The sequence below is a fragment of the Pithys albifrons genome, chromosome 27 (genome assembly GCF_047495875.1).
Source record: "Pithys albifrons albifrons isolate INPA30051 chromosome 27, PitAlb_v1, whole genome shotgun sequence".
In the NCBI taxonomy this organism is placed as follows: domain Eukaryota; kingdom Metazoa; phylum Chordata; class Aves; order Passeriformes; family Thamnophilidae; genus Pithys; species Pithys albifrons.
The window spans coordinates 1,053,377-1,111,909 of record NC_092484.1 but is presented as its reverse complement, the minus strand read 5'-3'; the positions used below and the strand labels follow the sequence as shown (position 1 = coordinate 1,111,909).

Here is a 58,533-nt window from a genome sequence, read left to right as displayed (position 1 = left end):
GCGCGCTTATAGGCGTGGCTTGGGAGTGTGGGCGTGGCTTGGAGCCACGTGCGGGAACGGGAACCGGGAGCGGGAACTGGGACAGCTCCAAAATCGCGATTCCGCCCCCCAGGAAGGAACACGGACCAAGATTCCTCTCAGAATAAATGTGTCAGGACCATGACCAGACCCGCAGGCTCTGGGGGTTCTTTCCCGGGGGAAGGGGCTGTGGGTCGTTCTCTTCCAGGGGTCCAAGTTCCCCCCAACAAGAAACTGCATCTCCTTCTAATTTCCCATCACCCACATCCCCTTTTACATAAATTGTTCCTCTCAATTCAAGCCCTTTCAGATCGTGGGACTACAGAGAGTCCCCTTCAATTTAAATCTTAAGGTGATGAAAATGGGGAGGTTCCCTCGAATTCAAAACCAGAAAATGGCACAATAAACATTTCCCCCTTTCATTTAAACCCAAAACCAACAGAAAATGTGGGGTCCTCATCAACTGAAACCCACAAAATGATACAAAAAAAGTGTTTTTCTTGAATTGATACCCCTGAAATTGCAGGTGAAGGAGTTTCCCCTCAGGGTAAACACGGACAATGATGGCAAAGGAGGTTTTTGCAGTGATTTAAACTCCTTTTCCACCACTCCTCTCTTTTTTCTGAGGTCACTTGGAAGCACCGGGGAGTGGCTGGGATGTGACTGGGGATGAACTGGGATGGTGTGGAGGGCACTGGGGAGGGACTGAGGGCACTGAGGAAGTGCCGGGATGGGACTAAGGGCACCTGGGAGGGGCTGGAGTGGGACTGAGGGCACTGGGATGGGACTGGGATGGGGTGGAGGGCACTGGGGAGGGACTGATGGGACTGAGGGCCCTGAGGGGCACTGAGGAAGTGCCAGGATGGGACTAAGGGCACCTGGGAGGGGCTGGAAAGGGACTGGGGGCACTGGGATGGGACTGGGATGGGGTGGAGGGCACTGGGGAGGGACTGGTGGGACTGAGGGCACTGAGGGGCACTGAGGAAGTGCCAGGATGGGACTAAGGGCACTTGGGGGGGGGCTGGAAAGGGACTGGGGGCACTGGGATGGGACTGGGATGGGGTGGAGGGCACTGGGGAGGGACTGGTGGGACCGAGGGCACTGAGGGGCACTGAGGAAGTGCTGGGATGGGACTAAGGGCACTTGGGAGGGACTGGAGTGGGACTGGGGGCATTGGGATGGGACTGGGATGGGGTGGAGGGCACTGGGGAGGGACTGGTGGGACTGAGGGCACTGAGGGGCACTGAGGAAGTGCTGGGATGGGACTAAGGGCACTTGGGAGAGGCTGGAGTGGGACTGGGGGCATTGGGATGGGACTGGAATGGGATGGAGGGCACTGGGAAAGCACTGGGATTGGTCTGAGGGCACTGGAGAGGGACTGGGATGGGACTGGTGGAACTGGGACTGGGAAGATGACATTGAGAGAAGATGTCATCATCACTGACATTGTCCTTGTTGAGGACGTCTTCATCGTGGTTGTTGTCACCTTTGTCTTGTCATGGTCACCTTCGACATCATCATCGTTGTCGTCTTCGTTGTTGTCACTGTCATTGTTGTCGTTGTCTTTGTTGTCCTCGTCATCGTCGTTGTCACTGATGTTGTCATTGCTGTCCTCGTAGTTATCCTTGTTTTAGTTGTCGTCGTCATTGTCGTCTTTGTTGACATCAATGACGACAAAGACGGTGACGGCAACGACGGCAACGACGGCAACGACGGCAACGAGATGGCAACGAACACCACGACAATGGCGATGAAGACGATGACGAAGGTGACGACAATGGTGAAGACAACGAGGACAATGATGAGGATGAAACCAACTACAAGGATGAAAATGGCGACGATGACGATGAAGAGGATGATGATGATGATGACGAAAATGACCAAGATGATGATGACAATCATGAAGATGACAACGAAGATGACGATGACAATGATGATGTCGACAACAAAAGTGACAACTAAGATGACAACGATGTCACCCGTCCCTGCCCCTTCCTCAAGCTGCCCCACCTGCAAAGCTCCATCTCCAGGGGCATTCAGGTGCTCCCCCAGCCCCTGCCAGGTGTTGTCACCATCCTTCCTGGGAGACCCCCCTGAGTCACATCCTGGGACACCTGAGCCCATGGGACACCTGAGGGACCCTCCTCATCCTCACTGGCCACACCCGGGGCTGCCCCTCCAGTGGGGAAAGTCAGAGATTGATACTGGAAGCAGTGGAATGGAGCTGGAAGCTCTGGGAGAGAACTGGGAGCACTGGGGGGAGTCCAAGAGTGATGCTGGAAGCAGTGGGAGGGAACTGGGAGTACTGGGATGGAACTGGAAGCACTGGAGGACTTGTTCTTGTGCCACACTTTGAAGGACTTAAATAGAGAGGAAGAAAATCTTTGTCCATGTTCAATTCTGGGGAGAAAAATGGCAATTTTGGAGATGAGCTTTTGCAAATGAACAAACAACAGCCCTTTTGGCCATGAAAGAAAGTCCTGAGCCACATGGTCTGGGATGCTGATGATGGTCCTTCCATGGCCCTCCAAAGGCAGCAGGACCTTTCTGTCCTGGCACTTTTGGTGTGGGAGGAGGAATCTTTGTCCATGTTCAGTTTTGGGAATCAGACTGGCAATTTCAGAGCTGGGTTTCTGCAAATGAACCAATGGCAGCCCTTTCTTGCAGCACCTCCTGCAACCTCTCCACCCTCCCAGTCCCTCCCAGTCCCCCCCAGATTCTCCCAGTCCCTCTCAATCCCCTCCCAATCCCTTCCAGTACCTCCCAGTCCCATCCTAGTCCCTACCAGTCCCCACCCAGTTTGTCCCAGTCCCCCCCAATCCCCTTGCAGTCCCTCCCAGTTTGTCCCAGTCCCTCCCAATCGGGATTGAGGGGGACTGGGACAAACTGGGGAGTGCTCCCGAGGGACTGGGGACAGCGTGGGGGACACCAAGTGCCACCCACCTGTGCCCCGGCCAGGGAGGGGACGCACCTGCACAGCACCCTCGGGTGCCCTCGCCTGTGGGGCTTGGCGTGTGTAGGGACACATCGAATGATCGATTTCTGCTTTTTGGGGGATTTTGGGCTGTGCCGCTGGGCAGGGTGGGTCCCATCCTGCTGTGGCTCCACGTGGGGCACCCGAGGCTGGGGCGGGGGATGCGGGTGGGAAGGGCGGGGGATGCGGGTGGGAAGGGCGGGGGATGCGGGTGGGAAGGGCAGGGGATGCGGGTGGGAAGGGCAGGGGATGCGGGTGGGAAGGGCGGATCGCACCCATCCTCCTGCTGCGGGTGCGCCCGAGCCTGGGGTGGGATGCGGGGCAGGAAGAGCGGCCGAGGGTTGGGTCGGGGGGCTACTGTTACACCACCGGTGATTCCCGACCTGCTGGAGGCGCAGGGACGGAGGATCCGAGGGCAGGAGGAGGATGCGGGGGCTCACACGCCCCATCCCGGCCCCATCCCGGCCCCATCCCGGCCCCATCCCGGCCCCATCCCGGCCCCATCCCGCATCCCTACACGCCGCGCGGACCCCACCCGTCGGCCCCACCCCGCCATTGCCCCTTTAAGCCCGCGCCCCCCCCGCCCTCCCGCCCCGTTCCCCCCTATTCCGCCGCCGGCCATTGGCTGGCGGTGACATCAGTGGGCGGGGCGGCGGTGACGCAAAGGGGCGTGGCCGGGCGGCGGGCGGGGGGCGCCGAAGATGGCGGCGGCTCCGGTGGCTGCGGCCCCTCCGGCCGCTCCCGCCGCTCCGGCCCCGGGGCCGCGGAGCCGCTTCTCGCTGCTCGCCATCGTCGGTGGCGGCTGCCACCGGCCCGGCCTGAGGGCGGCAGCGCTGCAGCAGCTGGAGCGAGGTGAGACCGCGCGGGGATGCTCCGGACATGGAGGGGCCCTCCCCGCGCCCCCCCCACACACCCTGCCCGCCCGACCCCGCGGATCCCCCGGGGGATCCCCCTGATGTGGGAACCTCCCCCGGGCAGCTCCTGCCTCCGCAGGATCCCGTGATCTGCCCCCCTGGAATCCCGGGATCTGCTCCCCTGGAATCCCGGGATCTGCCCCCCTGGAATCCCGGGATCTGCTCCCCTGGAATCCCGGGATCTGCTCCCCTGGAATCCCGGGATCTGCTCCCCTGGAATCCCGGGATCTGCTCCCCTGGAATCCCGGGATCTGCCCCCCTGGAATCCCGGGGTCTGCTGCCTTTCCTGCCCCAGACCCCCGGGATCTTCCCCCCCTGGAATCCCGGGATCTGCCCCTATGAAATCCCAGGATCTGTCCCCTGAAATCCCGGGATCTGCCCCACCCTGGAACCCGGGATCTTCCTTCCCTGAAATCCCAGGATCTTCCCCCCTGAAATCCCGGGACCTGCCACCTCTCCTGCCCCAGACCCCTGAGATCTGCCCTCCTGTTTTCAAGGATCTGTTCCCTCTCCTGCCCTACAACCCCAGGACCTTCCCCTCCCTCCTCCCTCACCCAGAATCTGCCCCCTAAACTCCTGGCATCTGCCCCTTTTCCTGCCCCCCAACCACAGGATCTGTCCCACCAAAACTCCCACAATCTGCACCCTTTGCTGCCCCAAAATCTCCAGAATTTGGGTCTCCAGGCTTTGCTTCCTCCTCACCCCCAGACCCCCCAGGATTTGCTTCCACTGGATCTCCAGGATCCACTCACCCTGACCCCCCAGATCTGCTCCCCTAAATTCCCAGGATCTGCCCCTTCCCTTCCCAAACCCCCAGGAATTCGCCCCACATGCTGCAGGAGCCCCCTCCAAGCCCCCACATCCCAGTCCTGCCCCTCCCTGAGCTGTTGGGTGGTCTCAGGCTGTGACATCCAAACACCCCACGCTAGAGCAGATCCCCAAAATCCCAATGGGGACACATTGCCAGGTGTGATCCATCATCCCTTCCATGGTGGGACCATCCCTCTGCAGTGTCACCTCCCCAAAACTGCCCCAAGCCCCCCCCAAAACTGCCCCAAGCCCCCCCCCAAAACTGCCCCAACCCCCCCCAAACTGCCCCCAACCCCCCAAAACTGCCCCCAACCCCCCAAAACTGCCCCCAACCCCCCAAAACTGCCCCAAACCCCCAAAACGGCCCCAAACCCCCCCAAAACGGCCCCAAACCCCCCCAAAACGGCCCCAAACCCCCCCAAAACGGCCCCAAACCCCCCCAAAACGGCCCCAAGCCCCCCAAAACAGCCTCAACCCCCCCCCAAAACAGCCTCAAACCCCCCCCAAACTGCCCCAAACCCCCAAAACGGCCCCAACACCCCCAAAACTGCCCCCAACCCCCCCCCAAACGGCCCCAACCCCCCCCCAAACTGCCCCAAACCCCCCAAAAACGGCCCCAACCCCCCCAAAACTGCCCCAAACCTCCCCAAACTGCCCCAACCCCCCCCAAAACACGGCCACAAACGCCCCAAAAACGGCCCCAAACCCCCAAAAATGGCCCCAAACCCTTGTGCAACCCCTCAGCCGGTTACGCCATCAACTCCCAGTTCAGTGGCCGTTACTGGGAGTGGTCTGGGCCAGAAGGGGGGTCTGCCAGACCCCCCCCAAATCCCCCTGGAGAGCCCCCCAAGGGGTGTTTTGGTGCTGCCCCTCGGGGCTCTCAAGGAGCCGGGAGCACCTGTCCCGGTGCCACAGGTAGAGCCTGGCGTGTGCCGAGTTGTTAATTCCTTAATTACCACCCTTGAAGAGGTGCTGGCAAAGGTGTTCCGTGCCCTGGGGGGTTGGGATTTGGCATTGGCACAGCTGGTGCTGCTGTGAGTCACAGCACAGGGCACTCACCTGCCGGGCAGGTGTGCAGGTGGGGTTTGGGAAGCCCCAGACCACCTCAGGGTGAGGTGAGAGAGGGAATACCAGGGGGCATTTTGTGGGGTGAGGCCCCACTGGCACCACGTGGGTGCTGAGGTGTTGGGGGGTGGTGCTGGTGGGTGCTGAGCCCCCCTTTCCCCAAATTTTTGGCCTCCTGTTTTCCCACAGGGATCCGCTCGTGGGACATTGACCTCACCTCCTGCAACCTGGATGAGCAGCTCAAGCTCTTCGTGTCCCGGCACTCTGCCACCTTCTCCAGCATCGTGAAAGGTGGGAAAAAAGGGGGGAAAAAAGGGGGGAAACCACCCCAGAAGCTGCTTCTGTGGGGCCCATCCAACCCTCCCTTCCATCTGTGGGGAGGGAAAAGGGGGACAACCCCCCAGAAGCTGCTTCTGTGGGGCCCATCCAACCTCTCCTGCCTTCTGTGGGGAGGGAAAAGGGGGACAAACCCCCAGAAGCTGCTTCTGTAGGAACCCACCTCTCCTGCCTTCTGTGGGGAGGGAAAAGGGGGACAACCCCCCCAGAAGCTGCTTCTGTGGGGCCCATCCAACCTCTCTTGCCCTCTGTGGGGGGGAAAAGGGGGACAACCCCCCCAGAAGCTGCTTCTGTGGGGCCCATCCAACCCTCCCTTCCATCTGTGGGGAGGGAAAAGGGGGACAACTCCCCCAGAAGCTGCTTCTGTGGGGCCCATCCAACCTCTCCTGCCTTCTGTGGGGGGGAAAAGGGGGACAACCCCCCCAGAAGCTGCTTCTGTAGGAACCCACCCCACCCCCCCGCCATCTGTGGGAACACGCTTGGCTTTGTGACCCACCCCCCATCCAAACCTCGTGATTTCCCAACGTGAGGAACTGCTGCCTTTTGCCACCCCGGGGCGGGATGTGATTTTCCATGGGAGAAGGGAATGGGGAAGATGGAGCTGGGGCTGCTCTGGTGCCTTTTCTCCACCCCCGGCAGAGTCAGTTTGGTCTCCAGTGGGTGGTTCCCTGCTTAGGAAGGGGGGAGCACCCCCAGGCCCCTCCCAGGAGCACCCAGGGCTCGCTGTGTGGTTTGGGGGGGGCAGAAGGGGCTCCTCCAGAGTCCCCCCACCCCTTCCCTCCCCTCCCTGTGGCAGGAAGGACACGGGAAACGTGTCCTTTGGCCCGTGCAGTGTCCGGAGTGGGATCATGACTGTCCCTCTTCCGCCGGAATACCGGGCAGGCTCTGGCCTTGCCACCCCCCAACCCCACCCCCACGAGGCCCACGTGGGGTGCAGCCAGATTTTGGGGAGGGTGGGGGTCAACCCTTGCTCCTGGCAGGTCAGAGGACCCTCCACCACCGCGGGGATGTGCTGGAGACCCTGGTGCTGCTCAACCCCTCCGACAAATCCCTGTGCGACGAGGTGAGCTGGGAACGGCGGCCGTGGTGCCCTCAGGAGCACCGTGGGATGGGTCCTGGTGCTGTCCCTGCATCCCCCCTGTCCTCATGTGCCCCCCATCCTCACATGCCCCCTGTTCTCACATCCCTTCCGTGCTCAGCTGCGGAACCTCATCACGGACGTGTCGCAGCACAAGCTGTTGGTGTTCGCGGGGCCCTGCGTGGAGGACACGGGGGAGCTGATGCTGCAGACCGGCTGCTTCTCCCTCCGGGATTTCATCCAGATCTTCACGGATAAGGAGGTGTGGTGCTGGGGGAGCCTCGGGAAGGAGCTGCCTGTCCCCCCCAGCCCTGTTTCCCCTCCCTGGGGGGGTTGCAGGCTGGCGCTGCCGGAGCCGCTGTCTGTGCACGTCACCGGAGTCTCGGCGGGATTTGGGAGCGGCAGGAGGAGGAGGAGGAGGCTGGATCAGCCACTGCTCCAAAGGGCTGCTGGAATGTCCCTCCCCTCACTGCCAGACTGGGGGGGGCCACCAACAGCATCCCGACCTTGAGCCACACCAGGGGTGGGAGGGAACCAGGGAAGGCCCCCCTGCCCCCCACTGTGGGTACTGGGAATGGGAGCCCCCAGGGAAGGGGGGTGACATAGGGCACCCCTGTGGGTGTCACATTGCTGTCACTGGTGCCACCTTCCCACTGAAGCCCCGGCTGTCCCCATCCCCTCACAGGTGGGGGAGATCCTGAGCTCTGCAGACCCCTCGGCCAAGGCCAAGCTGACCATCAGCTGCCCCGATTTTGGGGAGTGGAGGGACTCGGGCTTGGACCACCACAACCTCCAGGACTTCATCGAGCTGCGCTACAACCCGGGCTGTGTCCTGCCAGAGATGGAGGGGCTGGAGGAGTTCATGGAGTACCTGTCGGAGTCTCTGGAGCCCCAATCCCCCTTTGACCTCCTGGAGCCCCCCACCATGGTGGGATTCCTCAAGCTCTCCAAGCCCTGCTGCTATATCTTCCCGGGTGGGAGAGGGGACTCTGCTTTCTTTGCCGTCAACGGCTTCAATGTCTTGGTCAACGGAGGCTCCAACCCCAAATCCTCCTTCTGGAAGCTGGTCCGGCACCTGGACCGCATCGACTCCATCCTGGTGACACACGCGGGCACAGACAGCCTGCCTGGCATCAACAGCCTGCTCCAGAGGAAACTGGCTGAGCTGGAGGAGGACCCATCCCAGTCCCAGAGCTCCCAAGGCAACGGGGACTGGGCCAAGAACCTCATCTCCCCAGAGCTGGGCGTCGTCTTCCTCAATGTCTCTGAGAAGCTGAAGGACATAGAGGGCAACTCCCGGGTGCTGAAGAGCTGCGATGAGGCCGCCCTGACCCTGCACTACCTGGAGAAGTTGGGCATCCGCCCCAACCTGCTGGCCCGGGACAGCGGCCCCCGCGCCGAGCCCACCGTGCTCTTCCAGAAGATGGGAGTGGGCCGGTTGGACATGTATGTCCTGAACCCTGTGAAAGGCACCAAGGAGCTGGAGTTTCTCCTGCAGCAGTGGTCAGGGAATGGTTACCCCAAGGAGCAGGACCTGCCCCTGCAGTGCCTGACCTCAGTGTGTGTCCTGCTCGTCTGGCACCCCGTGAGCCGCTTCGAGAAGATCATCCGGGTGCTGTTCCCAGGCTGCACCCCCCAGGCCCGCATCCTGGAGGGGCTGGAGAAGGTGAAGCACCTGGAGTTCCTCAAGCACCCCGTGGTCACCAAGAATGATCTGAAGGGGATGTCAGTGTCCCAGCCGGAGAAGCCGCTGAAGCAGAGGAGGGCAGAGAGCAAGGAGAGCCTCAAGTCGGGTTCCAAGCTCAGCCTGGTGGAGGCCGGAGCACCAGTGCCCAAGGAGAAGACTCCAAAGGTGGAGAAGAAGGATTTAAAGGCTGGGAACAAGGAGAAGCCAAAATCTCTGGGGGAAACAGCCAGAACGGGGTCAGAGGAGGAGAAAGCCAAGGATGCTCGAGCCAAGCCAGACCCTGCAGTGGAGAAGGCAAAGGTGGATGTGAAGGTGAAGCTGAACAAAGAGAAAGTGGCATCCAAGAAGGAGCCAGTTCCCAAGAAAGAGGAGAAGAAGCCAACAAAGAAGGATGAGGGGGCTGAGGGCAAAGGGGAGGCCAAGAAGGAGGTGAAAGTGGTGAAGAAGGAAGTGAAGGCTGATACGCTGCGGAAGGACACAAAGGAGAGCAAGGCTGAGGCCAAAGCTCCAGCCAAGATTCCAGCACGGAAAACACCAGTCCCAGAGACCCGCAAACCCCTGGCTAAGGCCGGCAGCGTCAAGAAGCCGCCCCTGAAGAAGGAGCTGGAGAAACCCAAGGCTAAAACTCCCCGGGATGGGGGTGCGAGGAAGGATCCAGGAATGTCAGATGGCTCCAAGTCCTCCTCCCCTGAGAACATGCTGCCAGAGGCGGAGCGGGAGCCGGGAGCTGGCCGGAGGAGAAAGGAGGAATCCACAGATGAGGGCATCGCCACAGCTGAGAGCGAACTGGAGCCTTTACCCCTGGAGAATGGAGGTGCCAGGCGGCCAGGGGTCCCAGGGGATTCATCCTGCTTGGAGAACGGCCTGGAGGACCCTGACAGCCCCCAGCGCTTCCGCTACCTGGAGAACAGTCCCTTGAGAGCTGTGTGTCCCCCCTCACCCATGGCCAAGACCCCCAAGAGCGACCGCAGCGTCAACTTCGACCTGACACCCACTGGGCTGCTCAACCACGGCCCTGAGGGTGCTGAGGATCCCTGTGGCAGCTCCGAGGAGAAGACCCTGGAGATGATGTCCCCAGCCAGCTCGGGGCCAGCCAGTGCCGGGCACACGCCCTTCCACCAGTCCCCGGTGGATGATGGCACGGAGGAGCCGGGCACCGGCACCGCCCGGCAGCCAAACCCGTGGCCAGCGGCCGGGGGCAAGGGCACACAGGACAGCTCCGGGCAGGAGAAGCAGGCGGGTTGTCTGTCCCTCAGCCCCTTCAAGGATGAGGTCCCTGATGTGTCCCCCACCATCACCACGCCCTCGCTGCCGGCTGAGGTGGGCTCCCCGCACTCCACTGAGGTGGACGAGTCGCTCTCGGTCTCCTTCGAGCAGGTGCTGCCGCCGGTCAGCGAGTCCCCCCCGGACGAGGGTCGGCACTCCCGGGGCACTGGGGACACGCCGGAGCCGGAGCCCACCAAAGGGGGGCTGTCACTGCCGCTGCGCCCGTGCCACCACCCGCCCTGGGCCGACGGGGACGCGGCACCACGGCCCGGCCGTCGCTCTGAGTCCCCCCATGACGTGGACCTGTGCCTGGTGTCACCCTGTGAGTTCGAGCACCCCAAATCCGAGCGGGTGGCCTCGGCCGCCGGCAGCCCCCGGGAGCTGTCGGACAGTGACCCATCACAGGAGCTGGTGCCACAGCGGGGCCATCCAGGGGAGACCCCCCCCACCTCCGTCAGTGAATCACTGCCCACCCTCTCCGACTCTGACATCCCTCCGGCCACCGAGGACTGTCCCTCCCTCCTGGCTGATGGGCTGGAGTCGGATGAGGACTCAGAGCGGCCGCCTCGTGCCATGGCCAGAGCCTGTGACCCGCTGCCGGCCCCCCTGAAGGACCCCTGCCCCATCCCTGCCCAGCCTGGAATCTGCATGGTGGACCCCGAGGCGCTGCCCCCTGGGAGGAAGGAGCCCCCCAACAAGGTGAAGAGGACCCCGTCCCGCGTGGGCTCCGCACCTGCTGCCCCAAAGGCTGAGCCCCCTCGACACCCCACCTCGGCCCCCAAGGCCAGGGGTCCCACCAGCTCAGCCCGGGACACCGGGGACAAGGCCAGGCTGCCCCCTGGGGACCCCCGCACCCCTGGGACCACCCGCAGCGCTGGAGCCCGGCCAGCAGCAGGAGCTGGTCGGGCATCACCGGCAGGTATGGGATGGGGGTCAGGGGGGCTCCTGCTCCAGGTTCCCTCTGGGACCCCAGCAGTGGGTCTGGGGGGGGTCAGGGGCTGCTGCAGACCACTGTCCCCCCACCCTGGCAGGCACACGGGCTGCAGCCCCCCAGGGCGCCCCTGTCTACGTGGACCTGGCGTACCTGCCCGGCTCCTGGAGCGCCCGCACCGTGGATGAGGAGTTTTTCCGGCGTGTCCGGTCCCTCTGCTACGTGGTCAGTGGGGATGACCACCTGAAGGAGGGGGTCCTGCGCCCCCTCCTTGATGCCCTCCTCAGTGGCAAGCACCAGTGGGGCATCGACATCCAGGTGAGCCTCACAGGTACCTGGGAATGGTGGGATCAGCCCCTCCTGGTGCTGGGGTGGTGATGAGGTGTCATGGGTGTCCCTGCAGGTGACATTGATCCCTGAACTGTTTGGATCAGCCCCTTCCTGTGCTGAGAGGGTGACAGGGTGTGGTGGGATCAGCCCCTTCCCAATGCTGGGAGGGTGACAAGGTGTGGGATCAGCCCCTTCCAGTGTTGGAGTGAGGGAGTGATTGGGTGGTAGGTGTTCCTGCAGGTGACATTGATCTCTGGAGTGGTGGGGTCAGCCCCTTCTGGTATCTGGTGGGGGTGACAGGGTGTGATGGATGTCCCTTCGTGGTGCTGAGGAGGTGACAAGGGTGTCACGGGTGTCTCCACAGGTGACCTTGATCCCCACCTTCGACTCCCTGGTGATGCACGAGTGGTACCAGGAGACCCACGACCGGCAGCAGGAGCTGGGGATCACAGTGCTGGGCAGCAACAGCACCGTGGCCATGCAGGATGAGACCTTCCCTGCCTGCAAGGTGGAGTTCTGAGGGGGAGGCACCCTCTGGGAGCCCCCCCTCTCCCTCCCTCTGCACCCAGGGCTGTGAAGCTGCTGTGGCTCAGAGGGGAGGGAGAGGGGGGTCTGCTGGGGGAACCTGGGGCTGTGCCCTCCTTGCCAAGGACCTGGGGGGGCTCCCTGGGGACCCTGAGCCCGCAGCCCCCCCATGCCACACCCCACACCGCGTGGTTCCCGCATGCCCACGCCAGCCACGCTCTGCACCCGCCGCCAGCCTGGGGAGGGGGTGAGGGACCAGCTGGGGATGGGGTCACCCTGCTTTGTGGGGGTGGGCAGGATGTGACTGCCCCCCCACCACCCAGCAGCAGTGCTGAGCCATTCCCCAATGGGCAGCTCTATTTAACAGGGTAAATTTTGGTGTTTTGTTGTTTTATCCCCTTTCCTGGACAAGCCACAATCCATCCCACCCCCATAGTCGTCCTGGGGGGGCTGAGTCTCCTTCTGGGGGGAACAACCTTGAGGGGGTGCCATCTTTGAGGGGCAGCACAAGGGGCTGGAGCCTGGGATTGAGGGCTGCTCCTGCAGCCTTGTCCCTGGCACTGTGTCCCATCCCAAAAGTGGTTGTGCCCGCCCAGAAGTGGATGTCACCCCCTCCTTCATGTGCAGCAGTAAAGGGGGGCCCATCCTCCCCCTGAGACCTGGCAACTCACTGCACTGATGGCTCTTCCCTCCCTGGCAGCAGGAATGGTGGGCTCTGACCCTGCTCCCCCCTCCCCAGATTTTGGGAGGTGGAGCTGGGAGAAGGCACCCCCCCTTAGCTGCCAGTTTTTGGGTGAGGGGGTGGGAGCAGCCCCCTCCATCCACCCCCACCCCCCTGAGTTGCTGAAAGCTGTTCAAAAACCAAACATCACGTGCAATTTTTAAGGAGTTTTACGAGTGAAGAGCACAAGGGAGGGGCGAGGCCGGGCTGGGAGTGGAGGTGGGACAGGATGTGACCCCCTCCAATCCCCACCTGGGGTAAACACTAACCCGTTTTGTAGGAGGCTCCTCGATGGCTCTTTTTGTAATGACTTTTTAAGAAAAAAAAAGGAAAAAAAATAAAGCAAGACAAAAATAGTGAAAACTGAACAAACCTTTTTTTTTGGGGGGTGGGGGGTGGTGTTATTTATCTGTGCCCCCCACCCCCGGTGCCCGTGGGGGCATTTTACCTTTGATTGTATCGTCCTACGTGTTCGGGGAGGGGGCACTGAATGTCTCACCTTTAGTGCTTTATATATTTTTTCCTAGCTGGAAGGTTTGGAGGTTGGGGGTGTTGAGGGGGGGGCTGTGACCCCCCTTCAGCCCCTGCCCACAGATGCCAGCACACTCCCTGTCTTGCACGCCACGATCCCGTTTGGCAAATGTGTGGAAAATGAGCATTAAAGAGGATAATTCCCAGTTATCTTTGTCTCTTCTGTTGGGTGGGGTCCCATGGATTTGGGAGGGGGGTTAAGGCTGGGTTGGGGTCAGCCCTGGGGTATGTGGGGGAGTCTGGGGTTGGAAAGGGGTCTGGAGGGGGGGGCCCATGGATTTGAGGGGTGGTGGGTGCTACTGTGGGGTGGAGGGTGGTGGAGGGAAAGCTGGATTGGGTTCAGCCCCGGGGTGTGTGGGGGGCTCTGGGGTCGCACCCCAGAGTGGGGAGGGGGGTTTGGGGGTTTCGGGGGGTCCAGGGTGCCGCCCTGTGGGGGTTTGGGAGGGTCGGGGGAGGGGGTGGCTGCTCTGCGGGGCTGGTGCGGCAGCGCTGAGGCTGAGGTTGGATGCCGGGTTGCCATGGCAACTGCATCCCCATCCCCGTCCCTGCCATCCCCATCCCCGCCGCCCCCGGCCCGCGGAGGAGGGGGCTGCGCTCGGCCCCTGCAGCGTAGGGGGGGCTTGGGGGGGCGTTGGAGCCTCCTCGGGGTGGGGTGGGGGTCCCGTGTCCCTGGCTGAGCCCCCACCCTGAGCAGGAAGCACGAGCCTGGCAGGATCAGGGAACAAAACGCCCCTCAAACCTCCACACACCCGCAATCCCCCCGTGCTCACCCCAGACCGCCCTTTCCCACCCCCAAATTTCTCTTCCAATCCTCACCCAGCCCACCCCAAACCTCCCCTTCCCCAAAATCTCTCCGTCCCCAGGCCCTTTGCTCCAGCAGTGGGGCCGTGGGGTGTTTTGAGGAGGGGGTTCCTCAGACGTTGTTGGGGGGGGGGGTTTCACTCCCCTGGAGCCCCCAAGGTCGGGGCTGTCCCTGGCGATGTCACTGTCCCCTCAGGCCTCTCCAAGCCCCCCACTTTGGTGTTTTCCCAGCGCTGTGACCTGTCCCAGTGGCTTCAGGTGCTCTGTCGAGGGGCTCGTGGCCATGGGGACGGGATTCCCAGCCCCTTCCCGGTGGCACCGGGGGCTTCTCCAGCATCGCCACCCCGCTGGCAGCTGCCAACACACCGGGAGACACCGCGGGGTCACAGAGGCGACAGTCACCGCAGTGACAGGGCCAGCAGAGGCCTGATCCTGGCTGAGCCGTGTGTGGAGTGGGGAGAAGTCCCCAGCCCCCCGACCCCTCCATCCGCAGCCCCCCAACCCCACCGGAGCTGGCGCGGCGGCACCGGCTCGTCCTGGCACTGCCACCCCATCGCGGGGACAACACCTGCCAGGTGCCGGCGGGACAAAAGCGACCGTAACCGGAGCCGTCGCGTGACGTCCCCGCTGCCTCAGCTCCGGTGGCACCGCGGGCTGGCGCGTGCCCATCCCGGCGGGATGTTTGGATGAATCCCGATGGGAATGTCTCCCCCGCGGGTTCCCACCCGCCTTCGCGCCCGCTCCCTCCCCGCAGCTGCGCCGGTGTCAGCCGGAGCCGGGGCATGAGCTCAGCGGGGAGCGCGGCACCGGGTGGCACCGGGGGGCGGAGGAGACGGGGGGGGGACAGCCCCGGGGCCGCAGAGGGTGCGGTGACAGCCGGCGAGGGTCGATCGCGGGGGTCGCGGCGCGGGTGGGAGCCGGCGCACCGCGAGCAGCAAGCACCGGGAGCTCGGGATTGTCCGCGCGGGGTGTGGCAGTGCGGGGAGCGCGGGGTGACAGCCCTGCGGACGGTGACAGCCCCGCGGACACGGGTGGCAGCCCCGCGGACACGGGTGGGGGGTGCCGGCGCGCTCCGGGGCCGCCCCGCATCGCTCCCCCCGCGGCGCTTTTCGGGGCGGCGGCCGCTTTAAAAAATGCAAATCACCCCCTCCCCGCGCGCGGCGCGGCGGCGGCTCAGCCAATGGGGAGCGGCCGCCGCTGGCTGCTGTAACCGCTGCCGGGCGCGCCAGCCAATGGCGGGGCGGCGCGGCGGGAGGGGGCGTGGCCCGCGCTGTCCCCGGCGCGGTCCCGGCGCGGTCCCGGCGCGGTCCCGGTGCCAGCGGAGCGGGGCGGGGGCGGCGGCCCCGCAGGTGAGTCCCGGGGCGGCCCCGCAGGTGAGTCCCGCGGCCGCCCGAGAGCGGGCAGCGACCCCCGGCCCCGCCAGCGGGATCCCCCCGTGCAGCCCCCGCCGCTCCCGCGCGGTGCCCCCACCCCCGCCGTCCCCGCAGCATCCCCTGCCCCGGGGTGGGGGGTGCAGCTCCGCATCCCCTCCAACCGGAGCCCGCACCCTCCGCTGCACCGCATCACGCCCCGCAGTCCCCCGCCATCCTTAATGAAGCCCCTCTCCGCCGTGCCCCGGTGCATCCTCCTCCTCCCCCAATTCCCATTCCCGGTGCACCCCCCCCTCTGCCCCCCGCGACCCCCGCGCTGCAGGTGCAGGACCCGGTTTAGCGCTTTCCCTCTTATTTTTTTTGGGGGGGGGTGCACGCCCCGACCCCCCCGCGATGCCCTACCGGTGCAGCCGGGAGGGGTTGAGGATGCACCGCCCCCCACCCGCGCCCCCCACCCACGCAGGTGCAGCCGTTCCCCGATCCGACCCCCCCCGCATTCCCCGCACCCCTCGGGGGGGTCCCCAGCGCCCCCCGCGCCCCGTTGAAGGTCACGGCTGCGGGTGTCGGACCCGCCCGGTTGGGAGGCGCGGCGTGGGTTGGGGGGGGGTCCCGCCGTGGCTCTGCCGCAGCCCCCCCACCCCGCGCCCCCCGGCCCGCTCGGGGATTTCAGTGGCCGCGGCCACCCCCGGGGGACTTTGGCCGGCGGCGGGTTCGTGGCGTTTGCGGCCGCTCGGGACCGGCGGGGGTGGGTGGGCGGAGGGTCCGCCGGGCTCTGAGCCCCCACCCCACATCTCTCCTTCCCTCTTTAACAGGGAGGAAGTGGGGGGGCCACGCTGAGCCCGCCCCACTCGTGACACAGGTGGCTGAGCCCGTGCGGAGGGACTGGCGGAGACGGGCGGGGGCTCGCAGCCAGTTTTGGGGGGGCTGCAGCGTGCTCTGAGTCCCCCCTTCCCCTCCCCAGGACCCCCGGCCCGCCGAGGATGCTCGGGGGACCCCCGCGAGCCCCCCAAGAGCTCAGGGTGAGTGGGGGGGGGGCCCTCCCCGTCGCACCAACGAGGCGCGAATTTTTGGGGTTTCCTGTTTTTCTCCGGTGCATGATGGGGCGCGGGCCCGGGGGGGGGGCACAGCCTTGGGGGGGGGCTCAGCCTGGGGGTCCCCCAGCGCTGGGGGGCTGCTCCCTTGGGTGACTCCCAGCACGGCACATTTGGGGGTCGGGTGGGGCGAGGGGGGTGGTCCGGACACCTGGGTCCTTCTTTGTGGGGGCGGGGGCTCTCCGGGCGGGGTGGGGGGTGTTTGTGGGGGGTGTTTGGGGGGGCTGGAGGACCAGGGGCACGGCCGGGTGTGGGAGCAGCCGCCGCCGCACGGAGCAGCCGCTCATTTATTATTGATCTGCGTATCTGGTGTCGGGCCGAGCCGCGGCCCCGGAGGCCCCCCCGAACCATCCCCAGCCCCCCAGCCCGGCACCCCTGGGTGCCGCACACCTTGGGGAGGGGTCTGCGCTGGAGGGGGCAGGGGGGGAGCCTGCGGTTTCCATGGCCACGGGGCTGCATTTTCCCCGGCAAAACTGATAAATAGCGGTGTGTGCAGGCGAGGGGCGGGGCGGGGGGGTCCGCTCAGCCCCTCCGAGCCCCCCCGGTAAGAGCCAGGGGTCCCCCCAGGGCGCTGGGAGCTGAGCTGTGGGGTCTGTGCACCACCCCCCTCCAAGATGTCCTATTTCACCGAGCACTTCTGGGTAAGCCTGGCCCCCCCACCCTTAGGCGCCCCCCCCTTAGGTGCCCCCCACCCTCTGGGCTTGCTGCAGAGGGGCCCCCCACCCTGGGGAGAGGTTAATTTTCAAGGCCTGACACCTTTGTTATCACTGCAAATTAATTGCTGAAGTGGGGGGGGGGGTGATGGGTGGGGGTGCCCGGGGGTCTCCTGGCTCTGGTGCCATCCCTGTGCCCCCCTCCGTGGGGATCCCTGTGCCCCCTCCGTGGGGCTCCCCGTCCCTCACAGGTGCCCCGGGGACAGGGGAAGTCTCATGGCTGGTGCTTCCTGGTTCTTCTCTACCAAGGTCTGGCAGCTGCCAGCACCTTCCTCTTCCTCCTGCCTCAGTTTCCCCCACTGGGGTCACCTGCACCCCCAGCCTGGCTGGTGTTGGGGCAAAACCACCCCCACAGGGTGGGGGGCAGTGGGCAGCACCCAAAATAACCCCTAATAACGTTGGGGTTCAGCCCACCCCTTCCTGTCTCTGCTCCCCAGGGGGCATCTGGGCATCCCCAGGGGCATCCGGGGCCCCTCTGGCTGGTTCTGGGCAGGGTGGGGGGCTCAGCACCCCCCTGTGCACTCCAGGTGGAGCTTCAGGCCACCCCAAATTGGTGCCCCTGGTAGGATGGGAAAGATGGGGTGTGGGTGGGGGTCCCTGGGTGGGATTTGGGTGCTGAGGGGAGTTCCCCTGCCCAGGGCGAGAAGAACCACGGCTTCGATGTGCTCTACCACAACATGAAGCACGGGCAGATCTCCACCAAGGAACTGGCTGACTTTGTCCGGGAGAGGTACCAGGGTGGGGGGTTGACTGGGATGGGGGGGTCCCCAGAACCACCAGTTTCACCCCCAGAGCCCCCTCCTCACCACCGCCAGGGCAGCCATTGAGGAGAACTACGCCAAGGCCATGGTGAAGCTGTCGAAGATGGCCACGAACGGGACCCAGCTGGGGTATGGAGGGGTCTGGGGAATGGGGAGGGTCTGGAGCACCTTGAGGTGTTTGGGGGGACCCCACTCATGCTTGCTGTGCCCCCCACACCCAGGACTTTTGCTCCACTGTGGGAGGTTTTCCGCATCTCCTCGGACAAGCTGGCCCTGTGCCACCTGGAGCTGATGAAGAAGCTGCACGACCTCATCAAGGAGATCTCGCGCTACGGAGAGGAGCAAGGCCGGGTGCACAAGAAGGTACCACGTCCCCCTCCCTCCCTGCCCCCTCCCTGGTGCCCCAAACCCCCCTGCCCACCCTGCTGTGCCCCCCCAGTCCAAGGAGGAGGTGTCGGGCACGCTGGAGGCCGTCCAGCTGCTGCACGGGGTGGCCCAGCTGCTGCCCAAGTCCAAGGAGAGCTACCACAGCAAGTGCCAGGAGTACGAGCGGCTGCGCAAGGAGGGCACCAGCCAGAAGGAGATCGACAAGGTGAGACCCCCAAGTGTCCCTGTCTCCCTCTTGAATAGTCCTTGACCCCCTCCCCAGTGGTCCCTGTCAGCTTTGGGTGGTCCCTGTCCCCTGCTGATTGTTCCTGTCCCCACCCTGGTAGTCCCAAACTCCCCCTTCAGTGGTCCCTGTCTTTGTTCTGGATGGTCCTTGTCCCTTTCCCAGTGGTTCTTGTCCCCCTTCTTGTTGTCCCTGTCTCAACCCTTAATGATCCCTGTCCCTCTGGGTGGGCCCAGTCCCCTTCCCAGTTGTCCTTGTCCCCTCCCTGGATGGTCGCTGTCTCCCCTCTGATGATCCCTTCATTTTTGTGGATGTTCCCTGTCCCCACTCTGATGTTCCCTGTCCCCACTCTGATGTTCCCTGTCCCCCTGACATGGTCCCTGTCCCCCTGGAATGGTCCCTGTCCCCTGGCATGATCCCTACCCCCTCCCTGATGGTCCCTGTCCTCCTGGAATGGTCTGTGTCCCCTCTCTGATGATCCCTGTCATTCCCATGGGTGTGTCCCTGTCCCTGTGGATGGCCCCTGTCCCTGCTGTCCCCTCGGGGTGCCGCAGGCGGAGCTCAAGTCCCGGAAGGCGGGCGAGGCTCTGCGCAGGGCAGTGGACAAGTACAACGCAGCCCGAGCCGACTTCGAGCAGAGGATGCTGGACTCGGCCATGGTGGGCACTGCTGGGGGGTGGGAGTGGGTGGGCACTGCCAGGATTTGGCCATGGTGGGCACTGCTGGGGGGTGGGAGTGGGTGGGCACTGCCAGGATTTGGCCATGGTGGGCACTGCTGGGGGGTGGGAGTGGGTGGGCACTGCCAGGATTTGGCCATGGTGGGCACTGCTGGGGGGTGGGAGTGGGTGGGCACTGCCAGGATTTGGCCATGGTGGGCACTGCTGGGGGGTGGGAGTGGGTGGGCACTGCCAGGATTTGGCCATGGTGGGCACTGCTGGGGGGTGGGAGTGGGTGGGATGCAGGTAGGGCAGGGTGGGAGCTAGGTATCCAGGTACTGCTCAGACTCCCAGAGAAGTGGTGGCAGAAAGCAGGATGATCCTTAGGGATGTGCCAGCCTGGCAGGACATCATTCCCTGGGGAGATGCCACCCTGGATGAGCCCTATTCCCTGTGGATGTGCCACTTTGGATGATCCCCCCTCTGTGGGGGTGGTTGCCCTTGGGGACATGCCACTCTGGGTGAACCCTGAGGAAGTGCCACTTGGGATGACCCCAATTTTCTGGGGATTTTGGCCCTTGGGGATGTGCCAGCCTGGCAGAGCCCCACTCCTTGGTGATGCCAGCCCCTGGGAATACCCTTCCCATGGGATCTTGTCCCTTGAGGATGTGCCACCCTATCCAAGCCCTTTCCCTGGTGATGCCACCCTGACTGAACACCATTCCTCAGAGATATTCTCCCCTGCCTGACCACCCTTTCCTGGGAATGCTGACCCCTGCGAGTGTTCCACCCTGGCCATGCCAACCCCTGGGGACATCCCACCCCTTCCTGAGTGCCCTTCCCTGCCCACCTGCCAATCCCTGGGGACATCCCACCCTTCCCAAACCTCCCTCCATGTCCACACACCAACCCCTGGGGATGTCCCACTTTTCCCAAACCCCCTTCCTGCCCACCTGCCGATCCCTGGGGACATCCCACCCTCCCTGACCTCCACTCTTTCCTGCTCCAGCGCTTCCAGGAGGTGGAAGAAGCCCATCTCCGCCACATGAAGGGTCTCATCGGCTCCTACTCCCACTCCGTGGAGGACACGCACGTCCAGATCGGGCAGGTGAGTCCCAGGTGGGTGAATCCCCCTCCTGTCTCTCCCTTTTCCTCTGTGTATCATTTGTCCTTCCCACTTTTTTTCCCCAGGTCCATGAGGAATTCAAGCAAAACGTGGAAAACATCGGCACCGAGATGCTGCTCCGGAGGTTTGCTGAGAGCAAGGGAACAGGGAGAGAGCGGCCAGGTGAGGTAGGGGGGTCCCCTCCCTTTGCAGGGATGGATCCACGATCCTGGTCTGATCCATGATCCATGGCAGGAGCGTTGGATTTCGACGAGTACCGGCTGGCTCCAGCGCAGGAAGGCAAGTACGTCTGCATCCAGCTGGGAATTTTGGGGGCTGGGGGGGCTGTTCCTTACTCTGTCCCTGCTTTTCCCAGGACCCAAGAGGAGCCGGAGTAAAGCGTTCCGGATCCCTGGGTTGAGCCGTAAGGAGAGGGAGCGTGATGCTGTGTAAGATCCTGCATCCCAGTGTTCTCATATCCCTGCATTCCAGCAGCTTTGCATCCAGCATCCCTGAATCCCTGCATTCTTGCATCCCACATCCTGCATCCCTCATTTTCTGCATCCATCTCTGCATCCCTGCATTCCCATATCCCTGTATCTCTGCATCCTGGCATTCCTCCATCCTCGCACCCCTGAATTCCCACATCCTGCATCTCTCTATCTCTGGATCCTGCATCCCAGTATTCCACATCCCAGCATCTCTGCAACCCTCATCCCTGCCTTCCCGAACCCTACATCCCACATCCCTAAACTCCCACATCCTATATCCCTGAATCCCCGCATCCCTGAATCCCCGCATCCCTGAATCCCCGCATCCCTGAATCCCCGCATCCCTGAATCCCTGCATCCCTGCACCTGGCATTCCCACATCCCTGAATTTCTGCATCCCTGCACCTGGCATTCCCACATCCTGCATCCTGCATCCTTGCATTCCTTGCAGGATTGCATCCCGCATCCCACATCCTGCATCCCTTCCCTGCTTCAGCATCTAACACTTCCCTTGTCATTCCCCAGGGAATCTCCGGATAACGACGTGGTGAGTATCCCAGTGCCAGCCCTGGGCTTGGCATTCCCATGCTGGGAGCACTGGGAAGCCAGAGCCTGTCCGAGTGTCTCCCACAGGGCTGCCCAGAGGTGGATGAGGACGGATTCACCGTGCGCCCCGACATCACCCGCAGTATCCTTGGGCTGCACCAGGGAAGGGGGGGATTTTGGGGGTATCCAAGGAGGATTCCAAGCACCAGGAATTGCCTTGACGGGAGCTCAGCTGAGGCGGAGAATCCGGGCTGCTCCTCCAGCGACTCCGACTACGATGAGGATGAACCTCGGAAGTTTTATGTCCACATCAAACCAGTGCAGCCCCGGGAGGGATCTGGGAACGCCGAGGCCTCCGTGGAGCAGCTCAAGGCCACTGTGGGGAACCTCATCCTTCCCCCTGGAATTGGGGTGAGCCTGGGGCCTGTGGGACCTCCTGGGACTTTGGGGAGCCTCATCCTTCCCCCTGGAATTGGGGTGAGCCCGGAGGGGCTGTAGGACCCCTGGGACCACCAGGGCCATCTGACCCCTGTCCCATTCTCTTGGCAGGGCACAGTCAGGCGACAGTCGTCACGTGAGTGGCACCTTGGGGACATGCCAGGCCCTGGGGACATGCCTGAGTCCCATTCCTTGGGGGCATCCCATCCTTCCTGAGCCCCATTCCTTGGGGGCATCCCATGCTTCCTGAGCCCCCTTCCCTCTCCACACACATCAGCCCCTGGGGACATCCCACCCCTCCTGAGCCATCCTAGAGCTTTGGGGTCCCCCTGGCTCCAAGTCCCCTAATGCTGCCTGTCCCTGTCCCTCTGCAGGACACGTGGCATCCCTGACCCCGGCCCCGAGTGACACGGACCCTGAGGGGACGCTGGCGACGGGTAAGGCTGGGCTGGGGGGGTCCCGGGGGTGTGGGGAAATCTCAGGGATATTGAGGGGTCCTGGGAGATCCAAGGAGGGGTTCAGTGGCTCTACAACCCTCAGTATGTCCCCTCTCCCCGCAGGTGACAGCACAGGGAGGGGTCTCCCCACAGCACAAGTGAAGAGGTACATGGGGGCAGGAGTCATTGGGATGCCATGGGGTGGTCCTCCCCCTACTTAGGTGTTCCTGGGTGGGCACTGAGGCACCACCTCTGTCCCTGACACAGCGGCTCTGGAAAGATCCCCCCAGACTCGGTGCCCCCCTCTGCTCTCTTTGGGCCCCCGCTGGAGTCAGCGTTTGAAGCAGAGGATTTCCCGGGTGAGAATCTGGGGAGTGGGATGGGAGGCCCCCAATATCTGGGGTGCCATGGCAAACCCCTGCCCCGCAGTGCTCTGACTGGGGGTCTCCCACAGCCCCCCGTGCCTACGTCCTCACCTCCTCCTCCTCCCCCTTCTCCTCCTCCTCCCCGGAGAACGTGGAGGACTCTGGTTTGGACTCACCCTCTCATCCTGCGCCTGGACCCTCCCCGGACTCAAGACCCTGGACCCCTCAGCCGGGGACCCCACAGAGCCCCCTCCCCAAGCAGGGTGGCCTTCCAGACCCCCCAGCGCCACCCAGCACCCGGGACCCCAGTGCCTGGGCCCCCCGGCCCCGCAGCCCCTCCGGCCGCCTCCCCGAGCCCCCCAACTTCGCCATCTTCGGTGGCCCCGGGGCTGAGGGGCTCTGGGGGGACGGGGGGGCTGCTCCCCACGGCCGCAGCCGCTGCCTCAGTGGCCCGGCCCCCCGAGAAGCCCCCTCGCCCGACCCGTTTGGGGAGCCCCCGCCATGGGTCAGAGCCCGCAGCCCCGGAGGGGACCAGCCCCCACTGACCTGTCCTTCCTCCAACTCGGCCTCCTCCTCCTCCTCCTCGCCGGCCCCCCCGAGTGGGGGGGAGTCCTCCAGCCCCTCTCCATGGACCTGCCAAGGGGCAGGGATGAGGCTGAGTGAGGGGGGCACGTCGGGGACCCCAACGTCACAGGCAGAGCCGGGTGAGTGGCTGGGGGAGCTGCCCCCCAATACCCTTAACCCTGTGCCTAGTTCCCTTGAATTGTGCCACCCCATTACCTCTGACCAGTTACCCTTAGCTGTGCCCCCATTACCCCAAACTCTGCCCCCCGACCTTTAGCTCTGACCTTTACCCTGTGCTCCCCAAAAACCCCAACTCTGCCCCACCTTAACCTTCACTCTGCCCCCCTTACCCCTGACCCCTGTTACCCTTAGCTGTGCCCCCCATTACCCCTAACTCTGCATTCCCCCATTACCCTTTAATGCTGCCCCTTCCCAACCCTGCCGAGCTCAGGGCTGAGACTTGCCCAACTCATGGCACCCATGAGCCCCTCCTGGAGCCCCCCTTGGGGTTCTGCCATGGCAGGGCTCTCTCCTCAGCCCCCTCCTTGTGCTCCCCCCCAGATTCTCTCCCTGCCTGGCCCAGCACAGCCCCCCGGGAGGTCCCTCTCGTGGCCCCCCCTCGCCGCTCTCGCACGAAGCGACCACCGGCCGGCCCTGCCGTGGGCAGCAACAGCGACCTGGTGCGTGGCCGGGGTTGAGGGGGCACGGGGCTGGGCTGTGGGACCCCCCACGGGGGGGTTCTGAGCCCCTACCCCCCATTCCCCACCCCTGTCTTGCCTTGCAGTCCCGCTCGCTGAGCCCCTCGCCCTCCTGGAGCTGCGGCCCCTCGCACTCGGCGCCCGCCAGCCTGAGCGAGCGCGGCTTCTTCGCCATGTCCCAGCCGGCCCTTGGTGGGTGCTGGGGGGGCTCTGGGGGCACAGGGTGTGGGTCCCACCCGTGTTCCTGACCACCCCTCTCCGTGTGCCTCCCCAGGGCTGTCGCGGGGTCCCAGCCCCGTGGTGCTGGGCTCGCAGGACGCGCTGCCCGTGGCCACCGCCTTCACCGAGTACGTCCACGCCTATTTCAAGGGGCACGATGCCGACAGGTACAGGGGGGTCCTGGGGGCCTCCCCAGCTGCTGTGTCCTGCCTGAGGCACCCACTGACCTCTGGCCTGTCCCTGGCAGCTGCCTGGTGAAGGTGACAGGGGAGCTCACCATGTCCTTCCCCGCCGGCATCATCCGCGTGTTCAGCGGGACTGGGGCCCCGCCCGTGCTGAGCTTCCGACTGCTCAATGCTGGGGCCATCGAGCAGTTCCTGCCCAACACCGACCTGCTCTACAGGTGTGGGGACACAGGGACCCCCTGCACAGCTGGGGATGGGGCAGGGGGCACAGGCACCCTGGGAGAGAGGGTGGGTGTGGTGATGAGGGGCTGGTATTGGGGTAGAGGGGATGTCTGGGGGGATACAGAGACCTTGGTGGTCATGGATGTAGTGATGGGAGGTTGTTATTGGGGTACAGGGGATGCCTGGGGGAATGCAGAGACCTTGGTGGCCATGGATGTAGTGATGGGGAGCTGATATTGGGGCACAGGGGTTGCCTGGGGGGATGCAGACACTTTGGCAGTCATGGATGTAGTGATGGGGAGCTGATATTGGGGTATAGGAGGTACCTAAGGGGGAATGCAGCAAGCTTGGGAGGTTGTTATTGGGGTACAGGGGATGCCTGGGGGGATGCAGAGACCTTGACAGTCACGGATGGAGTGATGGGGGACTGGTATTGGGGTACAGGAGGTACTTGGGCGAGATGCAGGGACATTGGAAGGTGGTTATTGGGGTCCCTGTGGTCCCTGTGGGTCTGGGTGTCATGAGGAGCCAGTGGGTGCAGCAATGGGGAGCTGGGAACTGGGCTGCCAAGTTCTGGGGGCCCCACTGCCCCTCTGACCCCGTGCCCACAGCGACCCCTCCCAGAGCGACCCCAGCACCAAGGACTTCTGGCTGAACATGGCAGCGCTGACAGGGCACCTGCAGAAACAGGCGGAGCAGAGCCCGGCCGCCTCCTACTACAACGTGGCTCTGCTCAAGTACCAGGTGAGCGCTGAGGGGGAGAGCTGGGCCTCCCCTGGACCCGTCCTGGGGGGTGGGAGGGTGTGGGTGCCCCCCTAAAGGCCCCCATGCCCCGCAGTTCTCGCGGCTGGGCCCCGGCTCGGCGCCGCTGCGGCTCTGCGTGCGCTGGGACTGCGCGCCCACCGCCACGAGGGTCAGCGTCGAGTACGGCTACAACGCCGGCGCCCTCGCCCTGCCCGTGCCCCTCGCCAACGTCCACGTCCTGCTGCCCGTGGAGGAGCCCCTCACCAACCTCAGGCTGCAGCCAGCGGCCAGCTGGTAACAGGCTGGGGGGCACAGGGGTGGGCGGACCGGACTGACCCTGGGTGGGAGATGTGGGGCTGGAGGGTCTCACCAGGATGGGAGACATGGGGGACTTGGGGGTCCCACCAGGGTGGGAGACATGGGGGACTGGGGGGTCTTACCAGGATGGGAGACATGGGGGACTGGGGGGTCTCACCAGGGCGGGAGAGGTGGGGGACTGGGGGTATCTTACCAGGATGGGAGACATGGGTCTGGGGAGTCAGAATCCCACCAAGTTGGGAGATGCAGGAGTGGGGGGTCACAGTCCCCCTAGGGTGGGAGAGATGGAGCTGGATGTCCTGAACCTCCCCAGGGTGGGAAGCACAGGAGTGGGGGTCCAAATCCACCTCCGGAATGGGAAATGGAGGATTGGGGGTCACAAACCTCCCCAGGGTTCCCATACAGGGCCTGGGGTCTCAAACCTCCTAAGAGTGGGATAGACAGGACTGGGAGTGACAATCCCACCAGAGCAGGAGACACAGGAGTGGGGTCCTGAACCTCCCACAGGGTGGGAAATGCAGGACCTGGGATCCCAAACCTCCCCAGGGTGGGAAATGGGGAACAGGATGGATAACACGGGTCCCAAATACCCCCCAGGGTGGGAGACACAGGATATGGGGTTCCAAACCCTTCCAAGATGGGAGAGAGGGACCCTGAACTGGGAAATGGTGATGCTGACCTGGGAAATGGAGACCCTGAGCTGGGAAATGGGAATGCTGATATGATGAGATAGGTAAGGATGTGGCTTCAGAATGAAATGGGGTGCCTGGGGGTCTGAGGGCATTCCCGTGTCCCGGCAGGAACCTGGAGGAGAAGAGGCTGCTCTGGAAGCTGCTGGATGTGCCCTGTGCCCCGGGGCAGGGAGGTGAGTCTGTGCCCACCCTGCTTGGAGGGCACAGGGCAGGGGCACATGATCCAGACCTCCCCAACCCCTCCACTGTCCCCCCAGGCTGTGGCCAGCTCTCAGCCAGCTGGGAGCCCCTGGGGGGGCCCAGTAAGCCCAGTCCCGTGGCTGCCCAGTTCAGCAGTGAGGGCAGCACCTTGTCGGGGGTCGAGGTGGAGCTGGCGAGCGCCGGGTACCGAATGTCGCTGGTCAAGAAGAGGTTTGCTACAGGTACAGCTGGGGAGGGGGCACACCCCAGGGGTGTGGGGTCCTTTCCCCGCAGCCTTGGGGGATGTGGGGTCCTCTCCTTGTCCCCTGTGTCCCGAGATGCATGGGGTCCCTTCCTTGGGGTGCACAGCATCCCTTTCCTGCTCCTTGGGGTGCACAGAAGGCCCTTTCCTGGTTGGGGTCCCTTCCCTGCCCTTTGGGGTGCACAGGGTCCCTTCCCTGCTCCTTGGGGTGTACAGAAGGACCTTTTCTGCTTGGGGTCCCTTCCCTGTTCCTTGGGGGTGCACAGAAGGCCCTTTCCTGCTTGGGGTCCCTTCCCTGCCCTTTGGGGTGCTCAGTGTCCCTTCTCCAAGATCCACAGGGGTCCCTTCCTGCTCCCCATGGCTCTGGGGTGTATGAGATCCCTTTTCCAGGGTGCCTGGAGTCCCTTCCTGAAGCACAGAGTCCCTTCCCTGCTTCCCAGCACCCCGGGCTGAGTGGAGTCCCCTCTCCTCTCCCCAAACTCAATTCCCCCCTTACCTGGCAACGTCCCATGGTGATCCCCAGCCCAGGAGAGGGTGCAGGTTGCCCAGTTTGGTGCTGGCATTGAGCCCTGGCCACTTGGCAGTGACCATCCTCATGCCAGGGATGTTCCCCCATGCCCTCCTCACCACTTTTCCTCCACAGGGATCTACCTGGCAGGATCCTGAGCTGCCTCCTGCTGGACTCTCTGAGCCCCCCAGGTTTCCCCTTGAACTTGAAACAATGGATGGAGGCCGGCTGGGGATGGGGGTGCTGCGGGGTGGGAGCCTCCCTTTTCCTTCTCCTTTTCCTCCTTTTCTTCCTTCTCCTCTCCCTGTTCCCCCACCCCGCGGCTGTCACGGTGTTGGACCCCCCTGCCCTCCCCTGTGCTGTGAAGGGAGCAGGAGCTGCTCTTTTATTAAACACTTTATTTTCTAATAACCCCCCGCTGGCTCCCGCCTCCCTCCTGCCACCACACACATCCCTGGAGCCTCCAGGCTGCTCCTTGGAAACGGGGCTGGAGTCTCCCAGGGGATCCGGAGCTGTGGGAAAGCAAGGCAGGGAGAGTAGGGAATGCTGTGCCAAGCCCTTCCTTGTGCCTGTGGGCGCTGCTGCCCACCCTTGTGTAGGTGGGTGGGTGGATGGCACCAGGCAGGGGGAGGATTCCCACAGCATACTGGTGTCACTGGGATCACGGTGTTCCCAGCTCTGGGAGAGGCTCAGTGAGGTGAGAATGGCACTGAGCTGGCTCTGCATCAAGGTGCTGGAGGACTTTGGTGGTCCAGGGAGTCTGTCTGGGGGGGTTTGTGGCTCTTGGCAATAGAGAGGGGTCTGGGATGGTGCCACCACTGTGGGGAGGGTCCATCCAGATGAACAACATCTTTGTCAACATGGAGAAGATCATCTGCTTTGCTGTGGGAAACCGGGAGCAGCACCTCATGGTGGGGCAGCTTTTTGGGGATCATGGCCCTGTCTGGCTCTGGCATAGAAAGTACTTTGTGCCCCAGAAGCTGCCAGTGTGTGCCCAGGACTGGGAGGATGCCCATGTCTGATCTCACTGCCCAAGTATCTCCAGGAATTTTGTGATATCCTGTTCTTTCCATCAACACCATCCATCTGAACATGTGCTTGGGAAAGGCAGGGCTGCTGCCCATGTCCCACCCTGGGATCTGCATGGGGGGCATGGAGGTGCCAACTTGGACCCCTTAGATCCCTGTCACTGCTGGGAGCTGATGCTGGTGCACCACTCCAAGTCCCATGAGACAGCTGTGGGGTGGGGGGTGATGCAGGACCCCCAACTGGGCAGGGGCAGGAGGGTGAGCCCCATCTAGAGGGTCTGAGCCTCTTCTCGGGGGTCTGAGCCTCTTCTCGGGGGTCTGATTCTCTTCTCGGGGGTCTGATTCTCTTCTCGGGGGTCTGATTCTCTTCTTGGGGGTCTGAGTCTCTTCTAGGGCCACTGAGGCAGATCCAAACCAGCAGGAAACACCCCAGGGCACCTTGGGCTGTGGTTCCCTCCAACCCCCTGGGACCTGCCACTCCTCGGTGCCTCCGTACTGAGAAGGGATGAAGGGGCCCCCCTCTGTGTCGTGGTCCTGCCAGGAGGGCAGAATGGCGACTGTAATGCTGAATCTCAGCTCTCTGACTCAGTTTCATGCTGCTCCTGACCAGTTTTTGTCTGGTTTTACCCCAAATCTGCCCTCCCGTGGCCAAAGGCGGCAAAGGAAGAATAAACGAACGCGTGTTGTTATTCAGGATTTGGAGTATGGAGCCTTTTTTGAGGGGGTGGTGCAGGGAGGACGGGGCTGATTTTGGGGGGTTCGTGGGCTCAGGGTGGGAGCAAGGGAATCCTCTGACCCCACTGGGGTGGGCACTGACCCCACAGTGCCGAGCTGGTGCCCCCTTACTGGGATGTCCCCCAGGGAACCTCCTCTCTCCCAGCAGCTCCCCAGCAACCAGACCCCCCCCATCCCTTTTGCCCACGTGTCCCTCCACCCCACGCACCCCCTCACCTCACCCCAGCTGGAAAATGTACCAAACTTTAATAAAATAAGGCTGAATTTGCCATGGTGGAGGATGAGGAACAGGGAGAAGGGGGGAAAAAGCCGAGGGGCAGCACAGAGGGGGGTCTGTGTGCCCTGGGAGAGGGGAATGGGGGTCATCACCCCCCACACTGTGCCCCTCAAAGCTGCTTGAACATCCTTGAGGCCAGATGGTGCTGAGGTGGGAGGTGGGTGTCTGGGAGTCCCAGCCAGCAGGTTTTGGGCAGGGGTGGGCTACCCACGGGCTTTGCTCCGACCATCCCGCAGCACCTCAATCCTGGGGGACAACTCCCCAAAAGTGGGCCTGGCACTGGGGGTGAAGGCCCAGCAGCTCATCATCAGCGAGTAGACCTGGGGACAAGGGACAAGGAGGCCATCAGGGGAGTGGGGAGACCCTCAGGATCCCCACTAGAACCCCCACCAGCCCGGGCAGGACTCGCACCTCTGCAGGGCAGCCGGTTGGCACCGGGAGACGCCGATTGTCCTTGAGGAGTTCCAGCAACTGGCAGATGATCTGTGCCGGCTTCCCGGTGCCCATCATCCGGAGGAACTCCTGCAGGGACATCCATCAGCACCAGGATGGCCGGGGGGCTTGTACCACAGGTGATGGACCCCGGCCCCAGGGAGGGGGGCATTGGGACCCCAGCCTGGGGGACCTCACCTCCGAGGGGCTCTTGCTCTTGTTGCTGTAGGTGAAGAGCTCGTAGAGCAGGACCCCGTAGCTCCAGATGTCAGAAGCACAGGAGAAGATGTTGTCTGACAGGGATTCAGGAGCATACCTGTCAACAGGGAGATGCTGAGCAGCAGATCCAGCTGGGATTGCAGCCCCCCCTGTGCTCCTCCAGTGCCCCCCTCACCAGAAGACGGGGCTCTGGCCAGGCTCCCGCACCACATAATAATCCTTGTCCTGTGGGAGCAGCTTGGCCAGCCCAAAATCCCCAATCTTGACATGGGTCTCGCTCTCCACCAGGATGTTCCTGCTGGCCAGGTCCCGATGCACGCAGCGCTGTGCTCCCAGGTATTCCATGCCCTGCCAGGATGCGGCTGCTCAGGGGAACCAGGACCCAGGAGCATCCCTGGGGACTCATCCAGGGGGACCACAACCCCCTGAGTGAGCCATGGCATTGCTCCATCTGGGATGCAGCTGCTGGCAGGGGCCAGAACACAGCAGCATCCCTGGGGGCTGGACCACATCCCAGATGGACCACAACCCCTTGAGTGAGCATCCCTGGGGGCTCATTCCGGCTAGACCATGACTCCCTGGGTGAGACATGGCATTGCTCCAGCCAGGATGCAGCTGCTCACTGAAGTTGGGACCCAGGAACATCCTTAAGAACATCCTGGCTGGACCACAAACCCCTGGATGAGCCATTGCTCCAGGTGGGATGTAGATGCTTGTGGGAGCTGGGATCCAGCCCCTGGTTTACATCCCATCTGGATAAGCAACCCTGGGAGCTCATCCCAGCTGGACCACAACCCCTGGGTGAGCCACAGCATTGCTCCAGTCAGGATGCAGCTGCTGGCAGGGGACAGGCTCCAGCAGCATCCCCAGGGTCTGGCCCACATCCCAGCTGGACCACAACCCCCTGAGTGAACCACGGCATTATTCCATCCCCACCCTGGGAGAGCAGGACCTCCATTGCCACCATCCCTGCCATGATCCCACCTTGCAGATCTGCCAGGCGTAAAGGAGCAGCGTCCTGTGGTCCAGGCGGGTCTGGTTCTTCTGCAGGTAATCCCGCAGGCAGCCGTTGGGTAGGAATTCCATCACCAGCCGCAGCCCGCGCCATCCTGGACCCACATCCGTCACCCTCCAGCCGGGATTTGGGCAGAGCTGGGATCTGGGATCCCTGCCTGCTCCCTGCCCACTCGGTGCTCACCCCGGCTGTAGCAGACTCCCCGGTACCGGACGATGAAGTCGTGCTGCAGCGAGTGCAGGATCTGGATCTCCCGCTCGAAATCCCGCAGCTCCTTGGCCGAGTCCTGCTGCAGCTTCTTCACTGCCACCAGCTCACCTGTGCTGTCACCCAGGGGGTCATAACGGCACAGCTCCACACTCCCAAAATTACCCTGGATGGGGAGAGCCAGGCTGGGATGAGGGATGTGCCCCAGAATTCCCCACCATATTCCCAGTGTGTGTTATCCCTCCCCAAACCCCACATGCAGGGCACAACCCAAGTGTTTCTCAGCAAAGCAAGGATGTTCCACACCCCAAATCAGGTAAGGGAAGGGGGTCTGTGCTGAATTTTTGGGTTCAGGGCCCCCTTTTGCCCTCCATCACCTTTCCCAGCAGCGAGATGTACTTGAGGTGCCGCTCCTGGAAGTGCTCGGGATCCCGGCTCATGGTGAGGGGCTCGTGGCCCCAGAGGCTGTCCCGGAGTGTCACATCCGTGGGGGACAGGTCCGAGAGCAGCTCGTAGTCTGGGGGGGAGTGAGTGGTGAGGGCACCGTGGGGGTCCCCCTGTGTCTCCCCCCCAGATCTCGGGGCCCACCAGAGGTGATGAGGCTGTTGAGGTCGCGGATGACGGCGCGGAAGCAGGGCCGGCGCTGGGGCTCGTATTCCATGCACTGGGCCATGAGCGTGGCCAGCTCCGGCCACTTTGGAGCCGGGAGCTGGAGGTGGCTCTGGTAGAACTCCAGCTTCTGTAGGGGTGGGAAAGGGGGCTCAGGGGGACTGTGGGGTGTTCAGGGCCTCTCCAAACAAAGCCCCAAAGCTGGGGAGTGAGCAGGGCCTGGGGGCAGCAGGATAGGGCAGGAGGGTTGGGATGCAATGGAATGGGAGAGGAGGTTTGGGATGCAAAGGGACAGGATAGGAGGTTTGGGATTAAATGGAACAGGACAGGAGGTTTGGGATGCAAAGGGACAGGATAGGGAAGGAGGGTTGGGATGCAATGGAATGGGAGAGGAGGTTTGGGATGCAAAGGGACGGGTTAGGAGGTTTGGGATGCAAAGGGATGGGATAGGGAAGGAGGGTTGGGATGCAGTGGAATGGGAAAGGTTTGGGATGCAAAGGGACAGGATAGGAGGTTTGGGATTAAATGGAACAGGACAGGAGGTTTGGGATGCAAAGGGATGGGACAGGAGGGATGGGGCAGGAGGGTTTGGATGCAGTGGAATGGGGCAGGAAGATCAGGATGGGGCAGGAGCGTTTGGATGCAGTGGAATGGGGCAGGAAGATCAGGATGGGGCAGGAGGGATGCAACAGGAGGATTGGGATGCAATGGGACAGGGCAGAAAGGTCAGGATACAGCAGGATGGGGCAAGAGGTTTGGGATGCAGCAGGATGGGGCAGGAGGGATGGGACAGGCATATCAGGGTGTGATAGGGACAAAGAAGGGTTGCATACAGTGGGATGGGACAGGAGGGATGAGATTGGAGAATTGGGGTGCAATGGGATGGGGAAGAAGGGCTGGGATAGAGCAGGATGACACAGGCAGGTTGGGATGCAGCAGAATAGAGCAGGAGGGATGGGATAGAGTGGGAAAGAACAGGAGGGGTTGAGATACAGCAGAATGAGGCATGAGAAACAGGATATAGTGGGAAAGGACAGGAAGGTTGGGATACAGCAGAATGGGGAAAGAGGGTTAGGGAAGGAGGGTTGAGATGCAGTGGGACAGGGCAGGAGGGTCACAATACAACAGGATGGGGCAGAAGGGTTGGGACACAGCAGGACAGGGCAGGACAGGGCAGGACAGGACAGGACAGGGCAGGACAGGGCAGGACAGGGCAGGAGGGTCAGGGTGCAGCAGGCTGGGGCAGCCTCACCTTCTGGGGCTCCAGCAGGCTCAGGGGCATGTTCCCCCCACTGAAGATCTCCCAGAGAGTCGCTCCAAAGCCCCACTTGTCAGCAGGCAGTGCCAGGCTCTTGGGATCGCTGACACACTCGGGGGCCACCCAGGGGATGCGCTGCACCAGCACTGGGGGGGCACAGCCCTGCTCAGCACCCGGGGGGGGCCCAGCAACCCCTGACCCCTCAGGACCTTCAGAACTCACAGTCTGGGGCCAGGACGGTGACGCTGACCCCGGGGTCATTGAGCTTGATGAAGGGGGGTGTTCCTGTGGCTGTGTCCCCCTCCCGGGCCAGCAGAACCTTCTTAGCAGAGACGTTCCCATGGGTGATTTTCTTGTCCTCCTGGATGGGGGGGAGAGGGACCAAGACTCTCAGTGTGGCCCCACCCACTGGGCTGAGCTGGTGCCAACTGGGGGGAACCAACAAGGGTATGTGGGAGCCACAGGATGTGGATGAATGGGAGCTGTGGGTGCATGGATAGGTGGGATCCATGCGACATGGATGCATGGGGGCCATGGCCATGGGTGTGGGGGGGCCATGGATGGGGGGGAGTCGTGGGACATGGAGCTGTGGGCCATGGATATGTGAGAGCTGTGGGGTATGGATTTGTGGGATATGAATGTCTGGGAGTCATGGGACATGGATGCCTGGGAGCTGTGGATGTGTGAGGGATGTGGGCCAGGATTGCACAGCTGCTGCAGGATATGGATGCACCAGAGCCAGAGGATGTGGCTGTGTGGGACCTGCAGGACATGGATGCCTGGAAACCATGGGGTGAGGACATGGGAGAGCTGTGGGATGCTGACAGGGGGGAGCTGCAGGCCATGGATGCCCAGGAGCCATGGGATGGGGACACATGGATAATGGGACACTGGCACTTGGGATGTGCCAGCCACTCACCAGGTAGTTGAGGGCATAGGCCAACTGCTTGGCCACTGTCAGTTTCCAGCTGGTGGTCACCAAGCCCTCACCCTGGTTCTTCCGCAGGTAGAGATCCAGGGGGCCGTGCCGGACGTACTCCTGCACCATCACACCTGGGGGGGGGCACCAGGGGGTGCCCACCTGGGTCAGGGCAGGGCTGGGCACTCCCTGTCCTCCCTGGGGGCACTCCCTGTCCTCCCTGAAGGCACTCCCTGTCCTCCCTGAAGGCACTCCCTGCACTCCCCGAGGGCACTCCCTGCACTCCCCGAGGGCACTCACTGTCCTTCCCAAGGCTGACGCCGTGCAGCAGGACCAGGTGCTTGTGGGACAGCTGGCTCATGGTGCTGGCTGCCTCCAGAAAGGACTGAGAGTGAGAGAAGCGGCTCAGGGGGGGCCCTGGGGACCCCCTGGTGCCACCTTGGGGCGACTGTGCCATCCCCTCACCTCGGAGCAGTTGCGGTGGCTGCTGTCCATGACCTTGAGCACCACTGTGGTCTGGCAGGGTCTGTCTCCCTCCTCCTCCTCCTCCTCCTCCTCCTGGTCCCACTTGGTGCCCTTGTAGATCTGGGTGAAGGAGCCCTGGCCAAGGCTCTCACCCTGCCAGGAGAGGTGGATTACAGGGGGGTCCCTGTCCCTGTGCCCCCTCACCCCACCACCCTGAGTCCTCCATACCCATGTCAGGCTCTGGGGGTCGATCTTGTGGAACATCATCTGGTTGAGGCTGCGGCGCCGGGGGGCTGGGGGGGACCCAGGGGGCAGGGGGGCCCCGCTCCGAACGATCAGCAGGTTGGACTTCTCTGAGGGGGACAGGCCATGAGGGGGGGGCTGGGACAGTGGGCACCTACCTGGTGACCTCACACAGCGGTTCTGTGGTGTGACAGCCCGCTCTGTGATGTCACACAGACCCATCTGTGATGTCACAGTCTCTTCTGTGACCTCACAGACTGCTCTGTGATGTCTCACAGCAGCCCTGTGATGTCACACAGACCCATCTGTGATGTAATAGTCTGTTCTGTGACCTCCCAACCTGCTCTGTGATGTCATAGTCTGATCTATGACCACACACAACCTGCTCTGTGATGCCACACAGCCCCTTGATGATGTCACAGCTGCTCTGTGGCACCACAGAACCCTCTCTGTGATGTCACACAGCCAGCTCTATGACACGGCCCGCTCTGTGACCTCACACAGCCCCCCTCTGTGATGTCATAGCCACTCTGTGACCTCATAGCACCCTCTCTGGGATGTCCCCTGGTGTCACCTTTGGGACGGGGTGGGCAGGGGGCCCCCAGATGCATCCGGGCCCCCTCTGCCTGCAGCCCCCAGTGCCCGTAGGTGCCCAGCAGCTCCTGCAGGCTGCAGAACCTCCGCGACACCCCCGACAGCCAGAAGTGTCCCTCCTCATCCCTGCGGATCTGGCACCGCTTGTAGTCCTGGCCGGAGCAGGTCTGTGGGGTGACAGTCGGAATCAGCAGTGTGGGAACCCCCCTGAGCCCTCCAAACTCCTCCTGTTGTGCTGGAGCCCATGGCGGTGCCAGGGCTGTGCCCATCCCAAAGGGCCATCATGGGTGGCACCATCCCAGTGGGCACCAGGTTGGTGTTTCCCACTTGATGATGGGACACCCACGGTCCTGGACCCCCAGAGCCCCTGGTGAAGGTGGGATCTCACCTGGACACAGACGGTCAGCAGGTAACTGTCGAAGTCCTGGGGGCTGCGGCGCAGCAGGTACAGCCCCGGGGGGCTCCCGGCTGCCTTCAGCTTGTTCACGGCAAACTCGGCGCTGTGAAAGGCAGGGCTGGGTGTGGACCCCCCCAGGGACACCCCTGGGACCCTCCCCTTGCCACGGTGCCCCTCTCAGCCCAGCCAATACCATCGTGCCCAGTGAGTAGGATGGGGACCAGTCCCCGCCACTCCCGTGGCTCCCACCAGGTGATTCCTTCTCCCATCACCTGTGGGTTGGGCTTGGTGAGGGGGGTCCTGGCACCCACCTGATGGGCCCGTGGCACTGGTTCTCCACGTCCTCCAGGAGCCGCGGAGGGGCCACCTCCTTGCAGAAATAGTGCTGGGCGTCCGCCGTCAGCCGGTAGTAGCCGTCGATGAGAGCCACGAAGGAACGAGCCTCGCGCAGCGTGGGGAACTCCACCTCCTGGGGCAGGTGGGGTGTGGGGGGTCAGCTCCACATCCCGCCAACCCCGGAGGGACGCCCAAACCCACCCTTCAGCTCACCAGCACCCGGTTGTCCGCCTTGGTGAGGGTGACGAGCCGGTTCTCCACGGGGCCGCCCTCCCCGCTCGCCTGCTTAATGCTGATGTCGGCGATGTCGGGGAAGTCGCAGAAGTGCTGGCGGTTCTGTGCGGTGACAAACGGGGTAAAACCCGCGTCCCCCACCTCACTCCATCGCGGGACCCCCACCACAGCTCCCACCCGCACACCCAGCACCTCGGAGCCGCCGCAACTCCAGGACACGCCGCTCTCTCCGGCCACGTGGATGGTGATGTCCGTGGGGGATCCGGGGGAGCGGACACGGAAACTCTCCTCGGCCCAGGGGCGCTGCAGCCGCTCCAGGTCCAGAAGGTACTTGAGCTTCAGGTGGGGCGCGGCTGTCTGGCAGCCCCCGAGTTTCCGCAGGGATTTGCTGAAGCGGCGCCGGATCCGCTTGCGGGTGAGGAAGTTGTGCTGCTGGATCTGGCTCCGCAGCGGCGCCGGGATGCAGGACTTGTAGCTGTCGGGGACGGGAGGCACAGGTGGGTGACGGGGTGTCCCCAGGGATGCCAGGCTGTCCCCATGGGGTCACACTATCCCAATGGATGCCAGGCTGCCCCTATGCGTTCCAGGCTATCCCTATGGGTTCCAGGCTGTTCCAGTGGGTGTCAGGCTGTCCCTATGCGTTCCAGGCTGTCCCAGTGGATGCCAGGCTGTTCCTATGGGTGTCACGCTATCCCAGTGGATGTCAGGCTATCCCTATGGGTGTGTCACACTGTCCCAGTGGATGCCAGGCTGCCCCTATGCGTTCCAGGCTATCCCTATGGGTTCCAGGCTGTCCCAGTGGGTGTCAGGCTGTCCCTATGCGTTCCAGGCTGTCCCAGTGGATGCCAGGCTGTTCCTATGGGTGTCACGCTATCCCAGTGGATGCCAGGCTATCCCTATGGGTGTGTCACACTGTCCCAGTGGATGCCAGGCTGCCACTGTGCGTTCCAGGCTGTCCCAGTGGGTGCCAGGCTATCCCTATGGGTTCCAGGCTGTCCCAGTGGGTGCCAGGCTGTCCCATGAGTGCCCCAGTGTCCCCCCAGCCCCCAGCTCACCTGATGTGGCTGAAGACCTGGTCGGGACTCTGCCGCTCCTCCTTGGCGATGCGCAGCATGTCCAGCACGGCCAGGCTCAGACACTCCTCCTGTGTGGGCAGGCTCAGCCCCACGGCCACGCGGCCCCCAATGAAATCACTGCGGGACTGGAGGGGGCACAAGGGTTGGGAACATTCCCAAAGACCCCCTGTCTGTGCATGAGGCTGTGGCAGGTATTGTCCCCCTGTCCCAGTGCCCACATGAGTAACATCCTGCCCTGGGCTCTGGTTTCCTGCAGCTTCCCTGGCTTTGTCCCTGGGGCAGGTACCACCCAGGGGACACTGTGACCCTCATCTGGGCAGCCTGGGGTGCCCCGTGCCCACTGTGGGTTGCCCATGAGCAGCTCCATGTGAGCCAGGTAAGAAGATCCATATCCTGCAAGGACTGGTGGGTGCTGGAAGAGGAGGAGGAGGAGCATGGCATGGCCCAGGGTGATGAAGGGCATCACTGCACTGATGTTGACATGTACCACACACCAGAGAAGCCACATGGGACCCCCCCTGCAGTCCCAGGAGTTGGGGACAGAGGTGCCACCTGGCAGGGCTCACCTGGGCGAAAAGGTAATCGATGACAGGGTAGTCCAGGACAGGGCTGGCCCGGTCATTCACCAACTGGAAGCGGTGGGACTGTCCCAGTCCACACCAGTTGGGGAAGAAGAACCTGATGGGGACAGCAGAGGGGTCTCAGTGCTGCGTCCCTCAGGACACACAACCCCATCAGAGGGCCCCAGGGAGCCGGGCTGGGGCTGTACCTGATCCTGTACACCACGACCTGGCTGTGGGACTCGTCCACAGTGAAGAGGTGGTTGGGGGGGAACCAGCAGCTCAGATCCTCGGTGGCCAGGGCAAAGAGTGGGTGGCACACGGGCAGCACACCTGGGGATGGAGGGTGAAGCTGGGACCCCCAGTGAGGATGGACACAGGACCACGTGCCCAGGGCCGAGACCCCAATCCCATGGCCAGTACCCTGAGCCCACAGCTAAGACCACGACCCCGCAGCCCCGAGCCTGAGACTGTGGACAGCAGACCAGCCCATGGATAGTACCCAAAACCAACATCTGGCACCCTGAGCTTGCAGCCAGGACCCCGTGCTCATAGCTGGTACCCGAAACCTGCAGCTGGTACCCCAAACCCCCAGCAGGCACCCCAAACCCATGGCTAGTCCCCGAAACCCAAAGCTGGTACCCCAAACCCCCAGCAGGCACCCCAAAACCATGGCTGGTACCCCAAACCCTCAGCAGGCACCCCAAAAACATGGCTTGTACCCCAAACCCACAGCAGGCACCCCAAACACCCAGCTGGCACTCTGAGACCACAGCCAGAACCCCGTGTCCATGGCTGGCCTCTCAAACCCCCAGCAGGCCCTCCAACCCCAGGGCTGGTCCCCCAAAGACCCCCAGCAGGCATCCCAAACCCAGGGCTGGTCCCCCAAAGACCCCTAGCAGGCTCCCCAACTCCAGGGCTGGTCTCCCAAATACCCCCAGCAGACCCCCCAATCCCAGGGCTGGTCCCCCAAAAAACCCAGCAGACCCCCCAACCCCAGGGCTGGTCCCCCGAGCCCCCCGAGCCCCCCGTGGCCGGGCGGGCGCTCACCGCAGGCTTTGGCAGCGCGCACACAGAGCTCCTCGGCCGTGTACTCGCCGCAGGTGAAGGTGAGGCTGCCGGGGGCGCTGCGCGGGGTGGGCGCCCGGTGGTACAGCAGCACCTGCAGGGTGCCGGTCCTGCCGGTTTCGGCCGAGGAGAGGCTGCAGGAGCGGCCCCCGATCAGCGGCGTGTCCTCGCCCAGCGGGGCCATGGCAGGGGCTGCAAGGAAAAGGGGGGCTCAGAGGGATCCCCCCTGGCCCCACAGCTCCCCTTCCCTGTGTTTTCCTCGTCATCCACCCCAGGGGCCAACCCCACAGCTGAACCTGCAGTACTCCCAGTGCTGGGATTGACCCCTCCTGCGAAGGATGAAGGAGAAACTGAGTCACGCAGTGGGATAACCCTCCCATCCTGTCCCATGGCCGCTCGTCCTCTGCCTCAGCGCTCCCAGAGTGGGTGGGGATGGCTTGGCTCCATCCTCTGGAGCCCCTCGTGCCAGTGTGGTACCTCTGCTGTGCCAGGGGCCTTGCCGTGGCCCTGGGAAGGGGGTCCCGGGCAGGGTGTGCCGCCAAGTTGGGGTTCTGGTTGTGCGTAGGTGGCTGAGAGAGATTAAAAAATCCCCTGGGTGACTTCCTTCCTGCCCGAGGCCTCCCCAGCGTGTGGCTTCCTGGCAAGGGAGAGGGGACCAAAGGAGGCATCCCAGGGTGCAGGGATGATGGAAGGTGACAGACAGAGAGCTTGGGCACCCCCTGGCCACCGCAGTGGACCCTTGTCCTGCTGCTTCCTGGTGCTGTGGGTACCACAGAGTTGGGTGATGCTCTGCCAGGACATCCCTTCCCACGGTGAGGGGCTGGTGCTGCCTGCCCCTCCCTGCACCCCGTTGTTGGGACCCTCAGTGCCCCAGTGGCAGCCCTGGCCCTTCACCCCGGTCCTGCCCCAAGTGTCACTGTGGCTCTGGGCACGTTCTGGGCCTGGCACTGTGTGGTGTCGCACGTACCTGCCAGAGGATGTGGCCAAATCTTGTTATTTTTCCCCTTGAGCTGCTCCAACCAGCTCGATGAGGAGGCAATGCCAGAGAGAGGTGGGGAAGGGGTCCTGCCCAGCCCTGTCCCCTGGGGACAGGTGATGGGGACAATGCCACCAGGCCCAGTGATCCTCCCCTGCCCCATGTTGCTGCCTCAGAGGGGATGGTGCTGCTCTGGTGACACCTTGGAGGTGACAGTGCCCCCATGGTCATGCCTTGGAGGGGATGGTGCCTCCAGGGTGACACATCAGAGGGGGCAATACCCCCACCATGATGCTTTGGAGGGGACAGTGACCTCATGGTGGTGCCTCAGAGGGGACAGTGACCTTGTGGTGATGCTTTGGAGAGGATGGTGCCCCTGTGGTGACCCTTTGGAGGGGACTGTGCCTCGATGGTGACACACCAGAGGAAACTGTGCCCCTGCATCACCTGTCCCCACATCAGGGCTCTTCTCCAGTCCCAACTCCCTTCTCATCCCCAGGGCTGAAGGCAGAGGGTGGAAATCCCCAAACCTGCCTGAGTGCCGGGCGGGACAAAGTGGTGTTTGTGCCAGAGAATGAGGAAACGGGGACAGCCCCACGCCCGGTGCCACGTCGCATCCCAGAGCCAGAGCTGTCCTGCCTCCCCTGCGCTCCTGGGGGTCAGTGCCCGGCTCCCACCGGGGTCCGGACACCGCGGCACCACCCGGGCTGTGAGCCAGTGCCGGGGGCACGGGAGGGAAGGGGTTATGGCCGCGGCCCCCGACGGCTCCATCCTCCCCACCGAGGGTCCCTCCCCGACGCCCTGAACCTGCCTCCTGCCATCCCATGGGCTGGGGCAGCTCGAGGCGCGGCCTCCCTTTGCCACGGCCCCTCAACACCCGCCGAGGACGTCGCAGCAGCCTCTCGGACCCGCCGGGCTTCCCAGGGACCCCCAGGGACCCCTGGGCAGCCCCCGCTCCGCTCCTGAGGCTCGGCAGCCGGTCCGTCCCGCTCCGCAGGCAGCTGCCTGCAAACAACCTGCTTTTTCTGGGTAAAGGTTTCCTTTAGGTTTGTTTTTCTCCCTCAGCTGGAGATAAATTTGGCTCTGCCGGAGGCTCTGCCCCTCCTTGTTTGTGCTGATTGGGGAGGGGTCGCTCCTTTCCCTCCTTCCCTCCCTCCTGGCTGTGTCCTTTGGGTGCTGACGTTTCCCTGGAGCAGGCGCTGCCACTCTCTGCTCCAAACCGGGAGGTATCGGGATAATTCCCACACTGAATTCGGATTGTCCCTTGTGCATCTCTGCCCTTTGCAGCCCTTGGCACAGACCTTGCCTGGGACAGGCACAGAGGGGACAGGGCAGGGCTGGCAGCCCTGCTCCCCCTGTCCGTGCTCCCTGCTTTCCTCACAGGGTGCTGATCAATAATTCCAAGGAATTTTCTCACCCTCCTGTTTGACCCTTGGACGCTCTGGTGTCACCGTGCCCTGGCCGAGCCGTGTGTGCCGTGTCCCCGTGTCCCCGTGTCCCCATCCTCCCACAGGTGTCCGGTTTGGGGCTCCCCGTGCCCTGCAGTGGCCATGCCGGCTCCGGCGGGGAGCCCGGAGATTCGGGCTCCGGAGCGTCTCACCTTCAGCCTCTGGGACTACGGAGTCTTCGGGTTGATGCTGCTCATCTCCACGGGCATTGGGCTCTTCCACGGACTCGCCAGGGGCGGCCAGAAAACCTCGGAGGATTTTTTCACGGGGGGCCGGCGCATGTCGGCGCTGCCCGTGGGGCTCTCGCTCTCCGCCAGCTTCATGTCGGCCATCCAGGTGCTGGGAGTGCCGGCGGAGGCGTACAGGTACGGAGCCAAATTCCTCTGGATGTGCATGGCACAGCTCATCAACACCCTGCTCACCGCCCAGCTCTTCCTGCCCGTCTTCTACCGCCTGGGACTCACCAGCACCTACGAGGTGGGCACGGGCTTGGGGGTCGCACACAGGTATCCCACCCTGGAGCGGTCCCCCGAGGTGTCCCCGATGCCGGGATGGCCCCGACATACTCCTTATCCTTGTCCTTGTCCCAGTACCTGGAGCGGCGGTTCAGCAGGAGCGTCCGGCTGTGCGGGACCCTGCAGTACGTGGTGGCCACGGTGCGTGTCGGCGGTGCGGGGTGGGGTGAGGACGCGGCGGGGGCTCGGACCCGGCCGTGCCTGCGCTGCCCGGAGCCTCTGGGGAGCTTCCTTGTTCCCGTGCTCGTGTTTTTCCTGGCTCCGAGCAAGCAGCGCCCGAGTGGAGCCCTGTTTTGAGTGAAAACCGCAGTGTTTTCCCAGCCGTGCTTGAGCAGCGCTGTCATGCTCTGTTCCCGACCCCGCCGATGCCCTGTCACCTGCCCCGTGCCCGCGGTGCCGGTGGGACCCGGTGCTGACCCCTCCGTCTTCCCACAGATGCTCTACACGGGGATCGTCATCTACGCCCCCGCCCTGATCCTCAACCAAGGTGTGGTGGGGAAGGGGGGGCTGCTCCCCAGTGTGTCCCTGTCCCTGCATTGGGGACACCTCAACCAGGTGACGTTTCACCCCGGGCCTCTGCTCAGCACTTTGTTTTCCCCTCCAGTGACCGGGTTGGACATCTGGGCATCCCTGCTCTCCACCGGGGCCATCTGCACCTTCTACACCACCATAGTGAGTGAGGGAGCCCCAGGGAGGGGGTCCTGGGAGTGCTGGGGGTCCCTGGAGCTCACCCCTGGCTCTGTCTGGTGCAGGGTGGGATGAAGGCTGTCATCTGGACCGACGTCTTCCAGGTCTTTGTCATGCTCTCCGGCTTCATTGCCATCGTCATCCGGGGGGTGCTGCTGGTGGGAGGTCCTGCCAAGGTGCTGGGCATCGCTGCCAACAGCTCCAGGGTCAACTTCGGAGAGTGAGTACCCCCACCCCTGTGGTGTGCAAACCCCACTCACCCCCTGTCTTGGGGTTCTGAGGGGTCAATGAGTCCCCCCTACACCACAGTGTGCAGATCCCATCCCCCCTCAATCCAGGGTTCTGGGGGTCAGTGAGTCCCCCATTCTATAGTGTGTGGACCCTGCTACCCCTGCCCTGAAGTTCTGGGGGTCAGTGAGTCCCCTCCAACCCACAATGTGAAGACCCCACTCACTCTTCACCCTGCAGTGCTGGGGGATCAGTCCCACCCCCTCTCCCCCCCTGCCCTGGGATCCTGAGGGGTCAGTGAGCCCCCCAACCCACAGTGTGGGGACCGTGATCCCCCTGCCCTGGGGTGCAGGTGGGTTGGTCCCAGCCAGCTCACCCCTCACCCTGGCATTGTGCCACCGTGCCCAGCTTCAACCCAGACCCACGGAGCCGGTACACGGTGTGGACCTTCCTGCTGGGTGGGACACTGGTCTGGCTCTCCATGTATGGCGTCAACCAGGCCCAGGTCCAGCGTTACGTGGCCTGCAGGACCGAGAGAGAGGCCAAGATGTGAGTCCAGGGATGGTGGGATCATCTGGATCCCACTCTGTGAGGGAGCAAGAGGCTGCTCCGGGTGGGGGGAATGGCTAGATGCCAGTTTGTCCCTTAAGAGAGACCATTGCCTGTACCCCTGTATGGCCCTGGCACCTCTGTATGGACACTGCCCCCCTGCACAGACCCTGCAAGGACCCTGCACCCCTACCTGGCCCCTGTATAGACCCTGCATGGACCATACATGGACCCTTTATGAACCCTACACCCCTGCAAGGGCCTGGCACCCCTGCACGGACTCTGCATCCCATCATTGCCCCTGCACAGACCCTGTATGGGTCCTGTATGGACCTGGCACCCCTGCACAGCCCCTGCACAGCCCCTACCCCCCTGCCTGGCCCCCACACCCAGACAGGCCCCACTCCTCATCCTCCCCCCTGTGCTCACAGGTCGCTGCTGGTGAATCAAGTGGGGCTGTTCTGCATCGTCTCCAGTGCAGTCGCCTGTGGCCTTGTCATGTTTGCTCTCTACAAGGACTGTGACCCCCTCCTGGCCGGTGCCATTGCAGCTCCTGACCAGGTACCTGCCCCTCCTGAACCCCCTGAGGGCAGTGAGGTGGGAGGGGGGTCATTTGGATCCCCCAGGTACCTGCCCCTCAAGGACCCCCCTGAGGGCAGTGGGGTGAGAAGATGAGGGTGTTGTGGGGGGTGTTGGGGTCGCCTTGGGTCCTGCCCCCTTGGGCACCACCCGAGGCAGTGGGGTAGGAGGAGGTGTTGGGGTGCCCTGTGGTCCTGCCCCCAGGGTCCTGCAGCCCCTTCCTCCTACAGTACATGCCCTACCTGGTCCTTGACATCTTCGAGACCATGCCAGGGGTGCCAGGGCTGTTCCTGGCCTGTGCCTACAGCGGGACCCTCAGGTGAGGACGGGGGTGCCCAGGGGACTCCAGGGGAGGGGGTGCACCCCCTGTCCCCTGCAGGGGCTGGGGCTGAGCAGAGCCCCCCACTCTCAGCACGGCCTCCACCTCCATCAATGCCATGGCTGCTGTCACCGTGGAGGACTTTGTGAAGCCCCGGCTGCCCGCCCTGTCCCCCAGGAAGCTCACACTCATCTCCAAGGGGCTCTGTGAGTGCCCCCTGTTATCCTGACCCAGAATGTGCCATGCTATGCCATGCTCTCCCACGCTGGGACGTGCTATCCCATCCCACCCCATCTATGCCATCCAGTCACATCCTATCACCTCCCATTGCCTCATGTTATTGTTTGTTACCCCATCCTTTCCCATCCCATCCTTTCCCATCCTATCCTATCACATCCCATCTCATCTGCACCCACCCCATTCCTCCCATCCCATCATTCTTATGCCACCCATCCCATCCTTTCCCAGTCTATTCTAACCCATCCATCCCATCCTTTCCCATTCCATTATTTTCCATCCTATCGTATCCCACCCTATTCCATGCTGAGTGTGACATCCCATCCTATCCTTTCCCATCTCATCCCATCTCTTCCCTTCCCTCTCCTTGCCATCTCATCTCATACCACCTCTTCCCTTCTTCCCCCATTCCTTTCTATCCCACCCCACCCCACCCCACCCCACCCCACCCCATCCCACCCCATCCCACCCCATCCCATCCCATCCCATCCCATCCCTTCCCATCCCATCCCATCCCTTCCCATCCCATCCCTTCCTGTCTCCCCACAGCTCTCACCTACGGCACCTCATGCATCACAGTGGCAGCTCTGTCCTCACTGCTGGGGGGGGGCGTCCTGCAGGTGAGACCCCCCCGCTCTGACCCCAGCCCTGGGTGGAGGGGCCGAGATCATCCCACCCTTAAACACCCCCAAAACCCTCCCAAGCTCCCCAGCCCCCCCAGTCCCCCTCTGTCCTGGCTCTGCCCAGCCAAGCAGGACTCGGCCACGCACCACTGACACCCGGAGAGCCCTCGAGGTGGTGGGGCTGGGGCAGAGCCAAACACCCCCTTGCTCCCCCCTGAGCCCCCCTGAGCCCTCCCCAGCCCCCCCACCAGAGCTGTGCCCCTCCCAGGGCTCCTTCACGGTGATGGGGGTGATCAGTGGCCCCTTGCTGGGGGCTTTTGTCCTGGGCATGTTCCTGCCCTTCTGCAGCACGGCTGTGAGTTTTGGGGGGTCTTAGGGGGATTTGGGGAGGGGGATTTTGGGGAGGGGGGCATTCCAAGGTCCTGCCCTTTTGCAGCTCAGCCATGAGGGGTGGGAAGGAATCTGGGGAGGGAATTTTTGGAGTAGAGGGGCATTCTGAGGTCCTGCCACTCTCCAGCATGGCCAAGAGTGGGGGCAAGATTTTGGGGAGGGGGAATTTTGGTGGAGGGGCTCTGGGATTTTGGGCTTGTTCCTACTGTGAGTCCAGGGATTTTGGAGGGGGAATTTTGGGCTGTGGGATTTTGGGGAGGGAGGGTTCTGGGTCTTGAAGCTCTGCAGCATGGCCGTGACTGGGGATGGATTTTGGGGAGTGGGAATTTTGGGGGGTGGCTCTGGGGTCTTGGGCATGTGCCTGACATGAGTCCAGGGATTTTAGGAAGGGGGAATTTTGAAGTGGGGGTCCTGGACTCCTGGGCATGTGCCTGCTGTGAGTCCAGGGATTTGGGGGGGGCGGATTTTGGGGTGAGGGCATTCTGTGGTCCTGCCACTCCACAGGGGATTTTGGGAGGGATCTCCGGGGTCCATCCGCAGCCCCCCTGGGCTGTGCAGACCCCCCCTCCTGTGCCACAGGGTGTCCTGGGGGGCCTGGCCGTTGGCTTTGCCCTGTCCTTCTGGGTGGCTGTGGGGGCCACTCTGTACCCCCCCAGCGCTGCCACCATGGGGGTCCTGCCCACCTCCGGGGCCCTCTGCCCCACCCTCAATGGTACCAGCACCAACAGCACTGTCCTGCCGGGCCCCCCCGGCCCCCCCGGGAACCCCCCGGTGCCCCCACGGTGAGTTGGGATGGCCGGGGTTGGGGGGTGCTGGCTGGGGTGGGGCTGGGGAGGTGGGTGGCTTGTGTGTTGTCACAGGGCTTTCCCTGTGCCTTGTGACGTCACCCTGTTGTCCTTGTTCCTTGTGACATCACACTGCTGTCCCTGTGCCTTGTGACATCACACCGCTGTCCCTGTTCATCGTGATGTCACACCACTGTCTCTGTTCTTTGTGAGGTCACACCGCTGTCCCTGTTCATTGTGATGTCACACTGCTGTCCCTGTTGGCTGTGACGTCACACTGCTGTCCCTGTTCAGTGTGACGTCACACCGCTGTCCCTAGTGGCTGTGACGTCACACCGCTGTCCCTATTGGCTGTGACATCACACCACTGTCCCTGCTGGCTGTGACGTCACATCGTTGTCCCTGTTCATTGTGATGTCACACTGCTGTCCCTGCTGGCTGTGATGTCACACTGCTTCCCTGTTCATTGTGACGTCACACTGCTGTCCCTATTGGCTGTGACGTCATACCGCTGTCCCTGCTGGCTGTGACGTCACACCCTGTCCCCCCTTGCAGACCAGCCATCCTGGGTGACTTCTACTCCATGTCCTACCTGTACTACGGGGCGCTGGGGACCCTCAGCACGGTGGGGGTGGGGGTCCTGCTCAGCTCCCTGCCAGGTGAGCTGGGGGTGAGGCAGGGGGGGTGACCCAGCGTGGGATTCCCGTCCTGCACCCCCTCCCTGACATTCCCCCCCCCCCCCCCAATTCCCGGCAGGGCCCACCCGGCAGAGGCAGCGGCCCCCGGGGGTGCTGTGGTGGGACATCGTGAGGAACGTGCCCTCGGGGGTCCCCACGAGGGACAAGACCCCCGGGGACGAGCCCCTGGGCAAGGCTGGAGCTTCCCAGGGGCTGCCGGAGAGGCTGGAAGGGGAGGGGAGTCCCTGCCGGGACCTCCCGGAACCCGGAGCTGCCACGGAGCTGCTGCTGCGGGAGACCCACGTGTAGGGGACAGGGGGGGACATGGGTGACCAGGGTGGGACACATCCCCATGGGGGACACATCCCCGTGCTGAGGTCCCCAATAAAGGAGGAGCTGATCCTGAGAGGAGCCTGTCCTTGGGGGGCCCAGAGGGGGGACACGGCTGAGCCCCTCGGGGGCAGCTGGAACTGGGGGGGTCAGTCATGGGGGGACAGGGAATGGGGGGTGGGGGAGGAAAGAGCTGCCCTGGTCAGTGCCACCCACTCAGGTGACGATGGCCACACCCTGCTAAGCTCCACCCACCCGGGTGACAGTGGCACACGCCCTGTTAAGCCCCACCCACCCAGGTGACAATGGCCACACCCTGCTAAGCTCCACCCACCTGGGTGACAATGGGTTGAAATAGGAAACATTCTAATCCAATAGAACAAAATCCTGCCTTTTATTCAGCGAAGGGAACACGGGGGTGACCCCACCAAAGGTGTTCCACGAGGCTTTTGTGTCTCCAGGTTATATTCTGAGTTACAACTGAAGCCCCTCCCCAAAGCCAGGCAGATATTTGGGGGGACTCTGAACAGCTCCAAAGGGCTGCTCTGATCTCTTATCTCTGCAGCTCCAAATTTCCTTTTTAACTAAACAATTTTACAGCTTCAGGCCTCGAATCCAAGCAGGTTTTCTGATTTATTTCTCACAGCTCAGCCTCTAATCCAGGCAGGGGTTTTGGTTTGTTTCTCAAAGCCCATCCTGCAGCTCCAGGGTTAAATTCCTCCTTGGCTAAAGCTCTGCCTGGTCGATGGAACTGCTGCATCTCTGTCAGCACCGGCTGTGCTGGGACAAACCTGGGGACAAGCTACAATCAGAAATTAATATAAAATACAAAGTGGTCTGATTAAAAAAATAAGTAAAGATTTTATGATTTCATGGAGAAGGGATAAAATCCATTTCCTTCAGAGGTCCCCGTCTCAGGGCTCTGCCCTGGTGGCTCCTCCAGGTAGCAAAGGGCTCCGCCCTGCTAAGCCCCGCCCACTATGGGGACACGCCCAGCCAAGCCACACCCACTATGGGGACAAAGGGCCACACCCTGTTAAGCTCCGCCCACTCTGGGAACAATGGGCTCTGCCCTGATGAGCCCTCCAGGTGACATCGGGCCCCACCTTGTTAAGCCACGCCCACCGAGGTGACAAAGGACCGCACTCTTCCAAGCCACGCCCACCAACATGGCCACGCCCATACAGGTGTCACTCATCTATCGCACAAGCCACGCCCACTCGTGTGGCCACGCCTACAATCAGACTAAGCCTTAGCCCTCGGGGCGACGCCATCTTTGTGCCGGGCAGAGGAGGAGGTGGCTGCGGCGAGCGGAGCGCGGGCTCTCCCCCAGCCCTTCCTGCCGCTCCGTGAGCGCTGCCACGGGCGGGAGCCGCCGTCCGTCCCTTCGATCGTTCCTCCGCTCCCTCCGCCGCCGGGACTGGCGGCGCAGTGAGAGCAGCGCAAGGTCGTGCCCTTAACAAACATGGCGGCGGCGCGTTACTCTCCACCATCCTCCCTGCCCGGGAGGGAGCGACGGCGCGCTCTGATGACGTCAAAGGCACGCGACGGGCGGGGCGGCGGGGCCCGGGTAGGAGCGGGGCCGGAGGGGCCGGGGCTGGGCGGGGGCGGAGGGGACGAGACGGAATGGGATGGGATGGGATGCGATGGAATGGAGGGAGAACGGGAGAACCGGGAGAGAGGCGAAGGGCAGGGGGTGGCGGGGCGGTGAGGCCCGGGGGGCCCGCGGGGGTGGGGACAGGCCTGGGGGTCCCCCCGCCCACCATCCCCATCCTGGGCTGGAGCCCAGCCCGGATCCCGCTCCTCGGGAAAGGTCAGAGAGCAGGAGAAGGGATTTAAGGACAGGCAAGAGAAGGCACCAGGCGGGAGAAGGGATTTGATCCAGCCCAGGATAGGGGAGCCTTTGGAATGGACCGGCCAGCCCTCAAAGCAGCCCATCCCTGACCGTGTTTATTTGAGAAATTAATGATCTGCCACGAAAATCAACTTTCCAGGCAGGGGGACAGAGGGGCTGGAGAGCTGGGAAAGGCCCTGGGGGTGCTGGTGACAACGGCTGGACACGAGCCCGGGTGTGCCCAGGTGGGCAGTGGCCAAGGGCACCTGGCCAGGGTCAAAACCTGTGTGGCCACAGGAGCAGGGCAGTGACTGTCCCCTGTGCTGGGGGACCCTGAAATCCTGGATGCAGTTCTGGGACCCTCACAAAAATGAGGATATTGAGGGGCTGGAGTGTGTCCAGGGAAGATTATGGAGTTGGGGAAGGGGCTGGAGGGGCTGAGGGAGCTGGGGGGGCTCAGCCTGGAGAAAAGGAGGCTCAGGGGGGACCTTCTGGCTCTGCAATCCCTGCCAGGAGGGGGGACATGGAAGGGTCGGGCTCTGCTCCAGGGAACAGGGGAGGGTCAGGTTGGACATCAGGAAGAATTTCCTCATGGAAAGAGTGGTCAGGCCTTGGAAGGGGCTGCCCAGGGGGGGTTTGGAGTCCCCACCCCTGGAGGTGTCCAAGGAGTGACAGGATGTGACCCTCAGTGCTCTGGGCTGGGGGACAAGGTGGGGATGGGGCACAGGGTGAGCTCAGTGACCTTGGAGCTCTTTCCTTCCCTCAGTGAACCCGTGATTCTGTAACAGGGGTTTTCCCAGCAAACCCCAAATCCAGGGCAAGGACCTGACACTGTTTTCCTCTCCAAAAGAGCACCTTGAGTGATGCCCAAGAAGTTCCAGGGGGAAAACACCAAGTCGGCTGCTGCCCGAGCGAGGAAAGCCGAGGCCAAGGCAGCGGCCGATGCCAAGAGGCAGCAGGAGCTGGAAGATGCTTATTGGAAGGATGAAGACAAACACGTGATGAGGAAGGAGCAGAGGAAGGTCAGTGCCTGCCCAGAGAAGCGTCTGCTAAACCCTGGGGGATCCAGGGATACCCTACCCGTGTCCTGTGCTCCGTTCTGGTGAGAAAAGCTGGAATTGGTGGCTTCTCCCTGAGCTAAAAGCAGCCCAGAGTGGGAGTTAAGTGTGAGCTTTGCTGTGTAATTCCCAGATCTGGTGGATCTCAGAGTTCCTGAGGGAGACAGTAAAAGTTTTCTGGTTGGATTCATTTAAAATTGAATTAAGGAAAAGATCAGGAATTTGGATTGTGCCCAAGTGCTCCTTTAGCTCCCTTTTTTTTCCTTCTTTGCCTTTGGTTTTTAGAGAAGGAAAATGGAATCAGCAGATTAAGGGTCTCAAAGGTCTTTTTTTTCCCTCCTGTTCCCTAAATCAGGAATGTCTCTTCAGATTATCTCTGGTTTGCCCTTCTGTGGGTATCAATTTCTGTCAGTGATTGATAACCAGGGCTTTTTTTGGTTATTTATTTTCTTTTTAATGTCCTGCTTTTTGTTACACAAATTCACCTCCTGGTTTGTGGATTTTTCTGGGAACTCTTCATGATAATTCAGCTGCTTCCTCTGGAATTATCCTCGTGCTGCCCAGGCGGGGCGTGTTGGTGCCAAAAATGGGATTTTGGGGGTTTCTTTGCTTGTGCTGCTGCAGGAATTCAGCACTGGCTGAGCTGTGGCAGGAGGCAGCACGTCCCTGTGACCCTGAGCCCTTCCTGCTGCGTCCCCTGCCTGAGTTCATCCCTAATTTGTGTCCTGGAATCCGGAGTCCTGTGTGCTGTTCCCGGTGTGATCCCGTAATGCTCCCTAATTGCTTCCTGGAACAAGGAGTTGTTATTGCTGGATTTAAGGGCTTGGCCAAAGGTGACCTGTTTGTCAGAACAGCCTCCTGCAGGCAAAGAGAGCAGGAATTTGGAGAGAGAGGGGGGGATGTGCTGGGAGCTGGAATTGCTGACTGGGAAACCAGTGTCTGTTCCAGAGCCTCGGACTGGGAATTAGGGAAACCACTGAGGTGGTTTCCAGTGTCCCCTGAGCCATCCCCTGTCCCTGTGTCAGCACAACCACAATATCCAGGTCTGATTTCACCCAAATCCAGTGTTTCAGTGCTTTTTCTTCCCAGAAACCCCTTTTCCCTGGGAATACACAGCTCACAGCAGCAAAAGTCTCTGCTCAGGTGTGGAGCTGAGCCCAGAAAGTCCAACTGTTCCTGCTCTTCCTGCTGCCAGAGACAGGAATGAGTGGGCTGCTGGAGGGAGATAAATCAGGGAAACCTTCCTTGGCTGCTTCTCCAGCCATCCAGCTGGAATATCCCTGTGGGAAACAAGAGGAGCTGCCTGTGTCCTGTCACATCCTGGCAGGGAAGGGATGTGGGATTTGGATTATAAATGACTTTGCTCTCTCTGGGGTGAGGCTGGAGAAGCCAAACTATTCCCTGGAGTTAAAATTCCCTGGAGAAGGAGGTGTTTGGGGGTGGTGCTGGCACGGAATGTCCATGTGCTCCGGGAGAGACTCAGATCCAGCACCAGAACAGGGGATGGAGATGTCAGGAGAGACCTGAGGACACCAGGCTGGGGTTCACACCCCAAACCAACTGCCCAGACTCTGATACTCCTTCAGTCCTTGCTTTGCCTGCCTGGAAGGGCCGTTTCTGATCCCATTTCCAGGCTCTGATGAGCCCTGGAGATCCTGGTGAGTGCTTGGACACACTCCAGGCCGGTTCTGCTCCACTCACTTTCCACCTGCGTCATTTTCCCTCATTCCTTCGCCTTCCTGCCGTGCCAGGAGCTCTCCAACCTTTCCAGGGCCTCTGCTGAGAGGGGGATCAGGAGCTGAGGCTCCAACTGACTTCTGGTTCCCACATCCCTGTGCCTGGAACCTGGGTTTCCTCCCCCACAGCAGCTGGGAAGCTCTTCTGGGGGCTGATGAGTCGTTCCTTGCTCAGGCAGTTCTCTGCAAGGCTGGAAACTCGTGTTTTAGCACAAAAATCCTTGGCAATGGACATGTCCTGCTGAAGGAATCTCATCCCCTGCTCCTCCCCATGCCCTGTGGCTTCCTTAAAACTCCCTGGTGCCAGTGGCCAACCCAGAGATTCCGTGTGGATCCATCGTTATCCTGCACTGAGTGAGGGTGGGCAGAGCACCATGGCCACAGACATATCCCTGTGTATCCCTTCCCTCCTCTCCCCCTTCCCTCTTCTGTTTGTTTTGTTTTTCCCAGACCTTCCAGGCTTTGGGAGAAGAGGGAGAAAACTCAAAGCCTTGGCCACTGGCACATCCCTGTGCTTGACACATTTTTAACTGGATGGAGGAGTCTCCCCATTCCCCATTCCAGGAGTGGCCAAAATCCCTCCTAATCCAGGAGGCCCAGGATGTTTCTTTACTCAGCCTTTACTCAAGGAGGGAGAGGCCTGATGGGAGAGCTGGGGTCTGGAATCAGGAGCTACACTGGCACTGAGTCCCAGTTCCTGGGCTGTTGTGGCTCAAGGCTCTGGGACTCAGTGACCAAAAATCTGGGATCTGACAGTTGCAGTAAGGGCTTCATCCCTCTAATGGCTTTTCCCATCCTTGGCTCCAGCTGCTTGGAGTGGAGTTAGGTGAGGTTTCCCTTCCTCCCTCCCTTCTTGTCCCCCCTCCCTTCTTTTCCTGGAGATCCCACCTGGAGCTGGAGTTATCCTGTGCTATTCTGAGTGAAGGTGGGCAGAGCATTGTGCCCACAGGGCACATCCCTGTGTATCCCTTCCCTCCTTCCCTTTCCCTCTCCCCTTTCCCTCCTTTTTTTTTCCCCCCAGACCTTCCAGGCTTTTGAAAAAGAGGGAGAAAACTCACAGCCAAAGCACTGAAAGCCCTTAAGGGCTTGTTCCATGGGCTTGTCACCCTCTTTCCTGGGCAAAGTGACTCTTGAACTCCTTCTGGAGCACTTCATGTTCCCACAAGAGCTGCTTTGCTTGTTGGAATCCATCGTGTCCCAGCCCTTGGGAAGAGCCTGAGGATGGATCCAGGCTCTTCACCAGCACCTGCTGAACTCCCAACCTCCCACCACTTATTAAAATTAAAGTGCAGAACTTCATCTGATTGTCCTGGCACTCCTCCTCCACAGCAGGGTTGTGTTTCCCAGGGCTGACATCACTGGGCAGGGATGTGGGAATTATTCCAAAGGGATGGGCTACTACTGTCCTACTGAAGGTCGGGGTGATCCAGCTACAGAACTGAGGTGCCTGTTCTGTTCCAGTGGGATTCCCTGCTCCTGGAAGGGATGGTTTGATCCCTCTGTGAAGTCTGGAGGGGACCTGGTCCTTTCTCCCTTGCAGGAGGAGCGGGAGAAGCGGCGGCTGGAGCAGCTGGAGCGCAAGAAGGAGCTGCAGCGCCTGCTGGAGGAGGAGGACTCCAAGCTCAAAGGGAAGTCACCCAAACAGGTCACTCCAGGGAAGGTCACCAGGGCCCAGATTGAGGAGACAATCAGGAAAGACCAGCAGCAGAAGGAGAACACGGATACAGGTTTGGGAATGCCGTGGGAAGGTTCTGGGGAGTTGGAGGGTGGAATAGGGGGCTGCTCCTTCTCCACCTGCTGTCTCTGAAGGACAAGGTGTTTGGAAAGCAGGAGGTGCAGGCAGCTATTCCTGGATTGTAAAGCTTTGGAAAAGACTGCTCAGGAAGTGGTGGAATCACCATCCCAGGAAGTGTTCAGAAAACATGTGGATGTGGCACTGGGGGACATGGTTTAGTGGTCAGTGTGGCAGTGGGGGCTTGACAGTTGGAACTAATGATTTTAAAGGTCTTTTCCAACCTTAATGATTCCATGATTCTATTACTGTGCTGCCTGTAGCCATTCCCATGTTTCCTGCTTTGCTGTGTCCGTGTCTAACACCCAAATATGGGAAAGAACCCTCCTGGCACCTCAAGGTGGAGCAGAGCTGCAGAGCCAGACCTCTTCCAGCACTGGCCCTGGACTCTGGCTGAGTTTTTCAGAGGGAAATCCCTCTCGTGGGGGTGGGTTATACACTCTGGATTTGATGGTGCTCCCTTTTTCCCTTTCCCTGTGCAGTGGAGAAGGAGAAGACTCACTTGGAAGTCCCCTTGGAAGAGAACATCAACAGGAGGGTGCTGGAGGAGGGCTCTGTGGAGGCCAGGACGATTGAAGATGCCATTGCTGTCCTCAGGTGCGTGGCCACCTTTGAGGGAATCATTTCCCTATGGGAATTCCTGGCAGACATTCCCTGACACCCAGTGGGGCTTTCCATCCCAACAGCAAGTCATGACACATCCCAAGGGAACCCCGCGAGGAGGGTTTGATGTGGGATGGGGAGGTTCCCAGCCTTATCCCACCATTCCTCTGCTCCTGGTGGTGCTGGCACGGAGCAGGGTGGGCAGGGGGGGCTGTTCCTGTGGGATGGGGAGGTTCCCAGCCTTATCCCACCATTCCTCTGCTCCTGGTGGTGCTGGCACGGAGCAGGGTGGGCAGGGGGGGCTGTTCCTGTGGGATGGGGAGGTTCCCAGCCTTATCCCACCATTCCTCTGCTCCTGGTGGTGCTGGCACGGAGCAGGGTGGGCAGGGAGGGCTGTTCCTGTGGGATGGGGAGGTTCCCAGCCTTATCCCACCATTCCTCTGCTCCTGGTGGTGCTGGCACGGAGCAGGGTGGGCAGGGGGGGCTGTTCCTGTGGGATGGGGAGGTTCCCAGCCTTATCCCACCATTCCTCTGCTCCTGGTGGTGCTGGCACGGAGCAGGGTGGGCAGGGGGGGCTGTTCCTGTGGGATGGGGAGGTTCCCAGCCTTATCCCACCATTCCTCTGCTCCTGGTGGTGCTGGCACGGAGCAGGGTGGGCAGGGGGGGCTGTTCCTGTGGGATGGGGAGGTTCCCAGCCTTATCCCACCATTCCTCTGCTCCTGGTGGTGCTGGCACGGAGCAGGGTGGGCAGGGGGGGCTGTTCCTGTGGGATGGGGGTGTCCCTGGTGTCCATTGTCCCGATTCCATCCCGGCAGCGTTGCCAACGACGCCGACCGACACCCCGAGCGCCGGATGAAAGCCGCGTTCACGGCCTTCGAGGAGCTGCACCTGCCCCGCCTGAAGCAGGAGAACCCCAACATGCGCCTGTCCCAGCTCAAGCAGCTCCTCAAGAAGGAGTGGATGAAGTCCCCGGAGAATCCCATGAACCAGAGGCACAAGGCTTACAACAGCCAAAAGTAGAACTTGAGCTGCTCATCCCAGCCCCAGACTGGGGGCTGGAGCCCCAGGGCTCTGCTCTGTGAAAACAGGAGACACGAGGAACCTCCTCTCCTTTGGTTTTCTTTCCCTGTCCCCACTTTGTCCTTGGATTTAAGAGAAGCACGAGGCCACTGCCCGCCTGGGGACACTCTTGTCCCTCCCTGGACAGACTAACGCCACCTTCACCTTCCCAAATCTGGGTATTACCTGACAAAACCAGCTACTAACTCACTTCCAGACCTCCAGCAGGTCCAGGTGGGGACCCCCGTGGTGGCCGTCCCCTCTCAGACTGTCCTTGTCCCCACCCTCCTGCTCTGCAGGGGAATTTTGGAACCATCACAGGGAAGGCACCTGCTCTCTGTTCCCACTGTCATCCCGAAGAGATTCCAGACTGGGATTGCTGTTGGTCCAGCTGCCTCTCTCCTCTTGATCTCAACCCCAATGAGAGCAGGAGGGTGGGGAAGAGGGAAAATCATCTTCTCTCAAGGAGGAATGGGAGAAATACCTGCCCAGTGTGGTTCCTGCATTCTCTGGGCAGGACACTGGTGCCAGGCTGCTCCATGTGACAATTCCCAGTGTCCCTTGGGAGCTGCTGGTGGCACAGGAGGGTTCCCAGAGGGGCTGTGACCCAAAATCCACAGCAAGAATGGAAGCTGCTGCTTCTCCCATCCTTTCTTCCCCTGCATGATCCTGGGCTCAGACCTGAAGGTGCCGTGTGGGCCTTTGGAAAGGGAGTGACACTGACCCCCTGTGCCACCTCTGCTCCCCTCAGGCACAGTCCCTGGGCCCTCTGCTGGCCCAGGCAGGAGGAATGGGATGAGCTCCCATGGGAATGCTGAGTGAGATCTGTGGGGTCCCTTGGGATGAGCTCCCATGGGAGTGCCAGGTGAGATCCATCCATGAGCACCCTTGGGAATGCCAGAGAGGTTTAACTCTGAAGCTACAGCACAGCCCTGCCCTCATCTCCAGCAGTCACTGGGTTTTCCTCTCTTCCCTCTCTTCCTGGTCTCCTTTGGGAGTGAAATTCCTTTCAAGGAATTCCTTCTAGCATCTCCACAGCCTGGGGGTGTCACCAGGGTTGGAAACCAGCCACACTTGTGGCTCCACAGCCTCTTCCCATGGGATTAAATCAGATTTATCCCAAGCCAGGGTGAACCTTTGCAGCTGAGACCCTGTGGCCGTTTTGGGGTTCCCCCCAGCCCTCTCTACCCCACCAAAGGAGCTGGGCTGGCCAGTGCCCCCCCTGCACCCCCAAACCCAACCGGTCCAGCCAGGGAGGAATGAACCCACCACATCCCCTTTCTGTGAGAATTTGTTGTGTTTGAACCCAATTAAAACTTAAAAGCACCCCAAAATCCTCTTAAATTGGAGAAGGAATAAGGAGGGAAAGGTTAATGGAGGTTTCTTTTCCTGGTTTGCCACACAGGGGACTGTTTATTGCACTGAAACACTGAAAAATCCAGCTGGGAGTTGGGTGTGGTTCCTGCCTGGATTGGGGGTCTCTCTTGGGGGGATGGGGGTGCCCCCTTTGAACCCCCCACCCCAGCAGGTTGTGCATGGCTGAGCTGCAGCACCTGAGAGGGGCAAAGCCCCCAATTCCTGCTGCTCCCTGATGCTGGAATAATGAACCCATGTGAGAGTGTGTGTCTGTGTGTGTGTGTGTGCCCTCAACCCCCCCATCCCTTCACCCTGCAGGACTGCCCCCCCAAGCCCCAGTGCCCCCACCCTGCCCCAGTGCCCCCACCCTGCCCCAGTGCCCCCCTCATGCCCCAGTGCCCCCCTCCCTGCCCTTACTCGCTCCCTCCATGGCGCAGAGGCTCCTGCACAGCCTTGGCTTTGTGCAGCAGAGCCCACCCGCCTCCCTTCCTCCTCCTCCTCCTCCTCCTCCCCCCTCAGCACTGCGGCAGTGCCGGGTGTCCCCCCGCGGGGGGAGGGCACGGGTGGGATGTGCTGGCAGTGACAGCACGGGGGGGCTGCGGCGTGCGGGGCCTCTCCATGGCTCCCTCTCCATGTCAGTTTAACGTGGAAAGGGACCCTCCCGTGATTTTGGGGACCCCTCTCAGTGCTAATGGGGTTCCCCCATAATAAAGGAAAGCGATCCCCCATTATAAGGGGGGTTGCTGGGGAACCCCCTCCAACAGACGAGGGGTTTCCCTGGGGAAAAGGGATTAACGGGGGAAATCCTTCAGCAGCCGGACACCGCCCCACACACACACCGTGCGAGTGCGGGATTAGTGGGGGATTCCCTCCCCCCGGGGGCAGGGGGTGGGCGCCTCCCCTCTCATGGCCAAGGCGGGATGTGGGGGAGTCCCGCAGTGCGGGAGGAGGGGCATTCCCGGGGTACAGAAGGGGTTAACGGTGTGCCCACCCCCCTTCAGCGCACCGAGCGGGGGTCCCCGCCGCAGGGTGGGGGGGCGGGGAGCGGCGGAGAGGGGAGGGATTCCCCGCCCTGCCCTCCCCCCCCGCGGGGATTCCTCCCCGGTTTTTCCATTCCCTCCCTCTCTCCGGTGCGGGGGGGCCGCGCTCGCATCGTGCGCATCCCGCGGGAAAAAGGGGAGGCGCTGCCATGGCAACCGCGAAGGGCTTGCACCGGGCATCCCCCCCGTCCCCGAACTGGGCATCCCTCCCACAACACAGCGCAGGCTGCCCTTCGCTGAGCATCCCCTCCCCGCACCGGTTATCCCCCGCACCGGGCATCCCCCGCACCGGGCATCCCCCGCACCGGTTATCCCCCGCACCGGGCATCCCCCGCACCGGGCATCCCTCGCACCGGGCATCCCTCGCACCGGTTATCCCCCGCACTGGGCATCCCCCGCACCTGTTAGCCCCTGCACTGGGCATCCCTCGCACCGGGCATCCCCCGCACCGGTTATCCCCCACACCGGGCATCCCCCGCACCTGTTATCCCCTGCACTGGGCATCCCCCGCACCGGGCATCCCCCGCACCGGTTATCCCCTGCACTGGGCATCCCCCGCATAGGGCTTTCCCTCCCCCGCAACCCCCGCGCGCACCGGGTATCCCCCGACCCGCAGCCTCCCCCCGCACTGGGCATCCCCCGACCCCCCTCGCAACGGCGTCCCCCGCACCGGGCATCCTCCCCTGCTCCCCGCCCCGCTCCCCCCGCAGCCCACCCTCTGCAGCGCCCGCCCTGCACCACAGCCCCGCTCCCCCCGCGCCTTCGTGCGCCCCCCGCCCCGCGCACCCTCCGGGCACCGCACCCTCCGCAGCCCCCGCACGTCGCACGGGGCTGGGTGTGCAAGCCCTGCGCCTTCTCCCTGTCACCGCACCTCCCAA

The 58,533-nt window shown here is 62.6% G+C and overlaps 5 protein-coding genes across 12 annotated transcripts; 4 read left to right on the top strand and 1 right to left on the bottom strand.

Moving 5' to 3' along the window:
- The first annotated feature begins 3,670 nt into the window (after positions 1 to 3,670).
- Positions 3,671 to 13,332, top strand: MAP1S (microtubule associated protein 1S). The gene is made up of 7 exons (XM_071577926.1): positions 3,671 to 3,844; positions 5,971 to 6,072; positions 7,098 to 7,180; positions 7,317 to 7,457; positions 7,881 to 11,067; positions 11,180 to 11,397; positions 11,774 to 13,332. The coding sequence occupies exons 1-7, from the start codon at positions 3,694 to 3,696 to the stop codon at positions 11,927 to 11,929; spliced, it is 4,038 nt and encodes a 1,345-aa protein (XP_071434027.1). The 5' UTR covers positions 3,671 to 3,693; the 3' UTR covers positions 11,930 to 13,332.
- Positions 13,333 to 15,273: 1,941 nt separating this feature from the next.
- Positions 15,274 to 27,418, top strand: FCHO1 (FCH and mu domain containing endocytic adaptor 1). 2 transcript variants are annotated; one of them, XM_071577930.1, is made up of 29 exons: positions 15,274 to 15,360; positions 16,170 to 16,376; positions 17,016 to 17,089; positions 17,800 to 17,891; positions 17,977 to 18,051; positions 18,144 to 18,285; positions 18,362 to 18,514; positions 19,087 to 19,191; positions 20,198 to 20,296; positions 20,380 to 20,476; positions 20,549 to 20,593; positions 20,670 to 20,742; positions 21,310 to 21,331; positions 21,418 to 21,472; positions 21,563 to 21,741; positions 21,880 to 21,904; positions 22,143 to 22,205; positions 22,329 to 22,371; positions 22,473 to 22,564; positions 22,660 to 23,274; positions 23,696 to 23,814; positions 23,919 to 24,024; positions 24,107 to 24,218; positions 24,299 to 24,454; positions 25,070 to 25,202; positions 25,297 to 25,496; positions 26,321 to 26,385; positions 26,470 to 26,634; positions 27,298 to 27,418. In XM_071577930.1, the coding sequence occupies exons 3-29, from the start codon at positions 17,063 to 17,065 to the stop codon at positions 27,318 to 27,320; spliced, it is 3,081 nt and encodes a 1,026-aa protein (XP_071434031.1). In that variant the 5' UTR covers positions 15,274 to 15,360; positions 16,170 to 16,376; positions 17,016 to 17,062; the 3' UTR covers positions 27,321 to 27,418. The 2 variants fall into 2 exon arrangements, with proteins under 2 accessions (XP_071434031.1, XP_071434032.1); XM_071577931.1 differs by having other exon boundaries at positions 15,287 to 15,336.
- A 1,735-nt stretch (positions 27,419 to 29,153) lies between these two features.
- On the bottom strand, positions 29,154 to 41,618 carry JAK3 (Janus kinase 3). Of its 2 annotated transcripts, none has more exons than XM_071577929.1 (24): positions 41,411 to 41,618; positions 38,817 to 39,026; positions 37,976 to 38,099; positions 37,773 to 37,884; positions 37,186 to 37,331; positions 36,323 to 36,605; positions 36,110 to 36,232; positions 35,872 to 36,029; positions 35,552 to 35,663; positions 35,144 to 35,330; positions 34,555 to 34,679; positions 34,327 to 34,479; positions 34,162 to 34,246; positions 33,862 to 33,995; positions 33,165 to 33,303; positions 32,937 to 33,088; positions 31,664 to 31,814; positions 31,453 to 31,592; positions 31,052 to 31,241; positions 30,838 to 30,962; positions 30,029 to 30,201; positions 29,833 to 29,950; positions 29,614 to 29,724; positions 29,154 to 29,522 (listed from the first exon to the last, which is right to left on the bottom strand). In XM_071577929.1, the coding sequence occupies exons 2-24, from the start codon at positions 39,016 to 39,018 to the stop codon at positions 29,406 to 29,408; spliced, it is 3,360 nt and encodes a 1,119-aa protein (XP_071434030.1). In that variant the 5' UTR covers positions 39,019 to 39,026; positions 41,411 to 41,618; the 3' UTR covers positions 29,154 to 29,405. The 2 variants fall into 2 exon arrangements, with proteins under 2 accessions (XP_071434030.1, XP_071434029.1); XM_071577928.1 differs by lacking the exon at positions 41,411 to 41,618 and adding an exon at positions 39,312 to 39,403.
- SLC5A5 (solute carrier family 5 member 5) lies at positions 40,396 to 47,219 on the top strand. Of its 4 annotated transcripts, none has more exons than XM_071577934.1 (15): positions 40,396 to 40,468; positions 41,324 to 41,735; positions 41,849 to 41,914; positions 42,209 to 42,260; positions 42,378 to 42,445; positions 42,526 to 42,680; positions 43,097 to 43,237; positions 43,669 to 43,798; positions 44,047 to 44,135; positions 44,229 to 44,341; positions 44,922 to 44,992; positions 45,264 to 45,350; positions 45,965 to 46,167; positions 46,726 to 46,829; positions 46,927 to 47,219. In XM_071577934.1, the coding sequence occupies exons 2-15, from the start codon at positions 41,361 to 41,363 to the stop codon at positions 47,154 to 47,156; spliced, it is 1,884 nt and encodes a 627-aa protein (XP_071434035.1). In that variant the 5' UTR covers positions 40,396 to 40,468; positions 41,324 to 41,360; the 3' UTR covers positions 47,157 to 47,219. The 4 variants fall into 4 exon arrangements, with proteins under 4 accessions (XP_071434035.1, XP_071434034.1, XP_071434033.1 ...); XM_071577933.1 differs by having other exon boundaries at positions 40,427 to 40,839; XM_071577932.1 differs by having other exon boundaries at positions 40,427 to 41,735.
- Positions 47,220 to 48,678: 1,459 nt separating this feature from the next.
- On the top strand, positions 48,679 to 56,874 carry CCDC124 (coiled-coil domain containing 124). 3 transcript variants are annotated; one of them, XM_071577936.1, is made up of 5 exons: positions 48,679 to 48,747; positions 49,862 to 50,033; positions 53,346 to 53,532; positions 54,080 to 54,194; positions 55,016 to 56,874. In XM_071577936.1, the coding sequence occupies exons 2-5, from the start codon at positions 49,875 to 49,877 to the stop codon at positions 55,218 to 55,220; spliced, it is 666 nt and encodes a 221-aa protein (XP_071434037.1). In that variant the 5' UTR covers positions 48,679 to 48,747; positions 49,862 to 49,874; the 3' UTR covers positions 55,221 to 56,874. The 3 variants fall into 3 exon arrangements, with proteins under 3 accessions (XP_071434037.1, XP_071434041.1, XP_071434040.1); XM_071577940.1 differs by lacking the exon at positions 48,679 to 48,747 and adding an exon at positions 48,910 to 49,256; XM_071577939.1 differs by lacking the exon at positions 48,679 to 48,747 and adding an exon at positions 49,521 to 49,721.
- Positions 56,875 to 58,533: the final 1,659 nt, after the last annotated feature.

What these genes read in the sequence shown, in the direction of transcription:
- MAP1S (XM_071577926.1), top strand. Translation starts at nt 3,694, where the DNA reads ATGGCGGCGGCTCCGGTGGCTGCGGCCCCTCCGGCCGCTCCCGCCGCT. An exon ending in GCTGCAGCAGCTGGAGCGAG is followed by an intron (nt 3,845 to 5,970) that starts GTGAGACCGCGC and finishes GTTTTCCCACAG; the next exon opens with GGATCCGCTCGTGGGACATT. An exon ending in CTTCTCCAGCATCGTGAAAG is followed by an intron (nt 6,073 to 7,097) that starts GTGGGAAAAAAG and finishes TGCTCCTGGCAG; the next exon opens with GTCAGAGGACCCTCCACCAC.
- FCHO1 (XM_071577930.1), top strand. Translation starts at nt 17,063, where the DNA reads ATGTCCTATTTCACCGAGCACTTCTGG. An exon ending in GCTGGCTCCAGCGCAGGAAG is followed by an intron (nt 20,594 to 20,669) that starts GCAAGTACGTCT and finishes TGCTTTTCCCAG; the next exon opens with GACCCAAGAGGAGCCGGAGT. An exon ending in TGGCTCTGCTCAAGTACCAG is followed by an intron (nt 25,203 to 25,296) that starts GTGAGCGCTGAG and finishes CATGCCCCGCAG; the next exon opens with TTCTCGCGGCTGGGCCCCGG.
- JAK3 (XM_071577929.1), bottom strand. Translation starts at nt 39,018, where the DNA reads ATGGCCCCGCTGGGCGAGGACACGCCGCTGATCGGGGGCCGCTCCTGC. An exon ending in CTGCCCACCCCGTCCCAAAG is followed by an intron (nt 34,680 to 35,143) that starts GTGACACCAGGG and finishes TGTCCCCCTCAG; the next exon opens with AGAAGTCCAACCTGCTGATC. An exon ending in CGTCAGCCTTGGGAAGGACA is followed by an intron (nt 33,996 to 34,161) that starts GTGAGTGCCCTC and finishes GCCCCCCCCCAG; the next exon opens with GTGTGATGGTGCAGGAGTAC.
- SLC5A5 (XM_071577934.1), top strand. Translation starts at nt 41,361, where the DNA reads ATGCCGGCTCCGGCGGGGAGCCCGGAGATTCGGGCTCCGGAGCGTCTC. An exon ending in GACTCACCAGCACCTACGAG is followed by an intron (nt 41,736 to 41,848) that starts GTGGGCACGGGC and finishes TCCTTGTCCCAG; the next exon opens with TACCTGGAGCGGCGGTTCAG. An exon ending in TGCCCTTCTGCAGCACGGCT is followed by an intron (nt 45,351 to 45,964) that starts GTGAGTTTTGGG and finishes CCTGTGCCACAG; the next exon opens with GGTGTCCTGGGGGGCCTGGC.
- CCDC124 (XM_071577936.1), top strand. Translation starts at nt 49,875, where the DNA reads ATGCCCAAGAAGTTCCAGGGGGAAAACACCAAGTCGGCTGCTGCCCGA. An exon ending in TGAGGAAGGAGCAGAGGAAG is followed by an intron (nt 50,034 to 53,345) that starts GTCAGTGCCTGC and finishes TCTCCCTTGCAG; the next exon opens with GAGGAGCGGGAGAAGCGGCG. An exon ending in GAAGGAGAACACGGATACAG is followed by an intron (nt 53,533 to 54,079) that starts GTTTGGGAATGC and finishes TTCCCTGTGCAG; the next exon opens with TGGAGAAGGAGAAGACTCAC.